Below are 72089 nucleotides of genomic sequence, written 5' to 3' on the forward strand. Positions count from 1 at the left end.
TCACACAATCAGGCGACGTTCAACCACGGCAGACGGAAGGAGCTCGGGAGGGTTCCCAGTCGGCCTTTGATCTGTCACTCATCTCATCACGCGCTCAGTCAGCCTGAACGACGGCCACATCCTCAGCCTCGTTTCACAGCACTGAGGTCTAATCAGCGAGGAACAAAAAGGAGGCAAACATCGCAGCCGACTAAACAACAACGGCATTAAACTGTCGTGTGTGTGAGAGTGTCTCGTGTCTTGTAGGCTCGTTGTATTCATTGTTCTAACACAGCCGTAAGCCAACAGCAAACAGACGATTGCTGCTCCGGCCTCAGAGGGAAGCCGATTCACAGAGGAATCCATCAGGTTTATTGTTGCTATGTGTCTTATCGGTGTGTGTGAGGGGAGGCGAGGGGGAATGAGAGAGGCTGCTCTTGCAAATTGTGAGGAAAGTAATGATGAATTGAGGAAAGAAAGCTAAAAGCAACAGAGTCTATAGGACCTCAAGGTGGGAGAACAGCCCAGATGTGTAGCAGTAATGAGGCCCCAGACTTACCATACGAAGGCCACTGATACCTGGAGCCCACAGCCCGAGGTCTGATTGATACAGAGAAGCCCAGTGTGAATGGTAAGTGTGTCTCTGTGTGAGTCTTTGCTCAAAACCACCACAAGGTACCAGATTAGCAATTTTATCCTTCTGCCATATCCCTGAATTTAGTTCGATCCGTACAAAAACAGAATTTGAAAAAAAGAATGTGGAGGTTATGTGCTGCACGTTTTCTTGGCGACAAGACTGTCATGTGTGTGATGATATTAATATAAAATGTCTTAATTATTCTGATTCTCTGGTAGATTTGGTTACGTTTGTGCAGAGTCGGGCGAACTGTGTCCAGTATTTATGCTGAGCTAAGCGTCTCTCAGCTGTTACTTCATATCTACCACACGGACGTGAGAGTGGTGGCGATCTTCTCATCGAGCTCCGGACGAAAAAAATGAATGAGCATAGTTCCCAAAATGTCAAACCTTTTTCTTGAAGCATTTGAAGGCTATTTAAGAACTTCACGTGGGAAACTATATACCTTCCAATGGCAGATATGATACAGTAGTGTGGTGAAAGTACAGTGGGAGCTACTTGCATCTAAATCCGAGAACGCAACCGAATGAGCTGCACACGGTTGTATGAAAGCAAAGCGATGGCAAACATGATTAGATGACATATGAGGCCCTACCATACACTATGATAATGTTATGACTAAGCAGCTGAAATATGTTTAAAAATACAGAGAGGTTGTTTCCACAGAGCGTGTGTGTCTGTATGACACAGGGATATTCTCCGGAGAAATACTTCTGCAACTCTTTTTGGGGCGGGTAAGGTGAAAATATACTGTAAATATCTTCAAGGGCAATGAAGTGCTGTGCCGCGCTGCAGGGGGAGATGTTTAGACCCAGTCGATGCAACTACTGAGGGATTCCTGCGACAGCCTCGTAGAAACACACACACTGTAAGAAAGATGAGCAGCAGTCAGTCACCTGCACACGCCACTCACACAAAGTGCATTCTATGTTTCTGTGTTACTGTTACTACTTCAGCTGAGTCTCAAGGTTGGCCACTTGAGATGATGACATAGATGTACAGGACACTCCAGTGTGACATTGGCAGCAATAAAACAAGTTTCTAATCTCTTAAATTCTCTAATTGGGTTGTTAAATCATATTTCCAGGAACAAGTAAATCCTTTAAAATAAACCTTTAAAGAGGCAGTGGTTTTACTTTGACGACCAGGATTTTACTCATCATAGAGAAGTAATAAGATGACCCGTATTAACCCATTGTGTCCAGCTGGGTGACAATACCATGACGGGTTGAGTGAGGCGTCCTTGTTTGCTTAATTTTAGGGACTTTCTTATTCATGATTTGGACGTTGACATGAACACCATGTGGAGTGGAAACTGGTAAAGTCAATAACTCTGATATGACCTTAACGCAGCATTATGTTGCACACAAGACCTTATATTATTATTAATATTATTATCATTATTATTATGCACCTGTTCCTGAGCTTTTTAATGAGATAATAAGGCACATTCTAATTGCATTATTAAGGGACAATATGTTTATGAAATTACTTCCAAGCTTTGATAAGGGACCTATCATTATTAATCGAAATCTAGAGATAGACATGTCCACGAAGCCAGAAGAACAGTGTGACCTGGGAAAGCACTCGGTAATTTGTGTGTTTAAAAAGCTCCTGCAAAAAGCTACTTTTTTTTTGCTAGTAATTGATGTGCTCATCATTGTACTCATCGAATCGGAGCATTTATAGAACGCTTGTTTTATCACCGCCATCATTAATCGTAAATGAAAAGTCATATTTTCTCTCTGTGAACTGAAGACACATCTATGTGAGAGTTAGTACTCGTCCTTCACTCGGCTGCTGAAGACAAACCCGCAGTGCACTCTGGGTAAACAAGGGCACAGGAGATAGGGCGAGAGTTTGAATATTTATCCAAATTTGCACTAAAGATAAGTGAAGCAGCAAATGCAAGACTGCAGTTTATTATTATTCAGCTGCCCGAGCTGAATAATAAGCTGTGAGTGCATAATTAAATGACATCCGACAGCTGTTCCCGTAGCTCTCACTGGACAGCGGAGCCATTTGCTGCTTCTGGGTTGTTGGTAAGCGTGTAACTGCAATTCAGAAAGTTCATGTTGCAATGAAAGAGGCAGTAATGATCATGTCTGACACACATCCCCTCACTGCATCAGACAGGGGGAGGAAATGATACTCTGGACCGACTATTACCATTCTTAGCATCGCTCCGCGGTCAGAAAAAAGAACGTTAGTTATTTTTCAGCCGTGTGATGATAAAAGACCAGAAAACACACATCAGAGGGAGGAAACATAGGCAGCTAATGTGCTTTCAGCGCATCTGATCCTCTCAGAAGAGGACCGACGACCTAAAGCGAGAACGCCTGCTGCTCTATCAGAAATGATGTATCACACATAATAAGCAGAGCAATCAGACTGAGAACAGAGAACATCTTATCTGTAATCCGCTTGACTGCATGATCAATTGTCCGTGTGGTGAAATATTGATCCTCGTGCTCTTGCATGACCCTGGCTTTGTGGGCTTGTCAGGTGTTGTTAGCGTGGCTCTAAGAACGGCCATGTCCTCTGTCCGCCCTCTGTTCCTAAAATGCCAACTAGAGACGGACCGCCATGACATTCAGTCATGGTTCTGTCATAGGACCTGGGCTGCATGGTTCCTCCGGGTGCCAGGACACTGTCTGCCTCTACCTCTCCAATGAATAATGTAACCAGTGGTTAGTGTTGTGGGTGGCAGCGAGGGATGGCCTCTGCTCTGCTCAAAATAGACTGGTGCAACGCAGAAGGATTCAGAGACGAGATGCACTCTGCTCACGTTTACTCTTAAGAAGCCGCTGAGAGCAGTGCACTTCTGCAGCCATTTAGGGACCCGCTGCAGTGTGGGCAGAAACATGGGTGTTTTAATAAAATATCTCAAGAGAACATCCTGGTAAAAATGCAATTGTGTTTTATTAGAGAGGCATGTTTAACAGCGGAGAGAACAAAAGCATTAAAGACAATGTATGCATGTGAATGTGTGTGTGTGTGTGTGTGTTGGGGATGTTTGTGCTGCATCCCTGGACAGAGCAACAGATAACAGACGAGCAACCAGCTCTGACACTCTCTTCCCCCCCCCCCCCCCAGCCAATGAGACAGGAGTGGTCACTTCCTCTGTGTGCACGTGTGTGTGTGTGTCCGTGCGTGTGTAACCCGAGTACAGAGCGTCCTCCTCGCTCTTCAACAGGGAGTCAACTGAACTCCAACTTTCTCCGCAGCGCCGCGTTCAGCACTTTGCGGGGATGGAGAGCGGAGCAGATGCCAACAGCTGCATCCCGGAGAGCCGCCGTGCGCAATAAAGAGCACCGGGGGCGTTATTGATGGCATGTGGTCATGGGAAACATAGTGGGCACGTTTTTTAAGAGTCTTCAGATTGCTGTGCACGTAGAGGCTCTCCGCGAAGGCAGCCGCGGAACGCGGCGCTATTTTTAGAAACGCGGAAGAGGAATCAATCAAGTTGCGACTGAACCCGGGTGTTCGCGACACTCTGCTGCAATCTCCTGAGACTCGTGCGTGCTGGGTCACGGGCACGGGACGTTGTGGGTTTTTTGGTGTTGTTGTTTCGGTATCAGTCTGATCTCTGATGCCAAATGTTGCCTTTTCCTCTCATGCGCTCCAGGAACGCAAACCGGTGGATCTCAAACTTTTCCCCCATGGAATCCACGACACTTGATAGCTGCGTTGCTTTTGGGACCTGGTGTAGTTTAGTGTCTTCTCCCATGTCGTAGAGTTTCCAAAGAGCACTGCATTGTTGGGGTGTGAATGAGAAGTGTGACTTGAACGACACAGAACTCGCGCGCTGCTCTCTCGCGCTCTTCTCTCCAGTGTGCGCGCGTTCCTTTTCTGGCTCCACATGGGAATTAAGCACTCGTCCCGCTGCATGTTCCTCAGGAGGAAAATGGCGGAGTCTGAGAGCATTGAGGTAAGTGTGAGAGAGACACCTTATGCTTTTCTGAATGGAAAAAAAAGTCCTGCAGCAGAGTCGAAGTTGCAAAGAGCTGATTCCGCCCAGACAGAGTGATGCAATGCAGGCTCCATCTCTGCAAGGAGGTTAACATAACACAGTGGTTGTCTGCAGAGCAGGTGTTTCATCCAGTACACCTGGGACATTTCTTTTAATAACAATGCATCGTTTTCCTGGTCTCGATTTATGTTCTGCAATGTGATTTTACTTTGATGTGTACTAGACATGACAGAGGCAGGACGTTAGAGCTGTCTCCACATGCACGTTCCCCCCCACACAGCGTCTGAATACATCTACATATATGACATCGGGAAGATGCTGTGAGGATGATGATGAGGTTGATGAGGCAGAGCGCGCAGCTGCTTCACAGAATGACGGCGCTGTCCGAGGTGCTGCAGCGCCTCAGACCAGACGAAGAGGAGAACGCTGCCTGGGACTTGCAGGTGTATTGGCTTCCTCACACGGCACTCAATGGGAATCCTCAGCAGGCAGGATATAGTTTAAGTCCACCATTTACAGCCCACACCCCGCCCCAATATAATTACATTAATTTCCCCAAAAGCACACTGTGATTCATTCACGTTTCATTTAAGAATTCATCGAATTTAGCTTTTTTGGGGGGGCTCTAAATTCAGAGCAACGTGACATGAGTCCAATGCAGTGGTGCCCCTGCACATCTGTGTTCACAGTGACAGCCGAGGGAGCAGTGTGGGTCATGCTGAAAAGATATAAACTTCCTGTGAAGTTGGAGACGGCGTCATGTTGCTTTTGGATTATTCATTAAAAATGCAAGTTTATTCACGCGCGAGGCGTCCCTTAAACTCTTACTAGTTTGTCAATGCGCTCACGTGCGAGGGCAGCAGGCACTCAGAGGCACCTGAGTGCCGTCATGGCAGAGGATCAAACAGATTCCCTTTCCCGACATTGACACCGACTTCCTTCGGTTATATCAGTGAAACGCTCCTCCTGCTTCAGGCCATTATCGCCTTGAAGTCATCTATCTGGTACTTTTCTTCGGATATGCATTAAAACATCAATTTTCCGACACAGCCTTGCCCTCTTATCCAGCCGCTAATGTCATCACTGACTTCAGGGCTCACAAACAGGCGCCATCTTTAACAGCCAAACAAGTGAAGGTGCCAATTGAATGTCCTTCTTAAATAACAATGCTCACCTCCATGTGTGGACGAGGATACAGACTGGAATACAACCCCGTGTGTTTACCTGTCTGGGGGGTCAGAGGCAAGGACGTGTCTCAGTTACACATGCAGCCGCTCTCCTCTGACCGAACTGCAGCCCCATGTCTGCTCTCATCTTTTCCTTGATGATTGTTTTACTGCAACTTTTAGATTGATTGAGTTCTACAGTCTTAATCATCACTTCTGTAGCGCTGGCTTGTAATCATTCCCTCTCTGAGGGGCGTCTTGGAGACAGCTCTTCATCAAATCCTGCATTTTGTCTTTCACTGTTGTCATTTATTTTTAAGAACATGCCAATATTTCGACTGCAGTCTTTAGGAGTGTGTGCATATCATGACTGAACCTATGGTTTGACTTGAGTTCAGTTGCTAAAGGGAAACACCCATTTGTCAATCCAGAATACACAAATGCCCTCTTGAGGCCGTTATTAAGTCTCCATGGTGATGCGTTATAATATCTGTAAGTTGATACGCTGCGCCGTCCTCACGTGCTCTTATGAGATCAACCTTGTGGCTTAAAGGATTAAAAGTTCAACAGTTGGTCGCTCCCTTTTAATTAGCCCCTCGCAATGTGTTCCATCTTCTAAACGACAAACCACCAAACACTCGACCGAGCAGAGATACTGACGTGTCTCCACGATGGTTATGATTAATGCATTACTGCTACGTCAAGTGTATGTTGGTTGAATGCTCAAATATCATTGCTCAGAATTTCTTGTCAGAAGGCAGCGTTTATATACAGACGCTTTATCACTCACGTCATCTTTACCAATCATCTTAAAATCCATTAAAAGAAGGCATCACTCAAATGATTATGACTTAAACAAATGCTATTCATGCTCATTCTGGAGAGGTTTAGCATTCCCATGCAACACATTGTTGATTCGATAACTGATTCAGTTAGTCATGTGTGCACATGGTGGAGCAAGGACACGATCATTGGACATGTGTAGTAGCAGAAGGCTAACTGTGAGACACACAGGATGTCATTCACATGAGAGTCTCCAGCCAGCAGCTCCATGAATCGGCAACGTGCTAATAGTAGCACGCTAACGCAATGACAATGCCAACATGCTGATGGTGTTATAGTCACACGTCCATCTGGAGCCGTTTGGTGATGACCTTCAGGTCACCTCTGGTGCAGTCAGAGGATCTCCCTCTCACTGGTACCTGTGGATCCTGACTGCCTGAACAAAATGTCACAACTATCCATCACAATAATGCTGGAGATATTTAGTCTGGAGCAAAGTGTCGGACTGAGACATTACCGCCACGAAGCCAGCATGGTTAGCACCTGATATGTCGGTTTAAGGCCCAGTCGGTGGCCTTGAGGCGCAGCAGGAAGAGAGAGGACACAGATAAATATGATGGCCATCTTAGAGGGTAGATATAGATATAGATCCAAGATAAGGGATGATTGATTCTCTCAAACAACATACTGACGTATTATACTCTAAGTTCACTAGATCTATGTTCCATGCAGCGCTGTCGCTATAAATCACCAGTATTACTTCTTCTATTAATAAGGTTATCTACCTTATTACCTTCACATTGAAAATGCGGAAGGTTATGTTTTGATCGGCGTGTATTTATTTATTTATTTGTATGTGTGTTACTCGCATAACTCAAAAAGTATTAAACCGAATCGCATGAAATTTGGTGGGATGATTGGTTATTATCCGGGGACCATTTTATTTTGTGATCGATCGGGTCAAAGGTCAAGGTCAAGGTCATGAAAAGGTTAACATCTTTTTTTTACCACTGTTATGTGACAGCAAGGATACATGACCAACATCAAAATATCTAAAACGAAGAAGAAAAACATCTGTAGTGTTCCATTAGCTCTCCTGAAACACAACCCTCTCAATGTTGTCTTATTTCATTTACTTCTCATCCAAGATTATGAGTAAAATACACTGAGCATAACTATCATCCTATTTTCAGCCACCTTGCCAAATATTTCTCATTTATTTTTAGAAGGCTGAAAGTTGGAATGAGTACAGACACCAGAACGGCTTCCCGGCTCACAACTGAGACCCTGGGAGTCGGTTTCTTCCTCCATGTCTCAGTCTCACTCGCAAACCAAGACACATTCACACCCCATGGCTCCCAGCTGGCCTTCGAGGTGATAATCAGGGCATTATGGGATGTACCGTCTGTGCAGAGCAGAGCTTTCTTGCCATCTCTGCCGGCTGCTGACAGACAGGCTGACTCCATGTCAGTAATCAGAGCGCTCTTTGAAACCACCACACGGCGTCACACAGCAGCAGCAGCCTGCGAGTGGAGCTGAGCTGGATGAGAGCGGATGAAATTATGAAGGGGAATGGATGACGAGACAAGCCCAGCGTTGCATCCATGTTGGGTTTTTTGATACTCTGAATGTGATTTGAATAACAAAACGCCTCACAGTCCTCATCCTCCATAATGTGTCTTTATCGAGGATTTCATTTTAATCTTATTTTATAATATATATATAAATCTATATATAAAATATATATAATAAAATAGGATTAAGATTAAATTAAATATTCATTTATATATATATATAAATATGTATTTAATTTAATCTTAACCTTAATTAAATAATATTTTATTTAATTTCTCTTTATCACTGTCGTTCTAGCCACCGCAGCCGCAGCCACGGCCAATCCGCATCATTCAGTCCCGGTCGGCACAGCCCACCTCGATGCCCAAGCCGGTGCCTTCCGTCCAGCACGCCTCGCGGTCCGCTCTGCCGCCGCACACGCCTCTTGCCGCCGGCCTCCGCAGCTGTCCCGGGCGGGGCAAGATGCCCAAGCTGCTGAGCCCAGAGGACATGACGTCACAGGACTACTACTTTGACTCTTATGCCCACTTTGGTAAACATGAGGTATGGTGGTTTTTTCCCTCTGTTTTCTTTTTCCTGGGTCTGATTTTCTTAGCAATATTTAGGCAGATGTGAGACATGCATGATGACTGTTTGACCAAATAGTGTCTGGAACCAAAAAAGATAGTTTGCAAATTCCTGTTTGTATTTTCATCTGAGACACGAGGACAAGCTGAGGCTCTCCCTGTTGCATTGCACTTAATACTGGACCCTGTGTAATATGCATCTTTCTTTTAACCTCACATTCTCCATCAGATAATGGTGATCCCAGCTCAGTATTCATTTCAACAACATTTTTTTAAATTGAATTACAAATGTTAGTACTTTTAAATAAAAGAAGTCGTGAATTATAGGGTCAAGTATGATAATCCAGTTGCCGTTTACTTCCTGACATTTCTTTTCATTTGTAAAGCCCATGTTTATAATGCACAATAAACATACACATAATGTGTTTTATTCATATACAGTGTATGACTATAATGCATTATTTATATTTCCGTTAAAGAAGCTTTTTAAAATCGTTTTCACATTTCGGCCAAAGCCTCCATTATTCATTTGGTTTGACACGTCAGGCAAAATAAACTCTTCACAACGACTCACTCAAAACCCCAAAGTAGCATTATGGAGCACAGAAAGTCAATGAGTTGCTGTTTCATCCACACACGCGTGTCCCAGCGTCAGTGGCAGAAATCATGAACTTCTATTGTTCTTCTTCTCTTCTCAGACCATATCAGTTCCAGACTCTATTGTGTGTTGCGAAGGAATCTTTATTGATGATCACGTGTGACATAAAAAAACAAACCTCTGAGACTCTCGGCCTCTTCCTGCTCCGGACGACCCCAATAACGTATAACAACCAAATGCGTTATGTCATGGACGCTTAGAGCTGCGGCCGAGGTCACAGTCGGCCAATCCCATCAAAGGACATGAGATCTCCAGCGTGTCTGGGAGAACTCTGCCTCAACTCCAGCTTAGCTCACAGTCTGGACTTCATGGCGGATGTTTAAGGATCTGTAATACTGTGCTTCGAGATCTACTTCAGCCGTTATTTTCAAGAAAATCTCTCTTTCTTTATGTTTTATATCATTTCAAAAATGTAATGTTTCATTGGTTGAGCTGCATTGAATGCGGAGGGACCAACTTCCCACCCAAAAAGTGTGATTTATAAGATGAATATTTCAGTTTCAGGTGTATTCTTCTTGTCATTTTGTGAATATTCTTCACACGTGCATGCACTCGGTACGACATGCAGACAGGAAGACCCGGAGGCTCATTGGAGATTATTTAAAGGCAAGATTTGAATATAGAGCCCAGTGGCTGAGTGAGATTACGTAAAGGCCGTGTGTGTTATTGTGAGCTCTTGTGTGTTATTTATTACCACTCGGCTGCAGATATCTCAGCACATCCAGACCTCCTTGTCCGGCCGCCGTTTTTCAATCCAACAAAATCTGTGTCGCCATCTTCCATCTTCAAATCCTCTGTCATATGCTAAACCAGGAGATGCTGAAAGATGAAGTGAGGACGCTCACCTACAGGAATGCCATGTACCACAACAAGCACGTCTTCAAGGACAAAGTGGTGCTGGATGTGGGCAGCGGGACGGGCATCCTGTCCATGTTCGCGGCCAACGCGGGAGCCAAGCACGTGTACGGGGTAAGACGCGTGTCCCTTCACGCTGAACCATCAGGGTCCGATCAGCGCGTAGCCGACTGGCCCTCTGTGCATACGTGTTCACAGTCTTTTTTTTAACGTCTGGCGCCCCTTTAATCTTTCCAGGAATATCTTGTCTGACAGGAAGGTGATAAAAGTCTTCGTCCTCTCGGGCAGGTTGAGCTTTAAGGGCTCATTCTGTCATTTTGTCCCATGGCGGAACCAATTGGTCGTCAGAGCATGTCTGAGAATACAATACATGCCAGATACCCCCCCCCCCCCCCTTTGGGATGACCACATGGAACCGGGGTTCCAGCTACTGGTTGACATTATGTGTTGGTCTTTGCCTCGCATCCCATATGTGTGTTTCCCTTCTCTCTTCTGCGGTCTCGCTCAGTTCCTCCATCCCTCTCTTTATATTTTTTAACGTTCACGTCATGCTTTGCCACACACTCGCCCATCTGGAAAAGGCTTTATCAACAATAATCGGGCCAATGTTCCGGGGGTTTAGTTGGGAGTACGAGTTCTGCGCCAACGCCCGATACCTTTTATCGCACCTAAAGCTCATAAAGCTCCACGTGAAAGACGGGCTCGATAGGCGGAAGGACCGGGCTCTCGGCCAACGATGACTTCACTCTGTCATATGGACCTCGTTACAAAAAAAAGAAACGTAATACTGTCTATTCCGGCTCCACAAAGTACGTATGAAAGACTCTGCTGAATTGTTATACCTATCAGTCGTATAATAATAGTAATATAATCGTGAAACAATGAGCTCACACTGAACAGAAGTTCCTTTTAAATTGATTATTTTTATCCCTGATAACATGACAGTAAATATCTCATAATGGCCTTTTTCTGGCAAGATGTAAAATCACAGACCTTGTAGTAGCAATAAAGGAACGGTTAGCGGCAGGAGAGCAGTACGTGGGATGTGAAGTGAACACCAAGAAGTAAATAGTGTACGTAGTGGGGTCGGTCCATACACTGGAATCATTCCAGCTCTCAACAACCCCTCATATGAAACTATCGGCGGGAACTTCCATCCACCAACTCACATGTGCAGATTGCAACCTGCCCAGCATGACATCCCAGAGGGCCGATGTAAACCAGTATACTAATACTAGCACATATATCAGGGTTCAAACACCCAGCGCGCCCTCTCTGAAGGACAAGGGCTTTCAGGTGGTTTGATATGTGCAGGCGGAGCTCAGGACGGAATCTGATCCAGACTCAGATTCAATAAATGTTGCATCTCGTGCACCAGTGAGAGTCTAGTCGTTCAGACGACTGCTCCCTGCATGGCGGTTAAAAGCTAGAAGATAAAAGAAGATTTAAATGCAGATTGATGAAATGATATCACCTTGATAAAAAAGGGATATATTAAGATAGAGCCAGTTTCATATAGTTTACACAGTATACAAATGAGACACTGGTTTATAAATAAGCATAAGATATGACATTTCCACCAGACTTTATCTACGTTCCACTAAACATACTGTTCTTAGAAATATGCTAGATTTGATAAACCATAACATTATCTAATGTCATCTCGTTGATAAGTTCAGTATATAAAAGGATATTCATGTTAATATTGTAGAATGTACAATAACAAAAGCTTGAGACGGCTGGAAATTCTTATAAAGCTAAAGAAATAACAAGTGTGGCTCGCTGATGACTCGTGATGGGAGCAGCTGTGCTCTGCGTCTGCAGAGAGGAGGACGAGTGGCAGCTCTGCAGCGACTCTTCCTCACACTTGTGAGACGTGAGGCGGAGTCGACCTTCTACACTCCTCGAGGCCTCGGCCCTCCCACTGAAGCGCAACGTTGATGGACGCGTGGCTAACGGCCGTCTGCAACATTCATAAGGCGGATTCAGGGAGGCTGTTCTAACGTCCAGTTCCTGCACCCTCTGCGTGAACTGAAGACCTCAGCTAGAAAGCAGAAGCCAGAGTTGTATTTCAGTATGATGCGTTACACTGCAAAAAGAAAAAAAAATAGCCGATAGGATATCTCCTAATTGGCCCATCTGTGATGTGTGGCTCTACTGTCTAACCTTTTGTCCTGCCTCTGAAACAAAAGACCTAATTCTTCATGAGAGTCTAGAGTTCAGCTCTCTGCACTAAAGTCCCAGCGTGGTTATTACGATTCACAGCACCACGAGTTCATTCAGGAGCCCCCCGCTTGATTAGGAACAGATGGATCTCCTACAGCATGAACAAGTTCACACACCTCTGACCAACCGAGTCAGACACTCAGGTGGGAAAGAGCACACACACTCAGGTGGGAAAGAGCACACACACTCAGGTGGGAATGAGCTCACACACTCAGGTGTGAAAGAGCACACACACTCAGGTGTAGATCCATCCTCTCAGACTCCCCGATGCTGGAAGAGATCGGTATTGACAAACGCCTCCTCTTGAATTATGTTCTCATTCCATAGAGCCGCTCCGTCCCGGGCTCATTCTGATGAATGAAGGAGGCTTTATTATGTTATTACTCTGCTATAGCTGGCACCTCAATGAATCAGCCATGAGTCCTGCATTGATGGGCAGAGGGAGTACAAGATATGTCAAGCAAGGAGCCGAGGAAGTATAACATACTAAGAGAGATGTGTTTCAGAAGAAGAGTGATGGAACCAGAAAGGCAGCTGGGTAGAGGTTCATTTAAAAGAAATTAAAATGTGAAATGACTAATAAAACTAGACGGTAAAGGTCTCACTGGAGCTACAGAGCTGGTTGCAGCTGAGTAGTGACTAATCTTTCCCCTAATTACTGAATATAAGACGCCCTGGCAGCGTTTCAGGGGCTGGTTTACTTTGCAAATCCTATCCCATCTTATTTCTTTGTCTTCCACAATTCCATCTTGTCCCCTGGCCCCGTTTTGCGAGGCCGAATGAACCTCAGTGCACAGCGCCAGATGATAATCCCTCCCCTGTGAGCTACCTTGTGCTGTCAGGCTCACTGTCATAGAAATACTGAGAGTCCTAGTAAATAATATTATAATAATAAAGAAAAATAAGCTTCTTCTTGTTATTGAACTCGACAGGCCTTCACCAACTCTAAGCTTGTTAGCTATTGTATACCCCCCCCCCCCCTCTTCTCTTTAAAACTGTCAGAGAAGCAGTTTCCAAGGCGGTGTCGTCTTCAGGCCCCCGATGGAGGCCGCCAGCACAGAGACACTAAACAAAGAAACAAAGATGACCCTGCTTGCTACCCCAGAGGGTAACGCACGGTGGACAGGCGTTCACGCCAGGAGCAATGCATCAATAATATATACTTTACTGCAAATAACACCGGGAACGGGAGTTCACCGGGATGTCTCCCTGCATGGGAGGAGCAGCCAGATGAACAAACAGCCAGTGATCAGGAGGAAGAAAGAAAATAGCATCCTGTCCTATCTTTCCCACACTGTTAAAAGTGGTTTCCAACATTAATGCTTTCACGACCCAAATCCATTATTTCGCCCCCCCTCAAAATTCTGATAAAAATTGTTTGTAAAGCAGAACGTTTTTTCCCTCTTCTTTCCTCTCCCATTCATCATCTTATGACCACCGGCTTTATCTTGTGACCCTATGAACGGGACTGGACTCGTAAACCACTGGACGGAAGTCCACTTTACACCCGTACACTGTACTACTAACACGGCTGTGTGTTCATGCGGGGCTCCTCATGCACGACCTTTACCTGTTATGGACTATTCATTGACATCGCTGTAGTGGTACGTTTACTTCAGTGAAGAATCGGATTACTTGTCCCACCGGTGGTCATTCGTGACTAACTGTTACAACCACAGGGAGCCATTACACATGTCGAATGTAATAAAACATCTGGATGAACTTGAGGATTCAAACAATGTAGAGCAGTGCAATAGAAGTGATGGGATGTCAAACTGAGCCTGGTGTACGCCGATTGAGTCCACATCAGTAAAGCTGACGTTTAAAATCTTGTAAAATGTGAATTATAGGCAAACTGAGGACGTATAGCTATACGTGTAGACATTCCATTCAAGATATTCTTCCCAAAGCATCACCTTCATCTATCTACAGACATTTCATTATTGTTGTTCTATATTTTTCTCCCTGCCAGATTGAATGTTCCAGCATATCGGAGTACTCCGAGAGGATCATCAAGTCCAACCACCTCGACAGCGGTGAGAGACACGAGGATGAGAAGAAGAATATTTGGTGTTCATCATTTCATTCGGCGCTGGGCCAGCTCATTTAAATTCATTTGCACAAAACATGCTGACAACTTATGGGACTTCAAAGCGTGTGTTTAATTCATAACACCTCCGAAACTTCCGGAGAGAGAAAAAGAAAAACGGAAAGACTCCAACGCTGACTGTGCATCTACCAAATGATGCATCAACCAACCTGTCAGCCAATGTTGTGTCTATAAGCCGATGAATATCAAGTGAGCACAAGTCATCGAAAGGAGGCTTAACGTTCACCGAGTTCCACGCTGGAAGTAACAGGGTTGGCATGTGACTGACAGACACTGTATCACCAGGGAGACTCTTTAATAGCTTATTGGCAAAGCATAACCAGAAATGCTGAAGTCGGCTAATCTCTACGAGGCTATCCACTCTATCTCGGTTTATTTCTGTCTCACACGCCAGTTTATTTATTTCACGCAGTGATGCAATATCATCACATATTGTATATGCAATGCACGACTTGAGACTTAAATCTGCTTTTGACATGTCTCATATTTTCTTTTATACACTTCTATAGGCATTAGCACTCCTACACTTTCGTGGTAGACACTTTTTTTCGTACGAGAATTCATTCTGACCTCAACGATGCGTGATGTGTTGCAGTGATCACCATCCTCAAGGGCAAGGTGGAGGAGGTGGAGCTTCCTGTTGACAAGGTTGACATCATCATATCGGAGTGGATGGGCTACTGCCTCTTCTATGAGTCCATGCTCAACACCGTCATCTTTGCCAGGGACAAGTGGCTGGTATGACGTGTGGAGTGTGTGTTGATGTGTAGACGTGATGTGTGCGTTCACCGTGCATTAACACCAGTAACAAATATCACAGGGACAAAATGAGCCATCTCTGCAACGACCATTAAATAAGTCATAATGATGGAATTAGCAAATACTGGAATCATCCTGGTGTTATATGACGAGAGTGCAGTATATCTAGAGATGAAGGCTGACATGTATTGTTTAAGAAAATGAATTGATACTCTAATAACACTCAGAATTACATGTACAGCTGTCAGTATTAAATCAGTAGCTACCAGGCTTGAAGTACTTGCAACCCTCCATCATAAAACACATAATTATCCAATAATTAAAGGAGAACAGCAAGTAGACACAAGTCATCTCGTCACAATGAGTCAATAGAAATGCATCTCATATTCAGCTCCTTTAACATAATACACTTAATAATAATGCAATGATCACTTTTGCATGAACAGAAAGAAGAGAAGCAAGCATAGGGATGACTTATATTAATAAGAAATATATAACGTTTGCAAGAATGTTGAATAAACCACTGATATTCTTTATTATCTTCCGTGATTGGAAAGTAATCGGTTATCGTCTCATACGTCATAAACAGCTATTACAGGCAGCGCACCAGAGGGAACAATAACATCTAAACATTGCTGAGGGTTTAAATGTCACCGACGCTGTAATGCCGACCTTTTATAATGTGTCCAGGATTAATTTCAGAGTTATTTCTTTGCCTCATTTATCAAACAGAAACCCGGTGGATTCATGTTTCCCGACCGTGCCTCTCTGTACGTGGTGGCCATCGAGGACAGGCAGTACAAAGACTTCAAAATACACTGTGAGTTCAGTGTGGAAGAGTGTGTGTACGGGGGGGGGGGGGGGGGGCTGTGTGTGTACATGGACTGTGGACCGACACACACTCGTCCTCTGGGGGGGGGGTCTTTGTGTTCAAAGTGCAGAACACCGTCCACACCTCTGCATTGCACTCACGCAACCTTTCCAGCTCTGCAAATGAATTTGAACTTTCTCTCCGGCGTAACACTGGGTGTGATAACTAATGTTATAAAAATCAACAAGTCTCTCCATCTCTGTATGATCCCACTCTCAACATGCCAGGAGGACTGTGGGCGAAGTTTTTTTTTCTCTCTGCTGGAGTCATTGTGCACCACCCAGATGACAACAGGCATGCAAACAGAACAATAGCCAATCGGCCTCGTACTCACACTCCCACATGCATCTGGGAAATGATGAAAACCCACACCGTGAACCTCATATCACATTGGCTCGCTGCTGTGCAAAGCTCTCCAATGATGCCTCGATGCTATTATTCTGTATTTTATGTTCAACTCATAGACTGAGTACTGACTGAGTGCATGTGAACCAACAACCTTTTGTCTACCGGCCAAGTGAGGAGTGGCCTGGAGCAGCACTGCAATATTCTCAGGGCATGAATGGTACTCTGGGCTGAGCACTGCTTTAGTTAGGTGGGCGGCAATACATTCAAATAGAGCACATAACAATGTCCCTGGAGGGGTGTGACCTGTTCATTATCACCAGCTTCCCAGTGCTTTAAAGCAGTTCCCTCCTTTTGGGTCATCATAGAGATGTTTGCTCACACACTATCTTAAGGAGCTTAATGCATAATGTATGGGATAATTTAGCTGAAGCCGCGGGAATATTCAAGGCATGAGTGGGGGCTGCGTTCACGAGAAGGCAAGGCTCAAGTTGACAAATCAGAACGATAATGGGGGTCTAACTTTGGGGGTGGGGGTGTATCAGATTTTCCTGGGAGGCTCTACATCTGCAGCCCAACTGTTTGCAGCTTCTGTGGCTCTTCCCGCCATAGAAAACAAAATAAACTGAACCAAAACTTGAAAAAGAAGACAACTTTGTTACCTTCGCATTGAAAATGCGGAAGGTTATGTTTTGATCGCCGTGTATTTATTTATTTATTTGTATGCGTGTTATTCGCAAAACTCAAAAAGTATTGAACCGAATCGCATGAAATTTGGTGGGATGATTGGTTATTATCCGGGGACCAGTTGATGAGATTTTGGGATCGATCGGGTCAAAGTTCAAGGTCAAAGGTCATGAACAGGTCAAAATCTTCTTGAATCGCATGAAATTTGGTGGGATGATTGGTTATTATCCGGGGGCCATTTGATTAGATTTGGGGATCAATCGGGTCAAAGGTCAAGGTCATGGAAAGGTCAACATCTATTTTTTTACCATAGCACGATACATTTTTGTCCAATTGGCATGCAACTAATGCCAAAATGTTCATAATTCAATGCCCAATCTTGTGATATGCGAAGGTATGCGCTCTACCGAGTGCCCATTCTAGTTTCATCTGTTTTCATTTTTACAAAGGAGATGCTTAGACTTGACATGCGGTCAAAGTAACTCAACCCTGCTGTGTGTTCACCAGGGTGGGAGAACGTGTATGGCTTTGACATGACCTGTGTCCGTAACGTGGCCATCATGGAGCCCCTGGTGGACGTGGTGGACCGCAAACAGGTGGTGACAAACGCCTGCCTCATCAAGGTGGGTCCAATGTCAGCGAATGGCCGAGAATGGATTCATCACACCGATTTGAGATTTGTGCATATAATGTCAGTTATTTGTTCGATCTCTCAGTTCACCACTTTAGTCCAGACTGAAATATCGATAGGATGGATTGAGGTGTAATTGGGGACAGATATTCCTGGTGCCCAGAAGATGAATCCTGATTGATTGCCTTTAATTGTTGTGCACACGTTCATTTTCCCCTCAGGATGAATATTTTAACAACTTTATTGATCCTTTAATATTTCATCTCGCAGCCTCTCTTGATGTGTTCAATAATTTGGATTATGTCTAAACACCTGCAAAGCAAATGACATCACCATCAGCCTCCACTGAACTTTGTGTAAAACTTTTGTCTTCAGTGGCTTCAAAGCGCATTGAGAAAACTACACGGTCCATTTAATAGCTTTCCTGGAGATTTCAGTCACATCCCCCCCATTTCTGAGCTAACATGTACATCAAAGTCCTCACAGTGCTCAGATAAAAATGATAATCCAAACATGATTACCATGACAACAGGGCAAACTCCATCTACAAATTATTTCGTATAAAAAGCCCAATAATGGTGTCTAAATGGACCTCTACATGATTATTACCGAGCACAGTACAACACGGCGTTACCACCCGTTCCCATTGCAGGCCGTCAACTGAAGGAACTGTACCAGAGGTGAACAAGGGGACCATAAAAGTAATAAAGAGTGGTTATATTCTACTATATTAATACATCATTAGTTGCAGTGTATTGGTAAACACACTGTATGGCTGGCTGTGACTGGTTTGAGTCTAACCTTGATGTGTGGCCGGTGCCCTGTCTGGCCTTCACTGCGTGGACTACACTGATACGGTCCGTGCATGTCAATAGGAGCTTCTGCTCCTTCTAAGTGTCGTATTGACCTTCTTATCGCCGGTATTGATTGGACAGCTTTGCCCTGTCTCACCTCTGTCTCAGTGAAAACTGCGGCGTGATCACACCTTGACTTCAGTGTCGCTGATTGTCAAGCACCCATTTGTCTTTCATGTGTAATGCAGCGAGATATGACACAATTACAGCAAGGGATCAGTCACGAGAGTTTAATAAAAGTCTCCATGATGCTGATGGGAATGATGTTTGTCTTGGGATCTTGAAAAAGAAAAAAATAGAAGAAAAAAAAATAGAAGCCGTACCAAAATAATACCCTGCTGTCAAGCTCTATTGTCTTCAAATGGATTACTGACTGACCTCATTAAAGTTGTACAGCTAAGGAGTAGCACACATAGGACCACATGTTATTAAACCCTGGTAGGAACACTCACTGAGGATCATAACCACGTATTATCCTGCAGAAATAACAGCCTGGTTCTTTCATCTTTTATTTAGCCGTCAGAGTAGCCTAATTACAAAGTTGTAAAGATAGTTTATTTGTTATATTACAGTCTGAAACTTCGAAATGTGACTTTGAGAAGTTTTTGCTGCATGACCAGAGTAAATATCTGCTAACGCTGTTAATGGGAATGATTATTTTGAAAGACAGCAGGGGGAATCTGACATTAATATTGCCAGCAAACATAAGGCGCGTTCCTCAACAGTAAATGTGGCATCTGGCACTAAAGCTAGCAGTGAATGCGTAATGTAGCCGATGGAATAGATGAAACGCGCTTATCACAACTCATGTCACCCTGCTGGGTGATGTGTGTTTTCAGGTGTGCCGCACTCCCCTCTGTTTCTCAGTGTTTTTTAAGCTCCATGATATGTTGGCACTGTGCCGTTCACCCGACAGGACGCCAGGATCTGGAACAACATGTTCTTCTCCGAACCAGTGGGACGATGGGTTATCTGATACCCTGTTAAATTCACTGGAATCAGGGGACATTTACAGATTTTGGGGTTGCTCGTACGAAGCATGAATAACACCTGGAGCCTGAGTTCCCGGACGACCTCAGTCCCCCTATCCGTGTCCCTCGTTGGAGGTTTGGAATAGGAGCTGGTTGAAGTCAAAACTATGAGATTATCATTTTGGGACATAATGCGTGGACCTGTTCACTCTTTAGCCAGAGATGAATGACAGAAGTGATATCACCAACATGGCTGCACCTACAGGTCTAGGAGTAGGTTAGCAGAGTTTAGTCCAAAAACTGGAAACAGAGGTAAACAACCAGCTTGGCTCCATCTACCAGCACAGCGAATGATAATTATTAAAAAGTGAAATCTAGGTTGTCTCATCCAAAACAGTTGTTGTGCAGTTTTTAAGCTAGCTAGTCGTCTCTCCATTCTCAGATTCTGTGCTAAGCTAAGCAGCTGCTATCATTAGCTTCATATTTAACAGGCAGGCATTAGAGCGGCATCCTCTCAACTAACTCTGGGCTCGCTGACAAATATACTGTATGCATAGGCTACTGCACTTCCCAAAATGTCCTTTAAAAAGAGAACACTGTGCATCGGGAGAGTTTCACGTGACCGATGGCCTATGGTGTCATATGTGTTTATGAGCTCCAGATATTTGAGTCCATCTCTTTACTCCCGCAGGAGGTGGACATCTACACAGTGAAGACCGAGGACCTCACGTTTACCTCAGCGTTCTGCCTGCAGATCCAGAGGAACGACTACGTCCATGCACTGGTCACCTACTTCAACATCGAGTTCACCAAGTGCCACAAGAAGACTGGCTTCTCCACCGGTACAATGCCACACACTGTCTATTACTTTACATACGGGGATATCTGTGTGTGTGACTTTTAAAGCGTGTATATATTTTTCATTACCAGCCCTCAAGTTCAGTATCTCTCTATTCTGACAGCACCATAGATACCTCACTTATCATTGCCAAGTTCACTTGCAAATGGCCAACGAGATGTCTGACATGTTGCTGATGAATTGTGGGGTATTGTTGTGCTGGTGGAAGCGCTTCATACACGACAGCAGGGCAGCACAAATACAAGAATAAGGGCGGGTATTACTTGACTTTCCGAATTTCACTACAAACCTCAACAAGCAAACATTGAACGTGGAAGTGGAAACTCCAGGAGCATGCAATCAGACCATCAGTTGGACTGGTTCACGAGACCCTCAGTATCAAGTGAAAGAGGAGTAAACCGCTCTGTGTGGTCTGTGTGGAGACGTTGAAGGTATCTGATCATGTCTCGGTGTCACTTCACATTAGAGCAGTTCAGGCTGACATGATCCAAACAGTGCTGGGCTGGAGTGAGCAGTCTGTGTGTGACTGACCTCTAGTGGTCGTGGTAAGTAGTGTAGCTACATTGAAATGATACGTGAAGCGGAATGTATCAATGTAAAGGTTGGTTTGAACAAAATAGCTTTTATTTATCAAATGAATGCAACATCAGAAGCGTGCATCTTTTCCATAAACAACTATATTCACATACAATGAGTTAACCTAAGCTTTCTCTGCCATGCCCACTTCCCCTCTTGCTTTTCTGTAAGTTTATGTCCATCAGCGTCTGACCTGAGGGCTCATGGTCTGCCACATTTTTTAAATACAGATGTAAACTTACACACAGAGAGCCAAATGTGCAATTGATTCCCCATACGCCCGTCACATCAGACACACACAGGCTCTCAACTTTGGAGGAAAAGGCAAGCGGGGGTCAAATATTGCTCCGCATTAGAATAAGAAACGCAGCTTGTCAGTGTCTTTATTGAAGTCTGCCCCAAGGAAAGAACGAGGGCCCGGCCTGTGCAGCGGCCATGGTGATTGGTTAGCCTTTCATCTATGGACTCAGAGAGAGAGCTCGTCTTTAGAGGCGACGCCACCAAGCTGGAAAGAAATTCAATTTAAAAGTCTGCTGAACTTTTGAGTCTCTGTCAAGCAATCGGTGATGGCCAGGGCACCGACGGGCGCTCACACTTATTTGGGAACTGGGGTGTCAGATTGAACCTGTCTGTTTCCAGACACGCACACACACACACACACACACATACACATATATAGATGAGTGCACATAAGGTGGCACAATAGATACAAAGGGATGAAAGAAGAAGATTGACTCGAGCTGAAGGTCAAGAATGCAGTCATGCATTTCCCACCTTCTACTTCCACTCTTGGTCTTGAACTCAAGTGGATCTACTACTCGCTCTTTTTGCTCCATTACTTCCCAGATAGAAGGACACAGACTGGGTTCAATGCCCCTGCTGTCTTCCTCTGTGTGGTTTGTATTTATTCTCATCCTGGCATTCAGGGCAGGTAGTTTAAAGTATTCCTGGAGCTCTGTTGACTGACAACCCATGCATGGAGTCTCTCTGCCTTCTGCCCCGTGTAGACTGGCGTTGACATGAGATCCTTGGTGGGGCTGAAGATGGATAACTGGAGAGGCTTTTTCTTTTTTTAAGTCTGCAGCATCACTGACAAGAGGATAACATTTCTGCTGTGCTGCTAAAGTTAAATTCGTTGTTGGTAAAACTTTCTTATCAGAAAGATGAGGACATGGTCTTTGACTATCTGATTATCATCCTTCTTGATGATTGAGTACCAAGAAGATAAATACTGGTTGTGAATATGGAATGAAGCCTCATCCGTTTAAATATTTAAATATTAACTGTGTTTCTTGCATGCAATATTAATACATATCAGAAACACCTCTTAGTATAACAGTAAAGTTCAGCAGGACCACAAACCACCGCGGAGTAGCTCAGTTGTGAAACTTCCTCTTCAGCTTATTTATGAATAAATAAAATAAATAGAAAAACAAATAAATAGGAATAAATGATTAAAGATCTGTTGAATGACAGTGGCCGTTGATCCTAATAGAAACAACTTTTCAAAGCAGTCTTTTTTAAATATTGCGAAAATAACATAATGGGCGCCCAATACTATCTAAAATAATAACATTTATTATATATTTTTTATATATAATCAATAATTTTTTGTCAAAATCATAAAAAGAAGAAAAAAAAGGTCACGTTCATACATGCTGGTCCTCCTCTCGGGGGAGATATTTTCATAAAAAATGACATTTTACGAAAACACTTACAAATGTTTATCTGATCTTGCATATATCGTGCAATAGATTTGATCCATTTTCTTTAAAACCTTTTTTTTCAATACACATTATTCAGTAAAAAAAAATATCTGAAGGGAGGCTTGTCTGGATTCCTCCTGTGTCGAGGTCAGCTAATCAACATCGTCTTCTTCGTAACCCTAATTCAAGAAGATTCTCAGACATCAAAAATGAAATTGAACATGTTTACTATTAGTCATGTTCGTGGGAAGAAACCGGAGTACAGGGAGAGAAAAAAAACATGTCGATAGAAACTGTGAGGCCTCAGCGTCCACCACACTCTAGACCTCGTCTTCAGTCTATCGGAATCATAGACATGTTTGTATCTGATCACCAGTGTGTTGTCCCTTTGCTGTATCTGATTGTCGAGTTACGGCTCCAACCTAGCGCACTTCCCCACTTGATGGGGATTGGTTCATCTACCCGGATTTAAACTGGGTTTCACTCAAAATGACAACAACTTTTTCCTTTTTTCTTTCTCCTTTTATTTTGGAGTTAAGCCATTGCAGTCATTTCCGTTCGCTCCATATGGCAACGAAAGAGGTGAAAAACCTTTACAGAGAAAACAGAAAAACCCACATTTCAAATATGCCAGCAAAAAGCACTCTTGTAGTCTTTTCCATTTGCACCCGTGCATTCTGCATGAGCACACCACCTACAGATCCCCAGCTGTGCTTCCACTAATATATAAATCGTAAACAATATAACAAGACACCAGACAATCAACCTTAGACAAACTCAATCCTTTAACCCCAACGACATTTGTCCACAAACAATTCCCCCCTGCACACGTGAGCGCGTCACGGAGCCCCATGACGTCGCTGACGCTCCCGCACTAGCAGTGAAAGTGAAAGTCAATAACAGTCCGTCAGCGTTCAGAGTTTGCCTCCCTTACCGGCTGCCTCTCCGGACTTGTAGATGCCCCGTTCTAGTTCCGCAGATCGTCCGCTGCGTACTCTACTATTTTCTCGCGGCGTTTGTTCATCACCCCATTAAGTCCGCCCAGTGGTTATTTCCGGTCTATAAGCCTCCGCCCCGTTTCCCAATTGCTTGTTTTATTTTACAATTATCTCGAATCATTCCTACGTGCTTTGTTTACATCCCAATTATCTATATTCCTATTTTCATGTTTTACTTTCTATTTATATATTTCGGATAGAAAATCTAAACACGTTTGACTTGACACTGATACTCTATTAGGCTGCTAAGTGTTGTGTCTCCATCAACAACTTCATGTCATCTTTTTCGCTTATCAAGTATGGTGTGCATCATGGGTCTATCCTTGGACCACTTTTGTTCTCTCTCTCTCTCTCTCTCTCTCTCTCTCTCTCTATATATATATATATATATATATATATATATATATATATATATATATATGTACGCTCCTCTTGTGTTATCAAAAGACATGGTAACTTTAATAAAAAGCTTATGAATGATCTATAAAGCTTGAATACATTATTTATAAACCATGACTAACCTCATTAGTTACAACTTATAAATCATTTATATAGGTTGCATTATTAGACTGTCGTACCATTTTGTAAGAATAAATATGTGTGTGTGTATGTGTGTGTTGTGTGGTGTGTGGTGTGTGTGTGTGTGTGTGTGTGTGTGTGTGTGTGTGTGTGTGTGTGTGTGTGTGTGTGTGTGTGTGTGTGTGTGTGTGTGTGTGTGTGTGTGTTTCCCAGCACCAGATGCTCAATACACCCACTGGAAGCAGACGGTGTTTTACCTGGAGGACTACCTGACGGTGCGGAGAGGGGAGGAGATCGTCGGCAGCATCGACATGAAGCCCAATGAGAAGAACACTGTGAGTACTGTTCAGTCTGATGTTCCTCCTGCGTGGGATGTGGAGTCATAACACCAATGGTAATAATAACTGCCTTCAAGTGATTCATCGTGTGTATGTATGAATAAGAAAATATAGAATGTGAGAGAACAAATAACTCAAATATAACATGAAAAGTGTTTCTCAGGATCATTTGAGCTCTTCCCTTTATTCCCTATATTCTCTCTAAGAGATAACTCATTCCTGGCCACACAACAGATTGTTTACTCCTCAGTGTTGGATTGCAGTCAAGCAGGCAGCGGCACTGCAGACAAACAACAACACATGATGTTGTTGACCTCGTCCGTGTCCTCTCCTCCCCCGCCGGGGTTCTCTTCCTCCTGTTTTCTCACACAAACAGCCCGTGGTTACTTAACACCACCTTCTGCTGCAGGTCAAAATGGAACATCTGAGTCGCTTGTTCATATATATATTTATATATACATATATATATATATATATAAATATATATACATATATATATATATATAAATATATATATATATACATATGTATAAATATATATATATAAATATATATATATACATATATAATAACCTTCAATTAACCATATATATATATATATATATGGTTTTCACGTATGTGCTTACTCATCCCCGCTGTCTGACCATTGAAGATGGATAACTGGGGAGACTTTTTTTCTTTTTTAAGTCTGCAGCATCACTGACAAGAGGATGACATTTCTGCTGTGCTGCTAAAGTTTAAACCTTTATTGGCAAAACGTTCTTATCAGAAAGATGAGGACATGGTCTTTGACTGTCACACTGATTATCAACTTCTTGATGATTGAGTACCAAGAAGATAAACGCTGGTTGTGAATATGGAACGTAGCCTAATCCATTTAAATATTTAAATATGAACTGTGTTTCTTGCATGCAATATGAATCAGTAGCTCAGTTGTGAAGCTTTCTCTTCAGTTTATTTATGAATAAATAAAATAAAATTGAAAAACAAATAAGCAGGAAAAAAAAGATGAAACATGTGTTGAATGACAGTGACTGTTGATACTAATAGAAACAACCTTTCAAAGCCGACGGACATCTTTCTTTTCTCCCTCTCTTCGACCTGCAGCGCGACTTGGACTTCACCTTGGAGCTGGACTTCAAGGGGCAGATGTGTGAAGCGGCCATATCCCACGACTACAAGATGCGCTAAGTTCCACTGGGGGACGATGGCGCCCCACTGAGTACCACCCCTGAGCACCCGAGGGAGACAGAGACACCCCCACGTCCAGAGACAGACACACCGTGTGACGTAAGGGGGGAGGGGGGGGGCAGATAATATGAGAAAAGACCAGGCCACAAGCAGAGACGGCCCCCCGTTGACAATAGTGTCAGTCCAGCGTTTGATGGAAGCAGGAAGTGACTCATGCTCACTGTTAAACACATATGAATGTAACCCAGAGGTCAGGAAGATCTCCTCGTCATGGTGAATGTTATTGATTATTGATGTGCGTTTACGTGAGCTGAGGTGATGTACCTGTGTGTTTTCTAGCTTTCCCACAATAACCTGGAATGTAATGGAGGGGGTAGTTGCCATTTTTGTTAAATTCCAGCATAGAGCTCATGTCATGAATTACTGCTCTGTCCACATTCTGCTTTAGGTAGACGATACATGTACGGTGTGATTATGATGTCATGTTGTGTACTGTCGGGAATGATCAGACGTCACAGCTGCATGTGTGCGTGTGTGTAATGTGAAAGGTAGCATGCGTTTGCATAGTCATCGTGCTCGTAGCTTTCTGTGAGTGTGTAGTAGACGGCGGCACGCGGCTTGGACTCCAGATGTTCCCCCGTGTGGTCAGTGTGAGCAGTGACAGTGAGCACACCTCGTCGTCCTGAAGGCCTTTAACAAGTCTTTTTTTTCGGCACTGCTGCATTCAGATTTTTCTCTCACTTCTATATGCTATAGCCGCTCTCTCAAGCAATTGAAGCTTCTTCTTTTTTTTGTTTTACTGCATCTGATCCATGTCGAGCACTCGAACCGCACATCTTTGACGAGGTCTCGGCAAGCAGACGACCTGCAGCGATCCTGGACCGACGACTGGCTTTGAGACTGAGAAGATGTTTTCTTGTAACGTGCACACACAGTTTACAGACTATGAATGTATCTTCCTCGAAAATGTTACAAAACCTTCGTTCCCCTTTCACCTGTGCTCTTACTAAGGTCATCCCGACCACTGAGGGGTTTTCTTCACTCAAGAGATGGATCCGGGCAAATATTAATATTCCCATTATGAGCCTCAAATACATTTTAACCCATTTGCTATAACACATTATCTTTCCCACGTTAATCCCAGAGTAATCTTGTGCTCAATGAGACGGCTTCTGTCCCCAATGTCTTCAATATCGTGCAGAGACACAAATTAATCTTTTCAGAGCAGTTACCAAAATGTAGAGTGTGAGCACTTGGGACCAATAAGAGGAAACTATATTTATGAAGCATGCAACTGATGCTGGTAACAATCAACCCATAGTGCAGTATGCCGCCTTCTCAGAGCACACTGTTCCTGTCATCCTCCGTATTTTATAGGCTGGTAAAAGAAAAAGCAATATTACTGTCATTAAAGCTGATAATTACCAATACATGATAAGTCCTAATTATTTAAAACGATACTGCCAGCCACACCTTTACAGAAAAAGTATACTGGGAGTTAATTCTAATAAATTGGCATGTTAATTCCACAAAATATGGAATATGTTGTTTCACAAGCTGTTATTTCAACTTAAAACATTTAATAAAAAGCAATGTCCCAACTTGTCCACTGGGTGGTGCTGTATGACTTATTTTAAATTCAACGTACCAGGAAGAAGAAATCCTTTACACACATGACATTGACATTAACAATGATTTATGTATTAGTTTTTTGTATTTACATGTTTTGTTATATACATTAAAGGTATGTGCTGGACACTGGCAGTGGTGGAGCACTAGTAGTGACCACGGTGCAAATACAAACTTTTTACCAAAAACTTCTCGTAACATACAGATTACATAATTATCTTCAGAAGTAATTGTGACACCATTTACATAAAATATTTGGCACAGAGGCAGATGAAGGGGATGAACGTCATTTGGTGTAAAATAAAGGCCTTTTTATTTTCTCGAACCAGAGCTGTGACCCAACCTCCGGACGACCTCCAGCACTATGACAACAAGAAATGGAAATATACAGTGGACAAAATAACACAAACGGCTACAAATTGAAATACTGATATGACGACAAATGCTACATTTGAAGCTAATCATTTTCAGTTTTTCTTCATTAAAAAACACCATATTTTTGGAAATTTCCACAGAAGCGCATTACTTTGGTTCTGTGATGCACGGTAGAAGTTGTTCTGTATTTTGTCCACCAGCTGAAGAAACTAAGACACCCGTAAGTTGATTTGTACTTTGTCCACCAGCTGAATAAACTAAGAGACCCGTATCATGACCTGCAATGCCACATAAAAACAACTAATAATCTTCTCCCTAAAAGTAAAATCAACAACACTCTCTGACACTGTCGGGAGAAAACACACCAAAAGCTTCACTAGGTAGTGTTAATGTTTACTGCACGGTTGTTTCATAAAGCCTCACATTGTACAGAGGTGAAACAGATAAAAGAGCTAAAAGAAAATACACATAACACTGACTGAATACTTGAATATAGAGTAAAAAGCCCAAATGTGACAGATAAATAAATATCTTAGACACAGTCAGACTATATATTGTTCACTTAATAAAAGAAAAGCTCTTAGTTTGACTCAAAATGGGCTCATATATGGGCTATATATATATATATTGAGAGATGTTCATGTATATATATATATATATATATATATATATATACATACATGAACATCTGGGACACTTGACATCATACATGGAGCCCGTGGAGTTGGGTTTACCCAGAGTGCCACGAAGTGGAAGACTGTGTGAGAAACAGCTGTGCAGAGGTTTAGAATACGTGTCCTCAAGTAGTAAAGGGTAGTGCTACTGTGTGTGTGTGTGTGTGTGTGTGTGTGTGTGTGCGTGTGTGTGTGTGTGTGTGTACTGTCAGCAGCAGGATCTCTTCCTCTCTGACGGGCCTCCGAGCAGCTGGACCGTCTTCTCCTTCTCCCTGTCCTCTTGCTCTTTCAGAATTCTGTGGGACACAATAATAAACAAACAAATGAGCCGGTCCAAGCGGGACGCGCTCACGTGCGCTCTGGAAACACGCGCACGTGTTACTACGACCGCAATCCACCCTGCACATGCCTCCGTTCTGCTCCGTCAGGTCCGTATCGGCTCCACCCTCGTGGTTAGTCGCAAGACTCTTTGTGGTCTGGGTGTGTCGTCAATGCGGATGTGCGCGGGGTTAACCCCCGGGAGTACAAGCACGAGGTCAAGCAGTCGTACATATTAAATGAAGCACACTGCAGCTCATGTTTAGTATACATCTGCAGAACGACATTGGAAGCTGGTGCCCTTTAAACCGACGTCAGTCAAGAAATCATTTCTTTCAAAGCTCTTCAACTATACTTTACTTTAAATGAATTATTCATTGCCAATATCACACAGTAACAACACACGGGGCACACCGAGAGGCCTGCTGTTTGGGGTTAAGGCTTCTCCTCAAGTAACAAGAACCACGTCACGCTGAAGAGTCACACGGCGAAGCCATTTCCTTCTGCTCACCTGGCGAGATGAATCATGGACTCCATCACATTGTGTCCCGAGCATGCGCTGCACTCATAGAAGGTCATCTGGTAGTCCTGGGAAAGTGGCGGACACGTTTGTAACTGCTTGCACATTGATCTGGGTCACAAAGTCAAATCTGGACCAATAAGTTGCAAAAGCAAGAAGGAGGAAAAATCTCATGCGACAAATATGACCTCATGCTTTCAGTCTCCATAGAAACTACATTCCACGCCGAAGGCGAGAAGACGAAAAAAGAATCGGTCATCACGTTTCTTTTGTTTATCTAAAAGAAGATGCAGCACTGGCTGGACACTCGGCGGACGGACCTTGGCTAGTCGCTCCCCCACTCCTTTCTCAACTTGTCTCTCGGCCTCCTTGTCCAGTTTGTTTCCCAGGAGCAGGGTGGGGATGTCGTCGCCTGCGGCCTCCTGTGAAAGGAGAAAACCAAAGCGTCCAGATCTTCAAAGAGCCCCTTGCAGTTAAAAGACTCCCCGCTGCTATTGGCCCCCCGGCGGGTCAGGTGGATGGGAAGCAAATTCAGCAGCTGACTTTCATTCGCCCTCTAGCTTCTTCACAACAACACTGGAACATACATCTTCAACACATCCCCTCTCTGATGCCTTTCAGCCGGCCTAAGGGAATCGCAATAGAGAGAATAAAAAAAGTAAAACCACTCGTACCTTTACACTCGTCAGCCACTGCCTGACAGCTGTGAAGCTCTGCACGGTTGTGATGTCATACATCACAACCACACCGTCAGCCTTCCGAAAGAATTGTTTGGTGATGCTGCGATACCTGCAGGAGGGGGAGGAGTGGGAGGGGTTAGTTCTGCTCCAAAAATCTCTGAAAACGTTTGTGTCTTTCTCGGCTGCTTTTGCACAACTTGTGGACACAGAGACGAGATCTGAGGCGCGTTAAGTTTCAACTTTTACAAGGAAACTATTTGATGAAAAGGAACCTGTAAGAATCCAATGTGTCTCTACCTCTCCTGTCCTGCTGTGTCCCACAGCTGCAGCGCCACCTGGCTATTGTCCACAGCTATTGTCTTTACGCTGTAATCTATACCTGCACACACAGACAACAACAACAGCACATCATGTTTTAATATTGTTCGCTGTAACACTAAGCTATTGACATTGAGCTGAATGCATGTGAATGTTGCCAATTTTAAAGTAAAACAATTTAAACATGATCGTTTATTCTGTAAAAAAACAATGTTTGGGTCAATGGACCTGAAGAACTCATATCTTTAGGTGAGAGAAACAGTGATTTTGAGGTGTAAATTCCAAACTTTAAAAACATGTGTTGTAAATGCTGAACATCAGCAGCTCGACTGAAGCCTTAAAGCACTTTCATTTTCCTTTATCAAAATGAAATCTTCCAACAGCTTTAAACAATGAAGTTTAAAGATATTCCTCACAGGTCAAACCCAAAAAAAGATGTATATATCTTACACTGAAGAATGTCAAACACAATGAATAGCAGAGCACACGGCTGTACGCAGACTTACAGCCGGTCCTGTCACTGCTGACACGGCTGTATTCATTCTAAGAATTATATATTGTTTTAAATGTCTTCCAGTGCTCTGAGATCAATCACAGACAGAGCCTGAAGTCAACGGGCCAGGGCGCAATTGCTCACGAGAACCACCATACGCACCCACAGTGGCGGAAGAGCCCGGGTGGAAGCAGCCGTCGCAAAATCTGCGAAGGAGGGAGGTCTTTCCTACGCTGGAGTTCCCCACCAGGACGATCTTGAAGAGGCGGTCGGGCGGAGAGGGACCAGCTTCCTCCTGAGGACACATGGCAGCAGAACCAAGGTGATGGGATCTCGCTGTGAAGCAATGAGTTGAATGGCCGCCTCCTCTGTGTGTGAGCGAGGCTCCGACAGGGTCGCACTGTGCGTCGTGATGTCACTGAGAGATGACTCACATACAGGCTGGTCTCCTTGCCAACGGGCTGACCCCTCGGAGACGAGGGGGTTTCCCTGTCCAACGCATCGTCCTGCGATGCAGAAGACGCACATGGGTAAATATCCCTCATCGCCAAGTCTGTATGCCCCTCATCGTCTGAGGCCTCCTCTTCTTCACTGCACTCCTGAAGCGGCGTTCGGGGCCGGCAGTCATTCAGGAGCAGGTGTGGGAGGTGGTCCTCCTCGATGGAGATGATCCTCTGGAGGTGCCCCCTGTTGCTCGCGGTGCAGGAGGACTGGCAGGCCCCGTTGGTTAGGGTGTGCCTCGCGGAGCTTCTGATGAGCTCCTCCTCATCCTCACTGCAGACAGAAAGTGACATCATAGCACACGCGACAGCGCTCGGTGAAACATCTCGGGGCCAAGCCGCGTGACGGAGACGGCAGAAGACGTGTGACGCTTTACCTTCTGAAGATATTCGATTGTGTGTGTTTCACCACATTGATTGAAGGCCTCAAACTTGGTGTCTTAGTCGAATTATTTGGATTCTGCAGAAATAAAACCTTTTTACTTCATTTACAGCATGAGATTCAGAGAGAATAATTTCAATTCCTATAATCTTTCAAAAAGAGGGCATATGAAGTGGGGACCGTGCATCACTCCGCTATAATAAACGGCACATACCTGGAAGCATATGTCTTTCTCATCCCGTAAATGTTTGTTCATTTCCCTGGATAGAAGAAATAAAGATATCAAAGAGACTTTAACACCATTGTTAGTATTGTTTAACTGCCCAAAGTCATTATTAATTTGCTGTTTTCTGTTGAACAATAAACGAGCCATGATGTATATAGTAAAAGGTATTTCCTTGGCTAAACACAATATGTCAGCGGAGTAAAGTGTAGCGCTACAGCTGCACATCTGGATCCGAACCTCAAAAGCTCCAGCTGCTTGACGAGGCCCGCTCGCTCTCGCTGCAGTCCCTCAGTCAGGCGGTAGATTTCCCTGTGTTGAACGACAATGCAGCTTTATTGTAAACATCTACGACCAGCGAGTGAGGACATATGAACCAGAGCATTTGTAACCCATAAAGATACAGTATCACAGCATTAAACACATACAGCACATCATGGATATGATCGTAATCATTTTAAATTGACAGGGTAAATAGTGGATGAACTATGTATCACTTTGGAAAAAACACGTGATTGCATCCTGACCCATTACATTACATTACATTGCATGTCATTTAGCAGATGCTTTTATCCAAAGCGACTTACAATAAGTGCATTTCAACCTAGAGTACAAACGAAGAACAACAAGAATACAGAAAGTAACATTTCCTCAACATAGTCGAACTACAAAAGTACCACAATAAGAGCTATTTAAGTGCCACTGAAGTGCGAATCTGTGTTTTACTCCAGATATAGTCGGAAAAGATGTGTTTTTAGTTTCCGGCAGAAGCTGTAGAGACTTTCTGCTGTCAGTGGGCAATTAGCAAGCAGTGAGAACGTGAGAGGCCGACTCAAGCAGTGCGGCAGCTCGAGTGTCGACTCACATCTCCTTCTCCTCGTGGAGCCGCGTGGACTCCTCCTGCAGATCATTCAGATGGTCCTGAGCCAAGCTCAGCTCTTGGCCGGTGTGGTCCAGCTCGCGCGCCAACTCGTCGTTCTTGTGCTTCAGCTTCACGTTCTCCACCTTGGTCACGTGCTGCTCGCTGTGGAGCTCCTGGCACTGAAGCTCCAACTGGCAACAGAAACCAGGACAGGTGCTTTGGGATCACTTTGATCCGACATGGGACGTGTGTCACGGCTTGATTGCAATGCTTTCGAATCACGTGTGTATAAATCAACGAATAAATGATCGTGTATTATCATGTTTTAAGCGAGTATACAAAGTAGTGCCTTCAATTTTAGTGATGATTGCATACCAAGGCAACAGTCTCAGACCATTTGTGAAGTAGAGACGAATAAATCATAAATATAATCATGAATAGGATCATATTCTAAGAAACAAACCAACTCATCCACTTCACAAACGCTGGTTATGTTCTCGGCAAATTGTCTTCATTGTTTTAGTATTTGAACGTGATAAATGTGTGTGTGTGTGTGTGTGTGTGTGTGTGTGTGTGTATGTGTGTTACTGGGCTAAGAGATCCATTTGTTTTAACAGTGATAGTCTAATAGATGGCACAGTGGCACTAAATCCCTTCATTGGCTTATTCACGGCATTCTGTTATCTGCTTGTTTGATGCGTTTCTCGTGCGTCGCTGCTCTGACAGCTGAATTCCCACAAAGTGACAAGTGAAGTGAGGAAGTGTATGAAGTGTTTCTCGGAGAGTTCTCACCCTTTTCTGTTTGTGAACGAGCTGCTGAAGCTCCGCCTCCTTACCACACAGCTGCAGCTCCAGGTCCTGACTGCGAGACAGAAAGCGCTCGTGGTCCTGAAGTGCAGGGATGAAAGAGGGAGGCGGGGGGAGAGGAGTGGGATGAAGAAGACGCAGATGTACAGTGTTCGATATATTTATTATATGACATCATGTAGACGGTAGGTTTGTACCTGCAGCGCAATCCTGTCCTTTTCACTTTTTATTTGCTGCTCCATTTCCTCATACAGGCGCTGGATCTCGTGATCGTGTGTCGCTGCTTTCCTGTTGGACACAATTCAGATGCGATGACGTGTCGCGTGAACCTGGAGCAGCGACCGCCCCGATCGCCACACTTGAACTCAGACAGTAGTTTGGAATGACCCCGGTTACAGCTCTCCCTGACCTCTGGAGAGCGCTCTCCATCTCCCTCTTCTCCTTGTTGGCCTCTATGATCTGGGATGTCACTCTGGCCAGGAAGTCCTCAAAATTGGATAAAAGGTGGGGTTCGTCTCGGCTCAGCTGGGCCCACAAACTGCGCACTTCAGCGCGACTGAGGGGACAGAATAAAGAAGGAGTGACCACGGGAGGCAACAAAGTCAATTCCTTGGTTGTCTTTCTTTTAAAGACAACCAGAACTATTCAGGAACACGGGTTGAACCTCCTAAACATAAATGTACAGAGAGGCTCTCAGGTATGGAGGACTTAAAATGTATTAAGTATAAATAAATAAATAAATGCATGAATAACTACAGGAATAAATAAATAAATGCTTCAATAAATGTATAAATAAACACAAGAATAAATAAATAAATGCTTAAATAAATGTAATAAATTTATTCAAGCATATATTTATTTATTCCTGTATTTATTCCTGCATTTATTTATTTATACTTTTTACATTTTAAAGTTCTCCATACTCAGGTACCAGATCATAGTGGTTATATTAAAGAACATGATGTTCTTTGCCTTTGAAACATGTTTATTAATGCAGAAGAAAAATAAATCGGATTAGTTTGTGATAACTGCTCGTCCGCTGCGTGCTGTGCCAGAGCAGTATGCTGACGATCAGCTGAGGGAAAGTCAAACAAATCCCAGGAAAACATGTCAACAGTTATACAGCAAGTACTTATCCTGAAAGTCTTGTCATCTCAATGTTAGTGCGACACAAAGTAATCCGAACACATAAAACGTAAACAGGAGCTAACCAGGTGGGAGGCGGAAGCCAAACGGATGTGTACATCTGTCATCCACCTATGTTTGCTTTTATTGAGTTGAAGCTGTTTGCTAAAGGTGAGTCTATATGCACTTCATAAGATCAGGATCCAACAAAGACATGTCTAAACAGACCTCAACGAGAGTTACTGCCGATGAAATATCAAGACGGACAAAGTTGACTGGAATGATTGAGACAAGATTTTGAATGCCGTCTGGAAGTGAAGCTTCTCCACAAAACCCCGATGTCAAATACAACACGTCTCTGTTCCTACATCACGATGAAACACACGATGAAACACACGTGAATATCCGAGCACATTAATACAGAGAGGCCGAGCGCAGGGGACAGCTCTGCTCGCCAGTGGAAACTTCCCACTCTTGTTTGGTTTGCGCAGCTGATTACAGTCTCAGGCTGAGTGGCCTGAAATGAAGTGTGGACTTTAAAGCAGATATGACGGGGGGGGGGGGGGGGGGGACACAGGTACACGCGGTACTCACTCTTCAAAGACACTGTTGGCTCCGAGGCTCTCCATGAGCATGTTGAAGTGTTTCTCCTCCTCATCCTCATCTCCTCTCGCCATGCTCTCCTCCCACTGGGTCTGGTACTGGATCTCCTCCTCTGGGTTCTTCTCCCCCGTGCCTTCCGCTCCGGAAATCTTCCGACCGAAGAGGAACTCACCTGGAAACATCGAGACCTTTAAGCGCGCAGTCGGAAACGTCAGGCTGCACCTCCCGGTGGTCGCGGTGTCGTTTTTTAAAAGTAGGAAACGACTCTAAACGTACTGAAGCCGGAGGAGAACTCGTCCAGGGTTAGGTATCCATTGCCGTCAGAATCCAGGGTGTTGAATACGTTTTCCAACTCCTCCGCGCTGAGAGGGAGCTCGGCGGTCAGCCTCTATTTAAAAAAGACACAAAACACAGCTGCTGTTGGAACAAAGCCTCAAGGACTCGAACAATACTGCAGCTATAACAACTCCCACTTGAGACGGATGAGGACCGTCATTAGCCCGGCGGCTACCATGAGCAACGGAACCGTCGGTGCTTCATTCCACGTGATAGTCATAATTGTCAATGAAAATGCGGAAGGTTATGTTTTGATCGCCGTGTATTTGTATGCGTGCGTGCGTGTTATTCGCATAAGTCAAAAAGTATTAAACCGAAGCGCATGAAATTTGATGGGATGATTGGTTATTATCCGGGGACCATTTGGTTAGATTTTGGGATCGATCGGGTCAAAGGTCAAGGTCAAGGTCATGAAAAGGTCAAAATCGTATTTGAATCGCATGAAATTTGGTGGGATGATTGGTTATTATCCGGGGACCATTTGATTAGATTTTGGGATCGATCGAGTCAAAGGTCAAGGTCATGAAAAGGTAAAAATCTTATTTTTACCATAGCGCGGTCAATTTATATCCCATTGGCATGCAACTAATGCCAAAATGTTCATAATTCAATGCCCAATGTTGTGATATGCGAAGGTATGCGCTCTACCGAGTGCCCGTTCTAGTTCTAACATGTTTATTGGACATCATCCGCTTTGCTTCACACTCGTACAGTCAAACACCTTGACACCTGGACACTTACAGTCTTTCATGAGTGACCACTGCTGGCTCAAGTGAGACTGGCAAAAGCCTTTTACCGGAGGATTTGAAGTAGGAATACGAGTTGAGACAGCTGCTCTGTCACGAGAGATGTAATCCCAACGCACATGACAGTGTGAGAACCTCCCGTCTGACCACGACAGTCACCGAAGGATCATTAATAACAAGAAAAGCCGACACAGCCACACCTCTGTAGGCAGCCTGGGTCGTACGCCGTGTTTACACTGCTGCCAAATGTTGACATTTGGCACATAACTTGAAGCAGCACCCCCTCATTCAGCGTGTGAAACCATCAGCAACGCCTGGCATATGTCGGGGAAGTGTGAATCAAATAGAAGTGAACGGTAACAAGCGCTGCTCTTAAGTACAGATGTTACTCCTCAGTCACATAAATAGAGAAAAAGAGGACTGGACCCGCTGGCCTGCTCGCCATCTAATTTCCAAACTATTACCATAAACACCAGATCAAAGCGTCCCCCTCTCTGTATTTATGCTCCGACGCTGCCGACAAGTGCTTTATCAAAGGATGAGCCGTGGCGCGGCGAGTGAATCTGCACAACAATGTGAGTGGAGGGGTCGCCTGACAAAGCCTCCGTCTCTTTCAAGCCGCTTTGAATACGGTGCACGTGTCCCGCCTGCGTCCCGCTCGGCATCATTCATGAGGGCGCGGACCATCCCTCCATTCCACGCTCGTTCTGGATGAATAATTGTTTGCTATCTCTAAAAAGTCCCACTGCGGATGCCCAAAGAACGGTCCTAACAGAGTTGATACTCTGTTACACACTTTAAATAACTTGTGACCTAAACAAAGACAAAGTCAACTTTATTGTCACTTCTTCTATTTGTGCAAACATACAGGCGATCTGAAAGTACGTTTCTCTCTTGTCCAACATAAGGTGACTGTATAGTCATAATAATAATAATAATAGTAATAAAGTAATAAAGTGCAAAACAGCTAACAACAACAACAAAGAACATTTAGACAACATTTACATTATGAACTAGAACGGGCACTCGGTAGAGCACATACCTTTGCATATCACAAGATTGGGCATTGAATTATGAACATTTTGGCATTAGTTGCATGCCAATTGGATAAAAATTGACCGTGCTATGGTAAAAAGAAGATTTTGACCTTTCCATGACCTTGACCTTTGACCCGATTGATCCCAAAATCTAATCAAATGGTCCCCGGATAATAACCAATCATCCCACCAAATTTCATGCGATTCGGTTTAAAAACTTTTTTTGTTATGCGAGGAACACGCATACAAATAAATAAATAAATACACGCCGATCAAAACATAACCTTCCGCATTTTCAATGCGAAGGTAACTATAGTGTAATAGTATTAATTAACATTGTAACAGCGTTTTTTGCAAGACCCCGAGTGTAATCCGAGCGACGTCGTTGAAGTTCTGGTTACTTTCATGAGGTGAAGGTGTCTTAGAGTCACACCTGCGTGTCGGTGAACTCACCTGCATGTCGCTCTGGGTGATGAAGCCTTTGCTCTCGATGTCACACATCTGGAAGAACTGGTGGGTTTTCTCCACGATGGTGTTTTGTCCCACATCCCCGTTCTCACGCTTGCCTCCTTGCCTTTGCCGTGCGGCGGCGGCGGTGGTGACGGTGGTCGTGGTGGTGCTGGCGCAAGGAGCAGTAAAGGCTGCCATGGCGTTCGCGGGTCTCCTCCTTTCAGAGCGTCGTTCCGCGTCCTTCGCGTGAGCCGATGCACGGACTGAGGTGTGGAGGAAAGAGATCCCGGAGCCGTCGCGCTTCAGGCCGCTCTACATCACAGACTCTCACCAATGTCACAAACCGTCATCTCTTAGCAACCGCCTCTTTCATTAGTCGATGAAACCTAGGGGAGAGACGGAGGGAGAGTCTTCAGTTTGGATGAGTACAGCTCTTTGCCCGACAGAAATAGAAATACACTCAATGCATGTAGTGCAATAAAAACGTGTTGCTGAACTACATGTAAAGTCTATGCATGTAGGTCTATAGAACGGTAGACAGATCATCCTTGTGTCCTGCCTATAAATAACTCAAATGCAGCTGGATTAAAGGAACAGACTTGAGGGAATGCATTAAGCAATGCTGCCTGTGCATCCGTTTTCTTTCTCACACTTTTTGCCATCTCTCTCACACATTATCAGACTGATGAACATTTGCATTGTCAAACATGGCCCACTGCGAGCGGGACACCTTTACTCCAGCGACGACGATCCGAGCTGAGACTAATGTCATCTGACGAGTTGAAGCCAGTTGTGTTATGACGAGGAGGGTCTCGTCTGCCCGGGAATATTGACTGATAACTCAGTTAGAGGAGGGGCTTATCACGGGGACCAGCGATCTATGTGCACTGGTCTGGAAGACTGCCTCGCGGAGGCTGAGGTGCACCGTGAGTCGGCTCAGTCGATTAATGACTGTGTGTGTGTGTGTGTGTTTGTGTGTGTGTGTGTGTGTTGACTCACGCAAATGTAGACATGTGGGACTGGCAGAAGCCAAACAGACGGTAAAAATAAAAGACATGCATGTATCAGCAGGTAGAACAGCGGAGGACAATGCAGGGTCAGTGACATAATACACACATAAACCTTTTAACTAGAACTGGCAGAAATATAATCTATATATTTTGCTCATGAAGCTCACTAAAGCTTTTCATTAAATTTGAAATGTATTCTATTTTCCGTATCTGCTATTTACTGAATATGAATACATACAGGACCCCAATCATAAAATAACCATAAAAAATGAAAATAAATATATATATATATATTTTTCTATTTTTATTTGTTATATACATGTATATATATATATATTGTTATATTGTTATATACATGTATATATATATATACATATATATGTATATATATAAATGTATATAACAAATTAAAAAAAAATATATATATTTTGTTATATACATGTATATATATGTATATATATATATATATAAATATGCAGATATATTTACCTCTGTTTTCAGAGGTACTTGGAAATGAGTGTACAAATATTGTATTCGTCTCAACGTTTCTAAAATAATTTCTATTAATGAATATGGCGTATTTGCAAGTTTGAGTCAAAACATTCGGCGACAACTTGCAGGCAACGGCCCTCACGAGAAAAGTCATCAACCCGCAACGAGCAACTGACACAGCTCACGCACGAGACAGGAAATAAGAAAGGGAACTTCGATATGAAGTGGCGTTTGAAAAGAGTGACGTTGTGTTTTTGTCTCCTCTTGACACGGCGTCTGTCCTGTTGGCTGCGAGCCATCGAGAGGATTATGGCTCCTTTGTTGAAACGTGGCATGTGTGTTGAGGCCGGTGGTTGGGCACCGAGGGCCGAGTCAGACGAGATAACACTCATAAGCTTCTTCACGGATACTTACCGTGCAATGAAAAGCCTTTTTTGTCTCATGGCCACAATCAATTCTAAAATAATATTTGTACTGAAACTAAAGTATCTGGTATTTTCCAAAGGCTTAACTTGTGAATGCTGGAGCGTCCTGTTTGCATACAGTTGCCTTATCAGTGTTCGGGTTTGATGTGTAACAGCTGTCAGCTGTATCTGAGCTACAGCATGACAAGCCCGAGCAGGAACTAGACCTCTGCTTTATGAAGCACAAATGAACCAAAAAGCATGAACATGAATGGAAAGGTCCATTTAAATTAACGATCAGACTGACAGATGATTGTCAACGGTGACAACATTCTACAGGAGACCTGCAAATGACGTTCAGTGTGTTCGACAGACAAAGGTGACACGTGTAGCTGATGAGCACACATGTTGAGCTGCCATTGACTCCGAGGTCATAGACCAACGCGTGTGGTCGTGGTGTTATAGTCGTGACTTCAATGGGGCTCTAGAAAAGACACTTTGTTTGTTTCTTTCGCAGGACTTAAAAAACTCTCTCTTGCCAGTCTTGACCCTATCAACATTAATAGTGATCAAGTAAATTGATATTGATTAAATATACAGGACTGTCTCAGAAAATTAGAATATTGTGATAAAGTTCTTTATTTTCTGTAATGCAATTAAAAAAACAAAAATGTCATGCATTCTGGATTCATTGCAAATCAACTGAAATATTGCAAGCCTTTTATTCTTTTAATATTGCTGATTATGGCTTACAGCTTAAGAAAACTCTAAAATCCTATCTCATAAAATTTTAATATTTCCTCAGACCAAGTAAAAAAGATTTATAACAGCAAAACAAAATCAAACATTTGAAAATGTGTTTCCAGGTGTTTCGAGTTAATTAGACAATTCAAGTGATTTGTTTAATACCCTACTAGTATACTTTTTCATGATATTCTAATATTTAGAAATAGGATATTTGAGTTTTCTTAAGCTGTAAGCCATAATCAGCAATATTAAAAGAATAAAAGGCTTGCAATATTTCAGTTGATTTGTAATGAATCCAGAATGCATGACATTTTTGTTTTTTTAATTGCATTACAGAAAATAAAGAACTTCATCACAATATTCTAATTTTCTGAGACAGTCCTGTATACATATATATATATATATATATAGAATGCATACATATAATACATATATGATATGATTTATATATATATAAAATTAATAAATAGTGGCTTTAAAAAAATGGTCAGACATGGGGGTTTTTAAAAAGTATTTTTTAATGTAGGCTATTGAGAATTATCCACATATGTGTCTGATATTGTGGATGAATTTCAAGGGACTTTAAGTCGCTAAATGTCTCGTCTACTTCCTGGAGAGAGTTCACGACCATTTCCACTTGTAACAACAATCACGTCATCCGCAGCTACTGGGGGAGAGGGATGGGGGGGGGGGGGTCTACACCTCCTCCACCTGTCAAGTACGTCTTAATTGTTGCATCAGAAACGTCATAAAACAAACACAACGTATGCAATATTGTAAACACAATGCCAGCAGAAGTTTCAAGTGTAACACACCGTGCACTTCCTCCCCCCTGCAGTGACACTTTATTTCATTGTGACACTTCCTGAGACGGATGAGCCTCACTGAAACTGTGTAAAGATTCATCTGATATACAATGCGCTCAGAAGGAGCTCCTTGTAACACCTCAGTAGCATGCAATAACTTCAAACAGCGGGGAACAACAGTTGTAACGTGTTAAAGAAGAGCAGAACTTCCGCTTCTTGGAGGCGTGCGAGCGGATGTTGGGGAACAAAAGTAAACTTTACGTACCGATGAATGAAAAGGCGAACCGCAGGTCGGAGAAATTCATTGACTCGTGTTTGTCTCGACCTCGTCGCCGTTTCGTTGTCCTCGCTGTTTACAAGTCCTCTGGCGCCACTGCAGGAATGGGACGACGCGGAGGGGGCGGGGCCAGTCATCGTTGGTAACCACAGCAACGACAACCAGGAAGTCGTGCAGGATTCTGCCCTCCTCTTTTCTTTGTTTCTATCTTTTCTTTTCTCGGTGTCGGAAGAAAACTGTTCACATGCTAGAAATGAAAGAAAAGAAAACATGGTTTCTTTTATAGAGATGTGGACACAAGATGAATGTGATAACACACGTGCTGCGACCTTGTGTGTGACATTGTTTCATTCGTTTCTCAGTTAAACACACAGGCGACATGACATGTACTTTATTGTTGCACATCTTCCATGATATGTATCTTTATGAGTCACATATCAGGAAGTTACCGGAACGCATTTCGACATGCAGCCTCCAGTATATAAGTAAGTAAGTTAGTAAAGTTTATTTATATTGCACTTATCACGGACAAAGTGTCACAGTGCAGTAGGCTACAGTAGTCAATTAAAACAATTTGGCATTAACAAGGGCCAAAACATTTCAACAGTTGAAAGTGCAAAGTACAATACAGAGAAAAAGATGGTGAAATCAAAAACACATTAAAACAAACAAGAAAAATAAATAAACAAAAAAAGATAGAAATCATGCTAAATTGCCCAAAATTAAATCACATAAGGGATCCTCGGCATTGTACCTGGCCGGATGACTCCATGCTCTGGGTTTTTTCTACTGTGCACGACATATTGTAAACTAACATTGACATCGGCATTATGTGGGAGAGTTTCTTGGAGTAATCTGAATATGGCTATGAAACATGAATCTAGCTGAACCAGATAAACTGGATGCAACAATCCAACTGGTCTGTGATACCGAACACAAGGAGGAAAAGGTTTAACACCATGTATGCAACAAGTGTTTAATCCCCAAAAAGGCTGCTTCCGGCACTGGTGGAAGTATTTAGAACATTTTAAATTCTTCTTACATTTTTGGGGTTTTAAAGCAGACATATGACGAGGAAAGGTTGGAAATAATAAAACATTAGTTAATTTCCATATAGTTTCGTCAGTTTCAGGCTCATGGTTTTGTGCAAACAGAGACACTGTTGGGTTTTACTGGCACACCTCAGTAGAAAAGAGCCATCATCACTAATATTATTAACATATGTTGTTTTTTCCTACTAAGTCCAAATATCTGCAGCAAAAATGGTTTATTGTGGCATTATAGTTATGTCATACATTGTTATTTCATGCTATTGCATTAATACAACATATGTGTGTTAATGTGGAACAACATCCAGTGTCCGTTTTAATTGCTTAGCCCCATTTTGTTTGGTGATCTGATGTTTAAATCATTTTGTGTAAATAAAAAATATGTAAATCTAGAATATAGTTTTTTGATTAAATGAGGAAAATAAACACATAACTTGTTTATATTTTAAGTACAACTTAAATTTAGCCTCTAAGCATGGTTCGAAACTAATATTAGTTTATTCCAGTAATGTTCATGCAAGACTTTGGATAAAACATCACCGATAACAAAAACACAGCACAGACATCCTTCTGAATATGATCCTTGTTTTAGGATCCTGTTGGCTGTTTGATGTGATAACTACTCAACATAGTTTCCATCTGAAATACAGCAGAAATCTTGTCTTCAGTAAAAATGAGGAAATCCATGAACAAACTAGAATGGGCACTCGGTAGAGCGCATACCTTCGCATATCACTAGATTGGGCATTGAATTATGAATATTTTGGCATTAGTTGCATGCCAATTGGATACAAATTGACTGCTATGGTAAAAAGAAGATTTTGACATTTTCATGACCTTGATCTTTGACCCGATTGATCCCAAAATCTAATCGAATGGTCCCCGGATAATAACCAATCATCCCACCGAATTTCATGTGATTCGGTTTAATACTTTTTATGTTATGCAAATAAATAAATAAATAAATACACGGCGATCAAAACATAACCTTTCCGCATTTTCAATGCGAAGGTAATAATGAGTTATACATGATGAAGTGAGAACACTATAGATGATTGAAATGTAAGAGGTCTTATGATGCTAACTTTTTTTCAATATGTAATTTACCATAATGACCCCTTCTCTTTGATGGAGACATTTCACTTCATAATATTAATCAATAAAAATACAGGCAGTTTGCTTCCAATAATTAAAAAATCCACAAGCAATTGTGACTCATCTTCAACACAATCATCACAGAAATACAACATTTCAGCTCGGAGCTCTCCAGTATGAATTATTACCACTGGGATTAATCCCATAATACCCACATCTCTCGCCAGTGTTACCGGCTGTGTAACTCCTCCATTCTCTCTCTCATATTTTAGGCTGGTACAAGAATCTTTCACTGAAAACAACAAACTTACAACAACATAGAAAAACACATTTTTAAATCTTTGTAAATCGATATTTATATAGCTGGAAGAATTATCACAAATATATGTTCTTTATTTAAACCGAAACATAAAGAGAAACCTGTTTGTTTGTAACTATTCACCGCTTCATCAACTTCCTTGAACGTTATAAAGAAAGCACCGTTAGATTAGATGAGAACACTTTATTAATAATCTTGATTAATAAATGTGTTTTCTGTATATATCTGTGGCGCTGCACCGACTGCTGTGATTGGTGCTCCTTGCTCCTCTCCTCCAGGTGGAGGCGCTGTAGGACAGACACACACAACTGGTTTGCTCCGTCTGGACCTGGGCCGGGTCACCTGAGAGGACCTGGGGGTCCCGGGCTGCCCCAGGACCACCAGTCATGCACACTTTCATAATGTCAGCAGGTTGCATGATACAGTAAATTAAGTTCACAATGTTTTCTTCACATATGAAGAAGTTAGGCTTGTTGTGACATTTAACAACAAGACAGTATGTTGAGCTGAGTAGTGGATCACAATGTGAACATACTTTCTTTATTTGAACAATAAAACTGAAAGTGTCTGATTTTGGACGACTTTTCTCTCAAAAATGTCTGTTACAAAGGTGCAACCTGACGCAGGTGAGATGAGGTTTCAAAAGCCCTTTATCATTTTCTGGATTCTTAACTTTTTATGCTGGGATATTGTGTTTATTTATGAGCATCTGGTTTATTTAGTGAATTCTGGTTCAAGCACACAGCTACTTTCATCTGCTGTTGAAATAGGCCTCTTGCCAAGACTTTGTGATTCTACTTTGTTGTTACTTCTGTTAAGGTGGTACGACTCAAATCTGATTTATTAACCCTTTTATTATTGTGGGAACAATGACAGCCATTATATTATGTGTCAAAATGCGAGACACTGTTTTTTAAAGCCGACATCACGACTACGTCACAGCGTTCGATGGAGGCCAAACCGAGGGAGGCAAACACGGGGGCGACTCCTCTGGTTGCAAAAATAAGTGATCGTATAGAAGTGTAACATCAAGTGAGAAAATGACCCTTATTCTCACTAGATTTCTTCCCTAAACATTGTAAACATGAGTTTATGGTCTCGATCACTAGTTTTACGTCTTTTTTTAGTAAATCAGTCCCACTTAGAGTAAAATAGACCTAATAGGGGAGTATGCTTTAGGGTGGGTGCACTGTGATTGACAGGTCACATCCAATACAGTCATACACCTATAATGATGGTAACTTTCATTCATTGGTTGAAAAAAGCCAAGATAGCGATGGCCGTACTCCTAGATGGCGAGGGCCAGATTGTTAAACTCCAGGCTTGAAAACGTCCGTCCACGAAACCGCCGGGAGACGTTACGATGACCACGTCCACTTCTTCAGTTTACAACCGAACGTGACACTTCCCCGCAGTCAACTCACACTTTGCATCTCAAACTTGACGCTAACAACACCGTCTACCTTGCACAGGCCAAGCAACCAGCCTGTTGTGACCAGGCATGCTTTAAAACTGCATTGGCAATTGATATCATAATTTAATTAAATTAATAATGTAATACCAATAACCGACAGATGAGAGCAGTGACGGTCCGGTTATGGATTCGTTAAAATCAAATGAATTGCATTTACACACTTTTTTCCCGCTCCATGATGAACCAGGAAACTCATGTTTAATCAGCTGCCTTTGGAGAAGTCAATATTATACTTATTGAACTTCCAACATACGGCAAACGGTGTTATGCTGTCCAGCTGGACGGATAGTCTAATAAATGGCACGGATGAGCTCGGCCCCAGCCTTGTAAGAAGTGTGTTGAATCGACAGGGGGAACGGTCTTATAATGTGCCATAAAATGTGTCTGCCCCATTGCACAGCAGCCGAGCAGGTGTAAAAACTCTCCCACGCCACCGGCAGGCAGGTCTGCTGCAAATCCCCTCTTCCCGGACTGCAACCGCATGGCTGTTCCACATGTGTGGCCGTGATGAGGACCCTTGAGCGTCGGCTGTCTCCTTGTCAAGTTGTTTTGGAGATGGCTGATTTGCAGCAAACAGATGGACGCGAGCCGAAGCTCCAGCTGAGAGTTCGGAGCCAGATGTGTTTACACTTTGAGACACTGAATAATGGTCTTTGGAAAAGCACTAATTTCTTGCATGAGTGAAAGCAGACAGCAGCTAGAGCATTGTTGTGATAATTCTCTGTTTGATCCCACCGGTTTTAAACTCTAGATTCAGGGATTGTGATATTTGTCGCTGTACGGTATTTCTAACAATCAGTTTTAAAGAACTTGTATTGGTTGTTTCCTTGAGTTCTCACAAGCGTGATCAGGGGTGTTTGTAGAATTTAAAGAAAGGGGCTAAGCCCCAAGGGGAGTGGTATGATGGGGTACGTCCTGTGTTTTGCTCCTGTAGTCTTGCTTCATTCAGTATATGATAACACAAGAGACAACATTTCAGGGTCATAATGATATGTTATGCTCATTTGGACACTATCACTGAGATAAAGATAAACTAGTTCAGTGTCAAATATACCATTCAATGGAAAAAATATAATAATAATATATATTAATGCAAAGAATAGATGTTGATAGTTATTTATTGTATTTATAATTTGATTATTCACACTCTCTCAATGGAGACCGTTTCTATGTTTCCCTTTCATTTGCTTCATGTAAACCTAAATGTAAGCAGCTAAAATAGGCCTAACAACGCCCTGAGCGTGATGCATTTCTTCCAGCCCCTATGATCCATGAAGCTGGCGATGGGACGCTACAGCCGCCGCTCTGAAGTCGAGCGGCGACATACTGCTACACGACCTCTGGGAGGAATATCAACCAGCGGAGAGTCGAAATATAGAGCGGAGCAGCGGGGAAGAGACGCACTGTAGCGCTCCTCCGAGTCACCGTACTGGTGGAAGGCCATGGAAGCATTGACATCACACTTGGAGAGTTCTATCCTGCTTTGCATTTCAGAATACGGGGAGGGTGTGTGGTTGTGGGCTTGGACTCCCTCCTTCTGAGGTCTTTCAGTGCCTTTGGGATCACGCTATGTGGCTGTGATCAGAGATATGCCAGTGCCCGGGGATGTGGACGCTTCTTCCATTCAGAGCCGTGGCCTTTGCTGAGTCATTGTGGCTACGGGTTTTGGTTGTCCGTACAAGCTCTTTCAGTCTTGAATATATTGTGCCAAGGAAAACTCATTCATATTTTCATGTAGGTCAAACCTACTTGGAAGGTTTGTGGTCACCGACATGGTCTCAACATGTAGACCAGTTCAGACAGCTGTCACCCAGTGTATCGTTGTACTTTCATCAAAAGAGATTTGAATATGAGCATTAACAAATTTATTAATTCACCCATATTCTGTAATCTTTGGAGGTTTTCCATCTACTGTTTATTTTAATGGGATCTTCCACTGAGGTTTCAGTTTCTCATCACCACCTCTCGGTCGGACTCAAAAGTAATAGCTCTGCAACTGTGGACTTCATTTGCAGCCAACACGCTCACACTAATGAGCTCTGGATATAGAGATAGAGCGTGTCATGGTTAATTTATCGCTCCTAAGTACTGGAAATGATCTTATGAATGGATGATTCAACTTCTTCCTTTCTATTATTCACACATTTTTGCAAGAGAAGCAATAGACTGTAATGTGTTGTTCAGAAAAAGCAATTATTTAGCAAATGCTTTCTACATTGGTTTACCGGCAGAGAAAATAAGAAATGGAAAATATCTATTCGCCTTTTTAGATTTTTTATCTGCGCGCTATGGGCAATTTGCTGTAGCAGCAAAACTCCACAAGGTGCACTTCTGTCAGAAACAACTCCATCCTTAATGCTCACCCTCTGCATGCTGCTACGTCTCAATATTTGTAGAGTAAAGCATTGAAAGATCGGACCAACAGGACTTATTTTCCGAGTATGTGGTGATGGTCGGCGCCGACTCATGTGGCGATCTGGCCCGCCGACGGTTGCCGAGTTGAAAGCATGCTGTGGGCCTAACATGCTTCTGATCACACACGTCTTCTTGTGACAGACGAGCTCTTACTGGGTGGCTGCTGATACACTGAGGGCAGCATGTTTAGCCCGGTGGGGGACATGATGGAAAGCTGCCCGCCGTGTTGCATCCCACATCCATCTCAGCGGGCTTCCATGGATTCTATTGTGACGAACACATCTTCAATTGCTTCGAGGAGCTGTTACGGTCACCAGCTTAGCATATCTGTACTCAGCCTTGCGAAACATTTGCATCAGGGATTTCTATTCCCTCCTGAATCTGGATTTAATGCCATTAGACATGATTGTGTGTAAGTATCACTTGCTGTAGTCCCCTCCCCAGGGGACTATGGGAACATGTGTTTCCCATTGTCTCTTGTGTTCACACTGGCTTTCACATCGACTCACATGATGCGTGTGTGTACCTCGAAAGAGTCTTTTAATCGTCTTTGATTCAAATGAATTTGCTTTCAGACCATCTCACCCGAAGAAGCTGCACCAGTGAAGTACCTGTGTATCTTGATTGGTTATTCAACTCTCTTCAAATATTTAAAGGTGTAGTTTAAAATGTTGGTAAAAGACACTTGAGCGAGTTGCATCATGACTGGAATCAGGGGGAAACAGCTGGTTACTGCAGTGCTAATAGAGATTAAACAAATGAGATATGCAACAATCTCAACAGCATTAAAAAAAAGAGAGAGATAGTCTTTATGCTAAGATAATTACCTGCCAGCAATAGCTCAATATTTAGTGTGCACATATGTGGTGTGGAGTAATGGTTTCTATATATACTTGCACATTTAATGAGAGATATGTTTAAATTAAAACATAAGAGAGATATAATAATTAATAAGGGATGTTCTGAAGAATGTGGTTGGGAAATCATAGGAGAAAGTATGACCACTGTATGAGTTTTATTATTGTAACTGTAATGCTAATTGTAAGATGTGTTATGGGTATTATAACAATGAAAATATGTATTATCTTCTTTTATTAAAACTATTCCTTCATAGAGTAACTTAAAACAAAAAAAGTTCGAAGGTTTAAGCTAAATGATAGAACTGTACGGTGAGGAAACACATCAATGCTGGTGTTAATATTGACATTTCATACCAACTGTATCAAAAATCCACATCTCATGGTTGAAAATGGCTCAAAACTCGATCTACTGTCGACACTCGGAGAGTATCCACCTGGTCTGAGAACAAATTAACATCATGATCATTTCACTTTCAACCACGACTGATTCCAACCTGATGAACTGTGATCTGAAGGACCAGATTCACTTTTACACCGACAATAAAGTACTTTTTGTTTCACAAACGAAGTCTCGAGACTTGCAGAATCCTTTCTCCAGTTGCTTATACCAAGTGTGGGGCTTTGAAATGTGTCCCATGCGGCTGCTTTATTTTCAGTCACTTCCACAACCTCTGCGAGTGAAAACATTATCTTTTTATCTTTTATTTGGTTCAGGCTTTTCACAAGTCCCTTTTTACAAGCCGCAGGAGTCAAATTATGTACTCAGAGAAAGAAAAAAGCACATTTTCTAGCCTACACAGCTTCAAGATAAATGCTGCTCACAGAAATGAGTAGCGTGTGTTTTTTCAATCACGGCCCTGTTTTAGAATACATAGTCTGACGTTTTTAAGCCAAACTATGATCTTGTTACTGTCTTACCACAGAGACCAGAATAAAACTACATCTCCATTCTTCCTGTAGTATGAGGTCGTAGTTCACAATCTAGTTTGGAATACACTGTTCCTGAGTAAGGATGCATTTTAATCTCACAATTTTGCACAAAGAAAGAGCTGTATCGCTATTTACGTTAGTAATGCTTTTGCCGAACATGGATGCTTTTGAGACATACAGTATAGTTCACACTGCAGTTTTACAAAGATGCCCATTTTCTTTAGTTTTTTGGAAGTTGAAATGTAGTAAATAAAAACTAACCTAACTCATCTGCTCCAATCGCTTATGTAAAAGCATATTTTCAACCAATTTCCCCCTTACCTGTGATCTTCTGCCCAATTGAGTGTGGAAAGGTGATGTTTTTTTCCCAGGGCCAAATATGACATCAGAGCTTTTCCTTTGTAAAACATAAATCTGATAGATCTCCCACATTTGTCTAGTTCAGGTGCTGGTAAAATAAAGTTAAATTAAACATCCTCTGGTAGAACTAGCTGGCAAAGTACCACATTGTGTGACTTAATCTGAATACAAGATTGTTCCTAATGCAATTAAACAACTCTTTGCAAGTACACTGACAATAAATGTGTGTATCTGGTAATAATTTACTTAATTTTAACACCCACTTACTTTTGGTCAACCTTTGACCTGTTAGAATAGCAGGCCTCTCGTGTGTCTCAGAACCAGCTTATACCAATGTTATACACAGCAATATGCAAGGTGGTACTATTGAAAAGATACATTTTCTATGCCATAATATTCTTTAAAGACCTACAATATGATTGATTTTCGAAGCTGGTAGGCAGCCAGAAGAAATATGTAATCCTCTGTCATTCAGTCTCTAATGCTTGAGTCTCATTCCTCTGTTGTCGGCAGCACTTCACTTAGTCGGCCATATCTCTTACTTCAATATAACGTAAATGATCTTGGGGTCCATCACAAACAAATTGTGAATTTTCTAAATAAAAAAAAAGAAGAAATTAATGGATGAATTAATAATGCAGTAGTTGTACAAACATGTTTGATTTACACATAGATGTGGGCTTTATTTTTGTGTTAAATCTTGTTAACATGTAAGTGCATGTTTCCCTACCTTTTGGAAGCCGTACATCATACAGTACCTGGTCCAGAATATTATAAAATACCTCTCTTTTTCTTGGTATACCGTGGAGCCGTGAATGTGCAATTGGATTGCTCACTTACAAATATCATTTCAAATCATATTAAACGTTATTGGAAGTGAATTAAATTTCATCTGGCTGCAGAGGAACAACACATTTACTATCTCCTGTGGGAAATGCCATGAAGTAACAAGTTTCAAAGTTCTCTCAATAAGTGTAATTTCACCAGTGTGATGAGAATTGTATCCTCCTCAGGGGATCATGGGGGCTTTAGTTTAGAGCTAAAGCTTCTTTTCCACAGTCAAGCTCCTACTGATACTTTCCACCGTGGCTCTCCATCAGCACTCCTGCCAAAACACAATCTCTTTCACATAGTCTGTAAACCGAAGAGTGTAACGCAAATAGCACTGCAGCCTCAGAGGTTTTCAGCTGTCTCCAAAGGGGGTAAAACCCCTCTTCTAAAGGTCCCGTCACAGGTTACAATATGAGTTATTGAGTGCACAGGTTACATTACATTACATGTCATTTAGCAGACGCTTTTATCTAAAGCGACTTACAATAAGTGCACTCAACCTAGAGTACAAACCAAGAACAACAAGAACACAGGAAGCAACACTTCCTCATAGGGATGAGAATTGATAAGATTTTAACGATTCCGATACTTTATCGATTCTTTTGGGCAAGGGGTGAAAAAAAGAGCACAAACGGGTTTATTCACATTAATTTTCTTTTATATAATGCTGCACACACACAGTATGTATAGATACACATTTACTTTTTTTAAATAACCAAAAACATTTATACGATATTACTCTTGAACTTAAAATAAAACTTACATAACTTAAATAAAATGTATTCTGTTTAATTTAAACATGTTCCTAGAAATTACAGTGCTCCTTCCTTTTTTTTAAAGGGTATATGAACTGAGCTGCCAAAAATGAAACTAGCAGTGGCAAATACCAAGTGTGCAACCATCAATTGTATGGATCATCAACAATTCTTGTGCAGAAAAATAAGCATGTCTGCTTTCTCCGGGAGGATACGCGATCTCTCAGGACTTATTGTTTGTGTCTCCAGCCGTGGAGAACACTCTCTCAGATGGGGTGGAGGATGCCTGAACACAAAGATATGAGGAGGTGTACAAGACGTGCTGTAGCCTGTGACCCAGACAGACGACCAGCCTCTGAACCGGTCTGACTCTGAACGTCATCAGCTAAATTGGATGGCAATGGAGATTATTTATATGGTGAAAGCTGGTTTACACAATGAAACAAATGGCACTAACAAAATCGCTGAATTTGCTGAGCTGACATAAACCCACATTAAGAGGGGAGGCAAACACTACCTCGCCTCAATGTAGGGGGCTGACAATGGAAGATTCTGTAGCTAAGTTTAATCATGGATTAAAAATCGATATGCTCAGTTTAATAATGGGTTAACACGATAACGCGAACGTTTGCTGATAACACACGCCCTCCAATAATTAATACCGTTACGATCAAACATTTCTCAAAACTGGACTTTAAATCCAAACGTGAAGTGATCGATAATGGGACCAATGCCGGAGCTCAAATGTGTGCTTCAAACGAAGGGACAGAAGATAACTTGATCGACTACTACACAATAAAGGCAAATTGCTTCACACAGTGAGTGGTTGTGATCACTTTTGAGGAGTTTACCTTGGACAGAAAGAGATGAAGCGCCGACGTTAGCTGAGCTGCTGCATCGAACACGTGACATTCCTGTCATTTAATGCTGTGTTCAAATACTTCTTCATATTTGTTGTATTTCCTCCCTTCGACGAAATAGATTTTTGACACACGTTACAAGTGGCGTAGTTGTCATTTTGTCTTGTGAAATAGAGCCAAACTTTAGAGCGCTTCTGCCTCGTTGCCATGTTTGCTGCAGTCTGAAGAAACTAAAAAAGTTTGCGCATGCGCAACGCCACAGAGGACCGTTAGCAGAACCGTGAAAGAATTTGGCTAACGATCCCAAACAATCGGTTCACTGGGAACCGGTTCTAAAACAGAACCGGTTCTCGATGCCCATCCCTACTTCCTCAACTCAGTCGAACCACAAAAGCACCACAATAAGTGCCATCCCAGTGCCACTGAAATGCAAATCTGTGTTTTAATCCAGATATAGTCGGAAAAGATGTGTTTTCAGTCTCAGGCGGAAGATGTAGAGACTTCCTGCTGTCCTGATGTCAGTGGGGAGCTCATAACACCACTGAGGCGCCAGGACAGCAAACAGTCTGGATGTAGAGTGATTAGCTCGAGGTGCAGTAGTCACAAGTCGATTGGCTGTTGCCGAGCGGAGCGGACGTGCCGGGGTGTACGGTGTGACCATATCCCGGATGTAGACGGGACCCGATCCGTTCAGAGCACGGTACGCCAGGACCAGTGTTTTGAAGCGGATGCGAGCAGCCACCGGTAACCAGTGGAGAGAGCGGAGGAGCGGAGTGGTGTGGGTGAACTTCGGGAGGCTGAAGACCAGTCGAGCTGCTGCATTCTGGACGAGCTGCAGAGGTCGGATGGCCTTAGCAGGTAGACCAGCCAGGAGGGAGTTGCAGTAGTCTAGGCGTGAAATGACCGGAGCCTGGACCAGAACCTGCGCCGCCTTCTGAGTAAGAAGAGGCCGTATTCTCCTGATGTTGTGCAGCATGTACCTACAGGAACGCGTCGTCGCAGCGATGTTGGCTGTCAGGGAGAGTTGACTGTCTAGTGCAGGGGTCCCCAAACTTTTTCCTAAGAGGGCCACATAACGTTTGCCTTGTCTGCTGGAGGGCGCTCTGATCGCTCTTTTAATGAAGTATCGATACTAAAAATATGCTAAATCACATCGTTTTTAACGTACGGGTACTTTGTTAGTATCGCTACACCGTGCAGCGTGATAGCAGCAGATGTAGCGAACTAACATTCAAGCTAACCTAAATTCCCAAACGCTGTGGACATCTGAACGCTGATTGGCCGAGACGCGACACGTCCCATCAAAGATGTTCTATTGCGAAGAGCACCACTCCACATTTTCTCCGCGTCTCACTGCAATCTCAACGGCAGCGGGCCAGGTGAAAAAAATAATAAATCGGAACGCGTCTCTGGTATTGTTCAGGGGGCCGGTCCAAATGGGGAGGCGGGCCAGATCCGGCCCGCGGGCCGTAGTTTGGGGACCACTGGTCTAGTGTCACCCCGAGGTTCCTGCCCGTCAGGGTAGGGGCCAACACAGAGCTGTTGAAGGTGGTAGTCAGGTCATGGGTGGGAGAGCCTTTCCCTGGAAAGAATAGTAGCTCAGTCTTGTCAGGGTTGATCTTCAGATGGTGAGCAGACATCCACTGAGAGATGTCGGTCAGACAGGCAGAGATTCGCGCCGCCACCCGTGTTTCGGCCGGTGGAAACGAGAAGATCAGTTGGGTGTCATCAGCATAGCTATGGTAGGAGAAGCCATGCGAACGAATGACAGAGCCGAGAGAATTTGTGTACAGAGAGAAGAGCAGGGGACCCAGGACGGAGCCTTGAGGAACCCCAGTTGTGAGAGGACAAGGATCAGACACAGATCCTCTCCAAGTTACCCGGTAGGTGCGGTCGTTAAGGTAGGAAGAGAAAAGTGCAAGTGCAGTGCCTGAGATCCCCAGGTCCTGAAGAGAAGAGATAAGGATCTGGTGGTTCACGGTGTCAAATGCTGCAGAAAGGTCCAGAAGGATAAGGACAGAGGAGAGAGAGGCTGCTCTAGCAGTGTGAAGCTGCTCAGAGACAACAAGGAGGGCAGTCTCTGTCGAGTGGCCGGCCTTGAATCCAGACTGGTGAGGGTCAAGAAGGTTGTTACTGTGGAGATAGGAGGACACTTGGCTCAAGATAGCTCGCTCCAGAGTTTTGGAGAGAAAAGGAAGAAGAGAGACCGGTCTGTAGTTGCTGACTTCAAACGGGTCGAGCGTGGGTTTCTTCAGGAGAGGGTTGACTCTCGCCTCCTTCAGAGAGTTGGGGAAACAGCCAGTTGAGAGGGAGCTGTTAATAAGATGGGTGAGAAAGGTCAGAAGGTCAGGAGCAATAGCCTGGAGAATGGGAGACGGGACGGGGTCAAGGGCGCAGGTGGTCGGTCGGGCGGAGGTCACCAAGCTAAGAACTTGATTGGGAGACAGGGGTGAAAGAGGAAAGATAGGGGGATGAAGAAGTTAGTGTTGGTGAGGTGATAGAAGATGGTTTTGTAAAGGAGGAGCGGATGTCGTCTATCTTGTTTGTAAAGTAGTCGACAAAGTGGCTCGGCAAAAGGGTGGAAGGAGGAGGGGACAGGGGATCAAGGAGGTTGGAAAAGATAGAGAAGAGTTTTTGGGGTTAGAGAAGGAAGACTGAATTTTCGTCAGGTAGAACAAGCTTTTGGCTGCAGATATAGAGGAAGAGAAGGAGGAGAGAGAGATTGATAGAAGAGCAAGTCTTCCGCTTGATTCGATTTGCGCCATTTTCTTTCCGTCGCTCGCAGGGTGGCTCTCTCGGCGCGCACTGAGTCCGACAACCACGGAGCCGGAGAGGATTTCCGAACCGGTCGTGTCTTAAAAGGACAAAGAGAATCAAGAGATGAAGACAGGGAAGAGAGGAGAGTGTCTGCAGCAGAGTTAGGCTGCATGAGTGAGAAGGAGCCAGTTGAGGGGAGAGCAGATAGGACAGAGGAGGCCAGGGAATGTTGCGGCGTACTGGTACAGAGTCTGTAGATATGGGTGGGGTGTCAGTACCATAGAGCGAGAGAGAGTAAGAGATGAAGAAGTGGTCAGAGACATGGAGAGGAGTTACAGTGAGGTTGGAGGTAGAGCAGTTTCTAGTGAAAATGTAGTCAAGGTGGTTGCCGGCTTTGTGAGTGGGAGGGGAGGGACTGAGTGAGAGGTTAAAGGAAGACAGTAAGAGTAAGAGATCACATGACTTCTGTCTGGATGTTGAAGTCACCCAGAAGGATGAGCGGGGGGCCGTGTTCCGAGAAGTTCGACAGGAGGGCGTCTAGCTCTTCCAAGAAATCTCCCAAAGAACCAGGGGGACGGTAGAGAACAACAATGTGTAGTTGAACCGGATGAGTAACCGTCACAGCATGGAACTCAAAAGTCAGTGGGATAAAGAGTGGAAGCGGGTAGGGAGATAAACACCATTTGGGTGAGATGAGTAAACCTGTACCTCCACCCCGACCAGAGGGTCTGGGTGTGTGGCTGAAGGAGAAGGCCGAGGAGAGAGCAGCCGGGGTAGACGTGTTGTCTGCTGTGATCCAGGTCTCAGTGAGAGCCAGGAAGTCAAGCGACTGCTCCAAGGCAAAGCCAGAGATGAAACCGGCCTTGCGGTTGGCTGACTGACAGTTCCAGAGGCCTCCTGTGACCAGGTGCTGGGTGTGAGTAGAACGGGTAGGAGGGATAACCGAGGAGGGGTTCCGGTACATGAATGAACGAGTCCTATAGTAACGACGAGTTGAAATACGCACAGGTATGGAAAATACACACATATTCACAAAATGGTGGAATACACAGCCACCCACGAAGACTCCTATGTCTTTGTCCTCCGAGTCTTCGTCCGATGACGCTAAAGACCCGATCCGGTTATGAGCCCATGTTGGTGCCAATTACCTCCAGCCGCGTTGACACCACCCCTTGGTCGTTGGTATTCAAATGACACTCAATTGAAACCAGGTGATGAGCGCTCGTCCAATCAGTGAAGATTCAGGTGTCAGTAATCAGGACACACCTCTACCAAAACAAATCCTAAAACAGTACAGACCAACAATCCAGCAGCTCTAAACAACAAATACAACAGTAACTCAGCAGATATATGTATTATAATCCCGATCTGAGGACTCAATGCCATATTATATCTTATATTTTTACGTTAAGAGTTGCAATGAGAGAGACGGACACTGGACCTCCCAGTGATAATCACTGTGATGAATGGGCACTGCCTTCTTACTGGGTGGCACGTCTTGTGAATGTCTGTTCCGACCAGAAGGCAAATACCACAGGAGTACCAGCCGTGTGTTTTGCCAGGCTCTCTGAAGGCCACGGCGTCAGTCAGACCGAGGGGCAGGCTCGAGAAGAAAGGTTCCACAACCTGATGTTAGGCAGGTTGTTATTTTAACTGTCCTGTGGGAAGGTTAAATACTTGGACCTCTGAGTGCCGGACGACTTTCATTGGCCTGTCAAACGTGAATTAACCCAAGAATCATACTAGATTTTAGTAAATGTTGATATAAAGCTGACGAAATGTCTTCCATATTTTTAATTCATGGATATGCTTCCAAATAAAGCTGAATGTCGTTAACGTTATTCACTTCTACACTAGATTTGATAGATTTCCCAACTCACGTCATTCACCGCAGCAAGGCTGATTCTATGAAGTCTATTTTCCAGAGAGGTTTTTTTTGCCCCAGAATACTTCTGTTATTCATGCGAGTCATGATTTAGGATAGTGATATTTGGTCCAACGGAGAACCTAGATAGTTTTAAACAATTGGATATATTAACTTTGGCTTAGGATGATAATCGTTAAATATCAACCCGTGACTGATAACTCAAAGATTTGTTTTATGGATTAGTTTAGCAGAAGTGGAATGTAGCCTGCAGTACTTTATAGATAAAAGTATTGCCCTTCATCTTGGTCAATGTGTCTGCTTTTTGTCCTATAGGAAGCTCTGAAGAGGTCTTGTTCTTGCCCCGTGTGATCTTTATTGAGCCAGCTGCCAACTCCACACAATGTTACCAAGGGGCCTTTCGGGGTGGCATATGGTGGCACACTTTTACACCGCAGATTTTAAATGGGTCACTGATTGTACTTGGATCTGGATCAGAGGATGGATGAGTTGGAGAATCTTTATTCAGAAAACTACAATAAAGTTATGTGACTCTTATCCCCACTATTGGGCAAGTTATGTAATCAATAAGAGATTACTAACTAAAAAGGTAATTTAATCACTTTACTAATTCCTCAACAGCAAGACATCAACTAAGTATTTGCTCAAACCCAGCAAGTTATATGCTCCATGATTGTAATGGAATCATGGAATATACTGTACGATGTGTCGCTCTAACAAAAGACATTGTTCGAGACATTAGCGTAAAGAGCATGCTAACAGTTTGGAGCTATATTAACTGACTATTACTAGCTTAAAGTTAGCAGTGGTGACTCGACCCAACTATCCAGAAGTCACATTCTCACGCTGAAGCTGAGAGTTTTCACACAGTCCAACTGAACCCAGGTGACTCCACAACGTAGGCTTATCTGGCCTCACGTTAGCAACCGAGCTAAGAAGACGCAATGTGTAATTGAGACAGTTTTGGAAGTCACATCTCTCCATCTTTTGGTCGAGGCCAACTACCTCCAGCCTCCAACAAGCTGTCTTACTGCCAAGCTCTGTCTATCGCCATTAATGTTTCTCGGTGCTGTGTAAATATGTTTTACTCATCCCTCTGTTCCCAGGGGGCTCATTGTGAGAGATTCCAGGGAGAACAGACATTGAACATTTGACCTAAATATAAAACATTGTTGAGGACCTTCTTAATGTATTATATTAAGAGGATATTTAGATGGGGAACATGGGACCCTGACAACATGGATACACTCCCCTGACAGCTGGCCAGCTAGCTGGCGAACTACATTGACGTAACTCAGGGATCCTCTGTGGAAGTGCTGAAGAGTTGCTGTTGGCTTCGGAGGCCGGTGGCTGGCAGGACAACATATTCCGAGTGTTAAAATGTCCACATTCATGCCATGAAAGAGACGTATCCAAGTACCTCTGCAGTGAGGGATTAAGTGTTCCAGGAGTGGCTTGTTTACTTCAGTTAGAGAAATGTTCAAAACATAACAATCATATGGTCGGACCGTTAAGCCTCGGGGGGTCTGAACCCTCTCAGAGTATCATATTCAAAGCAAAAAGGGATATATGGTGAGCGATATACAGCTCGGTCAACATTTTACAGTAAATTCAGAGTCCAATTAAAGATGAATGTTTGATGTGTTTGACGCCTGTCAGAGTGGGAAGTGAAATGGGAGCTGTCACAACTCTCTATCGCGAACCCAAAGCCACTTAGCTGCAAATCCAGTCCGCCCTAAAACCAGTGTAACCTCTCTGTAGCCCGCAATCTGGAGCAGTTGCAGATGTTCCTATGAATAGACTGCGTGTGAAGAATATCCTGGGACTTGTTACGGATTGTTTGAATAGATTATCATGTTCTCGTCCTCGTGGATCACAGAACTACAAGTTGTACACAAGCGTTCTCCTTCCAGTTCGCTCATGGCAAAGTCGATTTGAAACAGTGTTGAGCGAGCAGATTAATTTCTTCTCCAAAGACAAAGAGCTGTTATGCGCACAGTTAGTGAGCCATTCTCGAAACAAATTAAAAGCACCCGTAGCCATGATGGAACATCAAGATAAATGCACCTATTTTCAAATGAATGAGTCTTTTTCGTCTCCATTGAAGAAATAAGGGTTGTTTTACAGTATTTACTGTGAAGAGATTTAAATGAAGCTAGCAACCAATATAAATAATACGAATACTGTGGTGTTTTGCATTCCATATGTGTTTCATTGATATTATATCCTTCATTATGTTGGAGTGTTAAACAGGGATTTGACTTCATGTTTTTTCTGGTGATAAGACCCTGATTAAATTAGCTTAATATTCTATTTATATTCTAAACTCAAAGTTACAAGTCCATTAAACTTTAATGTATCCATGCTTCATGTACCTGACAAGGGTGTTTAGAAACGGCTAAATGAACCAGGTTGATGTATAGCTGTACAACAGAAATAACTTGTTGCTTATTTGACCTTCATGATTTCCCATGCTTTAAGTTTCCCCGTCTGAAACCAGCTTCACTCCTTTACTTGTATGTTCATGCTAGCCATACATATCAGATTACATATTCTGAACACACCGTACATTTAACCTTGAAATAAAACACTTGAAATGAATGCAATAAATATCTGCAGTGGGAAAATATGACGAGCTACGCTGAGTACATACACATAACATGCCTCCGAGTGATCGCCTTAAATGTAATAATTTTTAATCCATGATGGATGACATGTTCTTGACTTCAGTTTCTGCTCCTTAACTTTGTTAATGGCAGAGTTGTGCTGGCCCCTCTCAGCATATTAATCATTTTTGAGTGTTGCTAGTACAGGGACCACTTTGGAACTGATTTTAAACAAGCTTTCGTTCTGGCAAAGGAAGTGAAAATGCCGTGAAATAAACTGCATGGATGATAATCTGATGGCGGAGGAGTCTGTTTTGGCTTCAATCAGCAGGAATCTCACTGGAATGAAACATTATATAAACAAAAACTCAAATCTCAGCATCCACCATCATTCTTTCCCAGCAAATCCAAATGTGCAGATGCCGGTAGTTTGATGAAAAGTGTGTTGTACACTCCTCTCAGTCCGTTCTGCTCTGGACTATTTCATTAAACACCGACAGACAATGGAAACATCAACATGTGTCTGCATGTTGAGATGTATTTCCTGTTTCTAGAAATTGCCTTTCCCAAAATGCAGCACAACTTATCATGAACCATCCATCGCTGACGTTCAAGACATACTAATAGTATATCATTTAAATGATGTCTTTGAACAGTTGAAATTATCTCATGGTAGGATGAAATTATTTTACCTTTTTTCCAGCGTTTCTTTGATGTCAATTTGGTCGCCATCTGCCTCATTCTTTGTGTTTGATACTCAACTCCCAAAACACAACAAATAAGGACATGTTTAATTAATTCTTGCCTTTAGAAAATGCACTTTCAGATGCATTAAAGTGATTGAGAAAGTGCATGCGTCTCTACAATAAATGTACTTTACAGATGACCCGAGGGCCTCGGGCACTTGCACATTAAAAGCGGTTTCTCTTTAATTGGCACAACTTAAATCCCCAATGGGGAAAAAGTAATCAATCTATCTTTTAACCTTTTAACCAAATTACTCCATCAATCACTTATGAACATTTTAAGATAAAGATGACCTCATTCTCATCACCTCAATCATACATTGATTCAATAAATAAATTAAGAAGGCATCTGAAAACTAATTCTCTTTAGTGGCTGAACAAGCAGAGTGCAAGCAGGTCATTTGGGTTTGAACATCTGGCCATATGTTTCCACTTTTTCTTGTTTTGTTTTTTTAAAAAGCAAAAGCCGCTGTCAGAAAAAAAGATAAGAGCCATCAAGTTAAGTAAGAAACCATCAATCAACCCTCTTCTTTTCCAGCGGATGACGAAATATTGTATGAATCTGCGCACCACATGGTCGATAAATTGTACCTGGATGAAAAGGCTCGGCATGCATGCATGCAACCCCTGCTTTCTTTCTGGGTGGAGAACGGTCAGCTCGATGAAGGATGCAGGATAAGATGTGTTGGCCGGATATCATGCAAATAACAACACAAAATGACATTGTTTAATGCTTGAATAATCTTTTAAAGGGAAGTTCTTGCTTTCTTTTTTCGGCTATACACACATTAGTGTTTGGGTATTTGTTCCCGAATCCCTGTTGTTTAATCGGCTTTAGATGTGCTCTGGAACATTAACATACAACATGGGAGCTCATTATTCCTCTGAGGACGTTGTGTTAGGACAGCCATTCAATTTGTTTCTGCATCACAGAAAACCAAAATACAACTATCTGCTGTATTTGCAGTCTGTCCTGAACAAATACCAGCTCTAAAAGAAAAGTTATGTTCAATGTTTGCCAGACTCTAACTGACCTAAACATGCTCTTGCCATTCATATTAAATGTCCAGACATCAATCACGTTTGTGTTCTAGTAGCAGGACGTCTTACAGCGACACTAGCTCAACATTACAGAATCCCTCTTGACTTTTTTTTCTCATGCCAACCAAGCCTTCCAGACACATAATTAAAGGCCTAACTTTGGTTAGTGGGAGCTTTGAATGAAGGGAAATGTTCAAAAAGACTCCAATAGGCGCATCAACTTTTATTTCGAGAACGTACTCTTTAATTCTTACCAAAGTGGAATATTGTGTTGCAGCTACCATGCATGAGTTGATCATTAAAAACGTTTTGGGGCCTTTCAAGATGTATATCACTGAAAGCAAAACCTCTCAGTTTGAAGCCAATGACTTTCAGATGGTACCATTCCGAGTCCCCGGAGACGGGAATGATTTGGCTGACTGCAATGTTCCTCCGGTCTCACCACGCCGGTGACAAGCAGTTGTTGTCTTACTCAAGGTTGTCATTACCATCCGAGTGGATAATTGTAAGTCTGAGTGTACACTGTTATGACAGACTGTAAATGTGTATCAACGCTGCTCCAGACATCTGATCAACATGTGAAATTTCATTTAAAAATCTTTTTAGTCAGAATACAACCGTGTTTTGGTTGCACAGGTATATAGATATGAGAAAAGATCGGATACAAATCATGTTGATGAACAGAACCTGATGACGTCAGATGTTTGTCATTGTCACTTTGACTATAGCTATCACTTTGGGCTTTTTGAAGGGTGTAATCAATACACTGTCTCGTAATCCAAGATCTGGAGGGTGTATTTAGCTTTGAAAAATGCTGTGGTTGCAAGTTTCCCTCAATTAAATGTAATACTTTACACACAAGTCTATGTGTCTGTCGTGCTTTGCTTGAGATTAGATGAAAGAAAAAAACATTTTCCTCATGAAACGGGCATTTTATATATCTTATAAGAGTATTCTCATTTTTATGTATTTAATTATTGTTCTTATAGAAAGCATGCATTTTTATATTATTATGCCTGCCATATTTTAAGATATAAGTAAGCATATTTTTTTAATATTTTGTTTAATGTCTCCAGCGATGTGGACGGAATGCTCCAGTAACAAAGCAAAGGAGTAAATATGGATTCTTTCAAGTTTCCGTTGTCTGTCCTCTGTTCAAAGGCCCGGCGTTATAATGGATCACATGTGAACGGTTCCTTCATGTTTCATGGCTAAAGTTTACGATAAGCGGACTGTTACGTGTAAACAGCAAGATAGATGAAGAGTGGTTGATATGTGTTACATGTGGGTGTGTAGTAAAATAGAACTTGGCTCAGGAGACGCTCATCGGCTGAACTCTCCGACTCACAGACACACAGGGTGAGGAGGTAAATCATGTCTGGGAGTCTGTTTTGCTTTTCAAATAATTCACACATATGCGGTGTTCACATGAAGTGAATTATAAAGTGCACAAATAATTCCCAGCAATTTGTGTGTTTGGAAGCTTCAGCGAGACTTTCATCAGACTTTGAAACAAAAGCTCTATCGGAAAAATAGAAGAAGCACAGAGAAACAATACAACCCGCCCAAGGATGTTATTTTGCAATGGCTTAGTGTGAAATTAAATTATCCCAAACACAGGAAATTGTACCATTTGAGTATACACTATACACAGTTCAATGTATGATGTATTACACAGAATGAGCGACGGGGCTACTGATTATGAGTCATTGCTTTCTCTCATGTGCAATCATCTGAGCTCTGATCTGTTTGTCATACACAGAGCCTCCTGAAAGATATTTACTATTGCACCAAATCCGGATGTGTAATTCTAATCTAATGCTATTATGAATCTATTAAATCAATTAAGTATATATAAGTTTAAAGTGTTGCTTTTCTCCTTCCTAAGCTCCTAAATTAGTTATTTGAGTTGCTCCATTACATCTCAATAAATTGCTTTGCTAGTAAAGACCTAAATTATGTGTAAATTGGTTTCTGAGAGATAAATGTAGCGATATGTGTAAACAGGAAGTCACTGTAGAATCTCTGCTGTAAAAAAACATTTTTTTTTTAGAATAAGTGGGAAATATCTAATCAAATACCGCTAGTTTACCGATTAGGTAGCTCATGAATTTAATTCATCATTAAGTTGGTGAATATTGGCGTAACATTTTGTAAAATATATTGTTTTATTGTTGTAATTAAAAAAAAGCCAGTTTACTTTATTGATAAACACTTAAGCAACATCTCATTGCATATAAGCATTTTATCTATCATCAGACCAGATGTATCGACCATATACAAAAGGCGCATTCAAGACTTATTTTTCAAAAATAAGAGCTTCTTTGACCCTTCTTTATGAAAAAACCCTTCTTCTTCGCTTTTATTTACTTCATGAAAAGCGAGTGATGGGATGACTCGCATGTGTTGTCGGTGGTGGAGAACTTCAGTATATATTTTTCACGCTGAGGTTGAAAGGGAGTTGTCTGTATCCCATCCAGACCTTCCTGCCACAACGGATCGACACTGACATCCTCTTTCTATGGATAACAGCATTTAAGACGTGTGGTTCACCCCCAAAATGTTACTGTCAAGTTAAAGCTCCTCCAAACAACTGCTCTTGAAATGCAAAGCATCGCCGCTCATATCACTCGCTGTCCTATCGAAAGTTCAAACTGCTGGCAGCAGCTCGTTTTCTTTGTTGCTCTTTGCATCGCTCTCGATGCTGTGTGGTGTGTGAAAGAAGGTGTGGTTCTGTGGTTATGACAGCAAACATCTGGCTTCAAAGAAATCTTGGCCTTTGGGCCATTTTATGTGTGTATTTGCATATATTCTCCTTATTTATCAAATAGTTTCTCTTGAAGTTAAAAACTACATGGACTGAGTTCATACCTCCACAAGTTGTAACTCTGTTAACTGTTTTAAAAGGTACAATCAAATTAAATTATTATTATTGTGTATGTGTTTGTTTGTAGTAAATAATACATTTAACAATGTACCTTTCTATGAGGTAATCTAATGCATGGCTTACATTATGGCACATACTTGTGTACACGTATTCGATTTTGCTTACTGAAAGCTAAATAAATCCACTTTCTTTAAGTCACTTCCAAAGTCTTCCTCTGGTACTTTTCTTAACGCAACATGTGGCAGCATCTGGTACCTTTAACCCACTGGGGAAACAGTTTTTGTGACTACTTTTATGCTTGAAAACGGGTCACAAGTTAGCTAACGTTAGTTTCGTTAGCTCCGAAACAGATAGACGTTGCGGTTGGACGTGGAAAGTACCGGTTGGCGGGCTCGAAGCCACGATGGCCTCCGGGCCGTTCCTGTAACCCCACACCCAGTGTATCCTGGGCGATGAGTGCATGGGGAGCCGTGAAGTGAGCTGTTTGAGAGCGCCGTGAGCGACTTGTCAAACGAGGGAGGGAAGAGATCAGGTCCTCGGGACTGTTCCGGGATAGTGCATGTCTACGTGGGAGGCTATCACGCTGCAAATCGTTAATTAAACTGATTTACTGTCTTTTTGTATGGCATGAACAGAGACAACCGCAAAAGCAAGGACCCTTCCTGTCAGTGTGGAAGATAAATTCTAATTAGAGCGCGTGAGACAAATTGTCTGTGCATCCAAGCAAATCAAATCAGACTCACGTGAGCCCCGTACTGGAGATTGTTTTTTTTGCAGAGGATGGTGTGGGGCTGCAGCAGTACTCTACCAGATGTTGTTCTTCTATTCGTTATTATTTAAACGTTTCCACCAGGGCTTGGTGGATGCTGTCAAATATGTGTCTAATGAAACTAGGGATCGGGGTTGTGTTATTATTTATGTCATGAGGTTTATGTTCCCCACATAAATGATTATCTGCATCAACGGCTCTGAGGTATGGAGTCCGGGGGAAAATAACAGCTATTTATTTTTCATTTATTCACCTTAAAGTTATTATATGTACCCAATTAACATCAACGTGTTATTGTCGGAAACATTTCAGCTCAGCAGATGGGAGAGATTCATCCCCGGTGCTCGTTCTTCATCGTTGCATGTGCACATTTAGGTTCTGTATTCCTCAAGTCGCCTATATTTTGCTGGTAAAAAAAAAGAACGAGTAGCTGCTGGTGATTTGACAGTGCTTTCCCTTTTCTTTGACCATTAGCTTTCACATAGATGGGTAAATAACATTCACTGGATGGATTGACACTAAACGTGCTACAGATATTCATAGTTCCCAGATGATCAATTGGTCCCCCGACTTTTCTTCCATAAACCTCAAATTGTGGTGCCGAGAGAAATGTCTTCCTATATACATCTATTGGATGTATTGCCATGAATCATGCTTCAGGCATTCCTGAATTATGATAACTTTTGTGGTCTTTTAACTTTTGATCTTTGGCCGTCATCATAATAAAAATAGTACATTATTGAAATCCTTTAATTATAATAATAATGCAAAAACAGGGATTTTATCTGCCTCAACTGCGCTTTGTGTGAATTTCTAATAAGCCAATGATAGCATGCTAACACACAGAGGGTAAAGTGTTAACATATGTCAAAAAATACCTGCTAATTATCTGCAGTTCAGCCTCGATTACGAAGTGTTTTCACGGGCTGGCGTCCTCAAAAAGCCGCTCGCTTGTCTGTAGACTGTTGTCAGAAGGGGCTGGTTTTTTGCCAGCATAGCTTCAAATGAGCCGCTGAACTTTCTTCGCCAGGCTGACTGGTATTAGAGATGTGTTCAAGAAAAGCAGTTTTACACTGCATGAGGATTTTGCATTGAAATAAACTGCATTATTTTCATTTTTTATGATTTATTGATTTTTATCTCCGTCTACAGTGAAACCAGCAAGTTCATAGCCACACTGGGAGCTGCACCTTGATCAATCATTAAACATACTGTGAATACATTCACAACACACACAGCAGGAGAGTTGTATGATTTACACAGCTGTCTGGGGAGATAGCGCTTCACGAAGCACTTCAGAGATTAAAGAAGCAAAAAGAAAAAAAGAAGAGACTCGGAGCGTTAAAAAAAACTGCCCTGTGTCCTGGGATGACGTATATCCCAAAATCATGCCTCAGAGTCATTGTGGATACATTACGATGGAAGTGTATCTGTTGCATAAGACAGACGAGTGACCGACATCAAAAACGTTATCATAAGTACAATGTGGCTCACGGTTATGGCCTTTGAAACCACTTTCATGTGGCGCAGCATAACCCTATAATCTTTATCATCTCTCATTTAAGTGCAGTACAGTCAGACCAGATTTGTCTTGCAGGTCAGGTCAGATGTTTCTCAAAATGTACAGAATCTATCCTTCATTTTTACGGCTGACGGTCTCATGGATTTCATTGTTTGGAATTTCCTGTCGTCTAATGCATTAAAGATGGCTGAGCTGCAACAAATCAACCGCACAGCTGACGCTTTAATAGGCTTCACGCTTTCGTGTTGCAAAGGTATAGACGAATCTTGAGTTGCTGTTTCGACCTTTCACGACCCAATAAGGCTAGATATTTGTATTGGAAAGATGTATTGATGGCTCGTGGTTGTGACAAGACAAAACAGCCTCCTGCCATTTCTCTGAATACATAATACAGTTTTCCCTGGCTGCAGCCTAAATCACAGGGGAACCGCAGACATCCCCAGCGACCCATTACGGTTTAAAGCTGGCTGTTCCGAAGGCCTCTATGACAGCGCCTGACACTGAGGAAATTCACTCGGTCACATAATTGCTTCATAAACACTCGCACACATACACACACACACACACACACACACCTGGGGCATTGGTGCTTCCAAACCTGCTGGGAGAGAAGCTGAACCTCCTCCTGTGTGTTGAAATCCATACATTATCTCATCGGCGCTTACTAGGACAGTGGATCGCTGTGTGGGAGTATGAGTGATGAGTTATGGACATGATGCAATGCCTCGGAGAGCCGATGGCTCCCACATGGCCTCTGATTTGAAGTCCCCCCCCCCTCAGCCTGCGGCATTGTTTGCGTGTCCTCGGGTTTGGGTTCCTGGCTACAAACAGGAGGTTGGTCTGACGTATTAAAAAAAATGTCGGGGCATGTTGACTTCATCCCTCTAAGGCTTGATTCGCGTGAATCGGTCCATCAACAATAATGACAACAGAGCTGTTATTGATCTTCATTGTGTATCGTTTTCTCTTGATGGATGTAGCAATGCCACAATGGGTCAGTCTCTCTGCAGCGGCAACAAAGGAACTTCTTTGCACGGTGCGGCAAACACAGCTGAAATGTGTTTGTGTGTTTTCTCTTTCCTTCTTCCTCACGTACTGTTCTTATTCAAGGCAGCTAACCCAATACTTATCACTCCAAGACGTTTCTGGAGGTATTCGTTTCATTGTCACTGAATTCATTTGAGAGCTTCAGTCACCTTTCGCCTTGTGACCTCTCACAACTGAGCAGTGTGATCTTCTGGGCTGCTTGTCACATCTCGCAAGTCTATGAGTTGTTATTAGTTGCACCAAAGAGTGATTTATTTAGAGTTGTCTTATTTAAATAACTGTTTGTTCCCCAAAGAGGTCAAATCATCCGTTATTTCAAGTCAGAAATTATATTCAAACAAATTCATAAAAATGTTCATACCAAAACTTTTTTCTTTTCTTTTTTTTCTCCCATTAATCATTCTATGATCCACTAGATCTATCATGTGACCCTATGGAGGGGTCTTGACCCCCAGGTTGAGAACCACCCGACTAAACTACCTTGCTGTGTATCAAGAAAGATACAACTATCTACACCTGTGACTACGCTACATTCAGTACTCATTCTCACGGCGGAGGAATCACACAACAATGGTTGAGTCATTGTGTCTGCGATAAGAACCTCTTTCTTTGGTTCGTCTTAAACCTAACTAAGTGGTTTTCTTGCCTTAAGTACAAATGTAGCTTTGCTATTCATATGCTTCCCTATGAAATCAGGTCTCATGTATAATACAATATTTTACTTTTTAGAATGACTTTTATTTAATTACTTAAGTTTCTTGCTAAAACCTGACTGTACTTAGGTAGCTTTTGCATGTTGTATTCCTACATTGTGGTGTTGGTACTTTTGAAGGATCAGATCCCACCACTGCTAGCTGGTGCACAGTGGAGCATATAGCAGCTAAAGAGCCACACACACACACACACACACACACACACACAGAAAGGATCAGTCAGTATAACATTCACAGTAATTACTGAACCCATTTGAAGGCTTAATTACGGCAGAGCAGACATCCTTTGCGTGTCCTTTAAATGTCAGCGTGTCGGTTCGGCCTCGGCGCTCAGCTGCTGAATCCTGATGGGTTTCCTCCAAGTGCAGCTCACTTCAGAGGGGCATCATGTTGTCATTAATTTACATTAATTACATTACATTCATCCCCTGGGTCTCATTGATCAATAGCCCTCTAGTGATAATACTACTGAAAAAATAAAAAGGGAAAAGGTGCACCTGTCTATGAAATGTGTCACATGACCTGTTGCTTGATTTTAATAAACAACATGGAGATGCTTCCATTATACAGCTTGGTCTGTATTTGTGTGCTTTCCTTTTTTGTCTGAAAGATTCACTTCATCCAAATTACAACAGAGCGGCTATTTCTAAAATAGAAACAAGTTCCAATATAATATCTGGAATTATTATTAACTTCTTTGAGGGATCATATTACTCCTAGTACTATGATGAATATGATGATAATGATCGCTACCTATTGACTATTTCTATTTCTTCTTTATATACTATTGATATATGTGTGTGTTTTGCAATGTATAACTCTAGTTATACATGTATCCATGTAATTGTGTCTTGTTTAATAATGTGGGGGCACTTTAAAAACGTGGCTGACAATTCAACTTGATGTCATTTAGTCATGATGATATTGCATTGTCTGAGATCCTTTTGATTCCCTTATATTTTTCACTCATGATTTAATTGTACACGTAAACACATTGGACAAAATGTGTTATTTTATGAATAATAATGCTTTAAATAAATAGGCTCGACTCCACTTGACGTTGTTTGTGGATTAATGTGTGAACCTCTCCGTTCTGGTAGAAACACTCGACAGTTCCTCCAGTTGCCCTTCAGTCACACGGTGGAGACGACGTATACTCTTAATGCCGACGTCCTGGACCGAAGAGGTCAGGTGAGCGTGGAATGTGTTGTCCTTCCCTGAGCACGTCGTGAAAGAGCTTCTGCTTGATGCCAGAATCCCCACATCCGCTTGTAACTGTGTGCACATCTGACGTTCACGTGTTAACTCCAGCCTTCGATACTTTATATTTATTTATCTGGCAGTTCAGAGGCTTCATTTTGAGCAACAGCCCAACATTTCTGCCTGTTTTTTCTCAGTTTCTGGTGCACCGCCAGGACCGACACCTGTTCTCTTGAAAACAAACCGTCAGAGTGAAATGCAGCTCGCTAACGGGGGGGGGGGGGGGGGGGACTTTGAAACCGAGATAAGCGAATAGCTGCCTGACACGCATCAAGCTGTGCGTTACTCAAACCCAACGTACTGAGTCACACTCCTCTTTAAAGCTAAATGTGACGCTCGGCTCTGCGGAACTTTCCCCCTCTGAAGTCATCGCACTGTTTGCTGCACGAAGGCCCCCCTCCCCCTCTACACGTACACGCATGTGTGCATTGGACTTGTAATATGGAAAGTCCATGTGTTGTGAGCAGATGAGCCTATGTCTGTGGAGTGAGATAAAGCGCAGAGTTATCACTCTGGGTCTCTTGTACCTGGGCCTTGTGCGAATGAGGTCAACGCCTCCGAGAGGGAGTGTGAAGATGTGCTCCAGATGGCTGCATGGGGGAGATTTATGGATGAACAGTGGCTTTGTAACGCGAGTGTGTGGGATGGGGGAGACATCTGAGACCTCAGGGCTGCCGCTTCCACACTGCGACGAGTCCGTATCCCCGGGGTTTGCCGGGCTGCCACGGGACTCCGTGTGATTGCCTGTCCCTCAGGACTCCTGTCCGTGGTCATGGAGCCAGTGAGAAATAAATCCGTTGTATTCTACAGCCCGGCTTCAGTCGGGCTGTGTCACTGTGGAGAGCTTTTTTCCTCTGCAGTGCGTAATTCCTCTGTCCGAGACAGTACACCTGTATTTCTCTTACTGTTCTCCGTGCTCCTCCAGGAGGTGCTGTTTTCTGTCTTCCAGAGCAGCTCCTCCGCCACATGTTCCGATGTGGACAAACCCCTGGTGCTTATCATCGAAAGGACTTAGGGCTAATTGGTTTCTCACAGGCCTCCGATGCCGCATATGGCTGGAGTGTGCCGAGTCCAGCCGGCCCTGCCACTTCTAAAGGAGAGCGGCTGCATGAGGAGGAGGAGGAGGAGGAGGGGGAGGAGAAAGAGCAAAAAACAAGAAGCATTGATGAGATTAAGCGCTTCAAGATGTTGGTTTAAAGCCGAATAAGAGAGCGAGGGCCACTGGGGGCGTTACATGCATGGTCACATCCTGATGACTATAATGGTGCGCGCTCGCCCTTTCTCTCTCTCTGATACTCACGCAACACTGCCTCCAGAAGCATGGATAATAGAAAAGGTATGAATATTTGGAAGAGATGCACTTGACCCCCCCCCCCCTCCTAAAAAAAAAAGGTATTTATAGGAAGTGGAAAGTGGGGAACTTGTTGCACCAAACAGAGTGGAACATGTGTCCTATTGGCTGTCAGACGAGATCGTCGTCACATTAGCTCTCTGCTCCAAGAACAACATGTTTCCGTGTCTTATTAGTTAGTACACAGCAGGATTTTCATATTCAGTCATAGTTTCAAAGCAAAGAGTTATAATCCAAAACAAGTGCGGTTGGAATATTTCATGTTCGGCTCGCATAGCAGCGCGCTGCTCTCATATTGACACAGCCTGAGGCGAGGCTTTGCGCCCTGATTTCTGTCATGAAGCTTTGCAAAATAACATGCGTTTCATTTTTATATTTAATTCCTGTTATCTTATTTTAATTAGATGTAAGAGCCCCAAAGCAGGTGTGTACACATACAACTGTTATACAGACTTATGTATCACCACTCCTTTATGTCTGTGTGGGGGTGTCTGTATGTGTGCGCGTGGGTGACATTTAAATAGACTGTAAAGTGCATAATGTCCATGTTTTTTTTGTTTCTAGATTTGAAGTTTATCTTTTCTTCTGCTTCCATTATGAAAACAATGTGTTAACCTGAACTTTGCACAACCCGATCTAAATGATTACAGCAAGGACAGAGAAATTGCTTGGAAGATTTGTTGTATAATTATCAGAGAAAAAGTCAAGGCTGATCCACCCACTGATCATCATCATCATCATAATCATCATCATCATTAACCTGATAATTCTCCCACGCATGCAAAGTCTGGAACTCACAGCTGCCTTTATTATTCACAGCAACAATCCCGGTGATGAATTGGTGACATTTAAACTTTAACAGCAAACCAAACTGTGCCAATTTCCAATGGAAAGAACATGAGCAATCTAC

At 42.8% G+C, this 72089-nt stretch overlaps 2 protein-coding genes across 6 annotated transcripts; one reads left to right on the plus strand and one right to left on the minus strand.

The window, feature by feature from the left end:
• The first annotated feature begins 4478 nt into the window (after positions 1-4478).
• On the plus strand, positions 4479-25890 carry LOC130195552 (protein arginine N-methyltransferase 8-B). Of its 3 annotated transcripts, XM_056417143.1 has the most exons (11): positions 4479-4551; positions 7505-7527; positions 8411-8656; positions 10151-10306; positions 14391-14454; positions 15124-15266; positions 16020-16107; positions 17698-17813; positions 20338-20488; positions 24518-24639; positions 25750-25890. In XM_056417143.1, the coding sequence occupies exons 1-11, from the start codon at positions 4479-4481 to the stop codon at positions 25831-25833; spliced, it is 1266 nt and encodes a 421-aa protein (XP_056273118.1). In that variant the 3' UTR covers positions 25834-25890. The 3 variants fall into 3 exon arrangements, with proteins under 3 accessions (XP_056273118.1, XP_056273119.1, XP_056273120.1); XM_056417144.1 differs by lacking the exon at positions 7505-7527 and having other exon boundaries at positions 4479-4547; XM_056417145.1 differs by lacking the exon at positions 7505-7527 and having other exon boundaries at positions 4479-4547; positions 8426-8656.
• A 1617-nt stretch (positions 25891-27507) lies between these two features.
• Positions 27508-41710, minus strand: cracr2aa (calcium release activated channel regulator 2Aa). 3 transcript variants are annotated; one of them, XM_056417708.1, is made up of 19 exons: positions 41636-41710; positions 37915-38297; positions 35619-35730; positions 35334-35514; positions 34024-34170; positions 33812-33902; positions 33600-33695; positions 32811-32998; positions 32186-32257; positions 31937-31982; positions 31718-31800; positions 31275-31614; positions 31003-31135; positions 30327-30408; positions 30024-30138; positions 29670-29771; positions 29341-29417; positions 28921-28987; positions 28719-28807 (listed from the first exon to the last, which is right to left on the minus strand). In XM_056417708.1, exons 2-18 carry the CDS (start codon positions 38107-38109, stop codon positions 28936-28938), a joined length of 2112 nt encoding a protein of 703 aa, XP_056273683.1. In that variant the 5' UTR covers positions 38110-38297; positions 41636-41710; the 3' UTR covers positions 28719-28807; positions 28921-28935. The 3 variants fall into 3 exon arrangements, with proteins under 3 accessions (XP_056273681.1, XP_056273682.1, XP_056273683.1); XM_056417706.1 differs by lacking the exon at positions 28921-28987 and having other exon boundaries at positions 27508-28807; XM_056417707.1 differs by lacking the exons at positions 28921-28987; positions 41636-41710 and adding an exon at positions 38911-38959 and having other exon boundaries at positions 27508-28807.
• Between the last annotated feature and the right edge of the window lie 30379 nt (positions 41711-72089).

The sequence above is a fragment of the Pseudoliparis swirei genome, chromosome 6, assembly GCF_029220125.1.
Source record: "Pseudoliparis swirei isolate HS2019 ecotype Mariana Trench chromosome 6, NWPU_hadal_v1, whole genome shotgun sequence".
NCBI lineage: Eukaryota > Metazoa > Chordata > Actinopteri > Perciformes > Liparidae > Pseudoliparis > Pseudoliparis swirei.

Coding starts and splice junctions, on each gene's coding strand:
- LOC130195552 (XM_056417143.1), top strand. CDS start 4,479: ATGGGAATTAAGCACTCGTCCCGCTGCATGTTCCTCAGGAGGAAAATG. Junction 4,552..7,504: donor GTCTGAGAGCATTGAGGTAA/GTGTGAGAGAGA, acceptor ATCGGGTCAAAG/GTCAAGGTCAAGGTCATGAA. Junction 7,528..8,410: donor AAGGTCAAGGTCATGAAAAG/GTTAACATCTTT, acceptor CTGTCGTTCTAG/CCACCGCAGCCGCAGCCACG.
- cracr2aa (XM_056417706.1), bottom strand. CDS start 38,109: ATGGCAGCCTTTACTGCTCCTTGCGCCAGCACCACCACGACCACCGTC. Junction 35,731..37,914: donor TCACCCAGAGCGACATGCAG/GTGAGTTCACCG, acceptor TTTTTTAAATAG/AGGCTGACCGCCGAGCTCCC. Junction 32,999..33,599: donor TCGTTCACAAACAGAAAAGG/GTGAGAACTCTC, acceptor TTCTGTTGCCAG/TTGGAGCTTCAGTGCCAGGA.